The sequence below is a fragment of the Nicotiana tabacum genome, chromosome 6, assembly GCF_000715075.1.
Source record: "Nicotiana tabacum cultivar K326 chromosome 6, ASM71507v2, whole genome shotgun sequence".
Taxonomy (NCBI): domain Eukaryota; kingdom Viridiplantae; phylum Streptophyta; class Magnoliopsida; order Solanales; family Solanaceae; genus Nicotiana; species Nicotiana tabacum.
The window spans coordinates 121130294-121202382 of NC_134085.1; the positions used below are offsets into that span (position 1 = coordinate 121130294).

General features: G+C 39.4%; 2 protein-coding genes across 3 annotated transcripts; both read right to left on the reverse strand.

The window, feature by feature from the left end:
- Positions 1-18350: 18350 nt before the first annotated feature.
- LOC142182024 (uncharacterized) lies at positions 18351-20389 on the reverse strand. Its single transcript, XM_075255813.1, has 2 exons — positions 20380-20389; positions 18351-18958 (listed from the first exon to the last, which is right to left on the reverse strand). Exons 1-2 carry the CDS (start codon positions 20387-20389, stop codon positions 18351-18353), a joined length of 618 nt encoding a protein of 205 aa, XP_075111914.1.
- Positions 20390-24488: 4099 nt separating this feature from the next.
- On the reverse strand, positions 24489-33261 carry LOC107767716 (K(+) efflux antiporter 5). 2 transcript variants are annotated; one of them, XM_016586802.2, is made up of 20 exons: positions 32849-33261; positions 32393-32436; positions 31978-32045; positions 31798-31882; positions 31639-31700; positions 31439-31514; positions 31243-31317; positions 29380-29451; positions 29169-29252; positions 29028-29096; positions 28855-28932; positions 28663-28751; positions 28467-28563; positions 27153-27206; positions 26907-27002; positions 26151-26339; positions 25997-26074; positions 25133-25177; positions 24947-25042; positions 24489-24826 (listed from the first exon to the last, which is right to left on the reverse strand). In XM_016586802.2, exons 1-20 carry the CDS (start codon positions 33081-33083, stop codon positions 24785-24787), a joined length of 1734 nt encoding a protein of 577 aa, XP_016442288.1. In that variant the 5' UTR covers positions 33084-33261; the 3' UTR covers positions 24489-24784. The 2 variants fall into 2 exon arrangements, with proteins under 2 accessions (XP_016442288.1, XP_016442289.1); XM_016586803.2 differs by lacking the exon at positions 27153-27206.
- Positions 33262-72089: the final 38828 nt, after the last annotated feature.

The following is a 72089-nucleotide window of genomic DNA, read 5'->3' on the forward strand; positions in this document are numbered from 1 at the left end:
GTATATTTTTTATAATTGTATTTATATTTTTAAATCCAATTTGCATATATTTGAAATATTAGCCTTATTAATACATAATTACGTTATTAATGCATAAAAGAGTCTTTTATATTTTTAAAATATTAAAAAACTATTTTAATCATTATAGTATACGAAATTATTTTTTTAGAAATTATTTATTATTTATTATAAATTATATAGTGTTAAATGGCTATTTAAAATCTAGCCTAATTTTATTTCAATTTCAGCCCCAATACCCAGCCCAATTTTTGGATTAAATACCCAGGCCCAAATCACTACCTACCCGACCCAATCCCCGGCCAAATCCTGGTTGTTGATCATTTTGATCAATGGCCCAGGTTCTCCCTTTCCTAATTAAACCGTCCAATACCCATCCCCCCCAAACCTAATTCATGCTACAACCCACCCCGTCGCCCTAAAATCCTCTTTGCTCTCAAAACACTCTCAACCTAAACCCTAATTTCCAAACGCCGCCCCCCCCCCCCATCTATGGCCATCTCCGGTGACCTCTTATCATCTCTCAGGCCTCCAATGGCTTCTCTCATGTCACTCTTGCCATCTCTAAGGCCCTTAAGGGACCAGGGCCATGTAGATTTGCATCTATGGTTCATCTCTCGCTTGTTCTTTGCCATTCTAGTGTGATTTCGAGTGAAATATCGTTCTATATTAGCCACGATCTAAGGGTTTTTCAATATATCTTCTTCATCTCTGTATGGTTCTCTTCGAAGCCCTAATTTCGTTTCTAAACCTTCTAGATCTGTACAGATCTAAGACGATTTGAGTTTGTTTCTTATGTTTTTTAAAATAGCCTTGAAATTCTTTACAAGAATCGTATGATTTCAAATGTTTTTCATCTTTTTCTAAAATTAGGGTTTTGGAATTTTTTAAACTTTGTTTGATGATTCTTTGTGTTTAAACTTCTGATTCTCACACATTTTGACTAATTTTATAAACTTGTTGCAACCCTAGCCCGTTTGTACTGAAAACCCTAATGTTTTGGGGTTTTTCGTTTGGTTTCTAATACGGGTACCTCTGACTGTGTTCTTGCCTTGGATTCTTGTGACTTCTCATGATTTACTTGTCCTAGCATGCTTCTACTAAAATTTTCTTAGTTCAAACCTTCACTGATATTATGAACGTGTATTTATACTAGCCATTCATGCAAAGCTTGTATGCTTCTCTACAAATCAATGTCATTTAGCCATGGGTTTTGTTAAGGCTATGTGAAATACTGTCCATTCATGCTTTACGTCATTTTATATGCTAAGCATGCTGCTTCTTTCATGATTTTCTGTACCCTTGATTACTCTGAATCCCTTGTTTTTTGGTTTAATTTGAATCCTTTCCATTTAACATTTTGATTCTTACTTCTTTACCCAATTTGATTGAATTTACCTGCCTTAATTGTCCTCCTTGCCTTGTTTGTATTCCACTGATTATAATTGATTTGTTTCCTTAATTAAACTTCTATGCATTTACCCTTAATTACCTATTCTATACATAAAGCTTTACTTTATTCTTTTCCTTAAATACCTAGCATGTTTACCGTTGATTGAATTGTCCCTTGATTAAGGGAAGAACTTGTTGATTTATGGGTAACTTCCCTGATTTACTACTCAATTGATCTCTTGCCTTATTTTGTTAAGTTTTCGACTCCTATATAAACCTTCTCTTCTTTTGAAATCAAGATAACAATAACAAAGCACTCTAGTTCATCTACACTATTATACTCTCAAAACCCCTCTACTCTCTTATGTTCCTTACCATTCCTACTAGTTCAGCGGGTTGTAAGCCAAGGCTGACTACTGGCATTATCTTTACTCTATATTTTACATACTCTCCTTAACTGGTATGTTCTAATTAAATTCATATTCCAAGCTATGTGTTTACTTTGTTACTACAGTTTATCAATCTTGATTTCCAGTTTTATGAGCTATTCTACTTAGATGTAATCAGTATGCCTAGATTACTTATCACAAAGCATGTTTCAAGCTTATGATTTCATACTGTTTAGCATGACCAAACCCTGCTTGTTCTAATACCTTAAATGTTTTTCATGAAATGTTTATCTAGTACAGTTTGTTCTAATGTAATTCTGCTTGTGTCTTAAACCTATGTGTTCTCAACTTAACTTTGTAACTACCATCTATGTACTTGATTGACATCACTAAGGTGTATGCTAGGTGTTCCCCTACCTCCATCCCTTGTGTGAGATTTGTTCTGAAGCTATATGTTCTCTAACCTGCTTTCTGACTGTTTTAAATGTCTTCTTAAACTATTCCTACTCTTAACTATGTTCTGACTTTCATAAAAATTCTTTCTGCTACTAATACCTTCTTTCTCTGTCTACCAAACTCTTTCTGTGTCAAGCACTCTCCACTACTCCTAGAATATTTAGGTCCTGCCCCTCTGGCATGTGTAATGCCTTGAGATCCATGAGATTTCTCTGAACTCTGGCATGTCAGAGATGGCCTTTCCACACTGCACTTAAATCAGTTATTGTTGAGAAAAGGTCTAGGTGTGAGCACTGCCCGGGAACCTTGAGGTCTTTAGAGAACTTTGGCACACCTAGACATGATATTGTCTATGGTACTTTGGCACTTAAGGCTATTGGAGGCTTGGGAAGTCATTTGGGCCTACTTCAGGCTCCCTATAGTTAACATCTTCTTTTCTTTCTTTATTTGTTTATGTAATTTGTTCAGCTGGTCTATAATAATTATTTGTAAACAACAATGGGGTGATTAGTGAAAAAGGGGTGGGTAGTTACATATCTGTGAGATAATTCAGGTAGATACCATTTTTATAGGATTATGTTAATATACTTGCTATATTTGCTTTACCATACTAGAAACCATGCCTATAGGATTTAAATGGATTCAACAATAGAAACCATGTCTATAGGTTTAAAATCAAATTTATAATTAGATACCATGCCTATAAAGTGTAAAGTGATTGAGTTCAATTCCTGCTACTGCATGTATTTACATTTGTCTCACTAAAATCATGCCCATAAGTTCCAACATCAGCTCTTAACAATTAGATACCATACCTATAGGAATTAAGATAAAAAATTCTACCTATAGAATTAAAATCAATTCAGTTACACACGTCAGTCTAATTCATGTTAGTTTACTTTTGAATTGGATTAAATCAACTGTCTATTTCTTTGAATGAATTTCGAACACTACCTTAATCTATTATCACTAGAAAGCATGCCTATAGGATCTAAGATATTCGTTTTAAAACTGTTCACTATTTTACTGCATCAATATAGATACCATGCTCTTAGGACATCACTGTTCTGCGTTTAGGCAAGCCTATAGGGCGATTTAAATTCTGCAACTCCGGAACTATGTTTTGTTACTTAAAACTGTCCAGATTTAATAGAATTAAATCAGTAGGCGAGTTAAATAGGATCTCTCACACATTGTCCTAATTCAACACCGTATAACCCCTGCTCACCTAGATATCATGTTCCAGGCTTTTCTCTCTAAGTACTTGAATGTTGTTTGAAGACGTGCACTTACTTGTTATGTTTGAGGAGGTAACTGTGAGGCTATAACTTGTTTCTCTAAATGCAGTCCTAACTGTTCTTGATTGACGCCTCGATTTTTATCCTTTTAAAACCTTAGAAAAGTCTAGAACTGTCCAAAGAATAGGGGTCCTAAAATACCTCCAGGGCCACGAGGAAGGAACGGGTAGTGCACGGATAGGACATTGTCAAGGTTGCTAGAATGCTTTAGGCTATTACCAAGGGAAGGGACTTGGGTAGAAAGGGATATGATGACTATGCGTTAATATCACGTGTAGCCCCTCATTGAGGAGTGTTTATTGGGCATTGCGTGGGGTGATCCTGTAGGCTAACCAACCTAGGACCCCTTCTTCCCAAATTCCATTTACTTAAACTTTACCTTTCTATATGTACATAGTTCGTTCAAGTCTCTTCTTTGTCTCATTATTTGCGTCATGTAATGTCCAAAACCTACTCTTATTTGTAATTATGTGTTTAAATTATTTATTTGTTAAAGTACTAGTTCATAAGTATAAGTTGATCGGGACCCATCGTTGTGGACCGAGAGGGGTGCGTAACACCTTCCCCTCAAGGTTATTTCGAGTCCGTACCCTAAATCTCTGGTAATGCAAACTAATCAAGATTTAATCGCTCTGGGTTCCCTAACGCACCATAATCCATTAGGTGGCGACTCTTCAAATACCCAAATCTCAAAAGGAAATGATTTATTACCCCTATAAATGTCGGAAACCTGGACTTCTCTCCGCAAAGGGAAAAAAGGGGGGCACGACACCGATTTCACCGTATATAGATAGTCCCCACATTTCCTAGAACAAAGTGATAGGAAATGATTTTGAGCTTCTATTCCGAGGGCATCATCGCCGTGATGTCAGCCTACAAAGCATTTAATGCCATGCCCAAAAAACTATGCAAGGGTCGCCGTCAAATGCGACTATCGAGAAGCCAACGAACTGCTACTAGTTCGTCCCTTCCTCTTCCCACACAACTCCTATAAATGCACCAATCGTTAGATAATTCTTACTTTCCCAAGATCTTCAAATTTGCAAAGCCAGACCCATCCCTACTTACATCCTTTCTTCTTACTTTCTTAGAGAAATTTCACCATCATCATGGCTAGAACCTCTATGGCGGTTCCTCGCAAAGATGAGGCTGCCTCTTCATCTCGAATGTCTAAAGGGAAACCAAAAGTGATACCCACCATAGGACAATGTACTCTCACCGAGCTTGACATGTCGAAGGATTTTACCGTCGACAAAACCTCGTCTACAGTGGTCCAATGTGAACACGTGTCCCGGTACATTAGTGTTGTGACCAACATAGGGAAGGTGAAGGAAGACTGCCGATGGGGGGAGGAAATGGAAGTGGAGATTCCCCGCCCTGATGAGAACATAACATATTACAAGGCTAGTTTCCTTCATGTATATACTTACCCGTTCACTTTGGGTTCGATCTATCCTCCTAAATCCCCTCCCCCGGAGATAGATCTGGTTATCCTTGATTTCTGCGACAAATACCAAGTGACCCTTGGTCAAATTTATCCTTCTTTCTAGAGGATAGTCTTGATGCTCTGCCATTTCTCTGATAGGGTCGAGGGAGAGACCTTTACCCTCAACCATTTGATTAGGTTGTATAGCCCTTGATTTTATCGAGGTTTGATCAAGTTTCACCACCGATCCAAAAAATCGTTTTTCTCATGTACCAACGAGGACAAGGATTGAGGATGGATGAACAGGTTTGTTGGGGTGAAGACCTCGGACATTATTCCGACTGGGAGGATGCCATTCCCGAAGAAGTGGAACACACAGCGTAAGTATTTTTTCCCTCGAACATGTTTCGCAATTTTCTTTCCTCCCTTCCGAAAAAATGATCTTATTTTGTTTCTGCAGCTACCGCTTGGTATCCCGAAACGGTCCTAGATCTGTCGAGATAGATCGGGCGGTTGGATACCTCGTTCCCATATCTTTTCTGATCTTAGCCCGACCTAGCCAAGAAGCGGTGGGTGGCCAAGAATCATGGTAAAGTTTCCCTTGTCACCTATCTCTTAGCCTTATGTTTCTCCCCGTATCCTTTGTGTTGATAAGTTATAGATACTGTGCTCGTGCAGGCCTTGGTGAGAGTATGCGGATGAGGCCGCCTCCTAGGGGCGAGATGGAGGCTTTGAAGCCCGCTAAGGGCAACAAAAGGAAGGGTAAGGAAGCTGCAGATCCTCCTGCGGAAAAAAAAACCTAAGTCACGCGGGCCTCGATCCGTGACTAGGACCTTGACTTCAACTTTCGGAACAAGCCTCGACGCTGAGGATGAGGATGATGATGAGGACGAGTGTCGTTTGGTGCATATAATGAGATCGGGCGTGGGAGCCTCATAGGCACCTCGACCGGAAGCCGCTGATCGGGAACGGCCGACTTAGGTCCATCCCATGTGGCAAAGACCCTCGCGGAGGGTGTCAATGTGGTTCCGGATCCTGTAGCCGGATATAGTGCAGTTTTTGCTGGGGGACCGTTGCTGCTGGTCCCGAAGGGTCTGGACCCGGAGCTTTTTGGGGGCAGAAATTGTTCATCGAGGACATCGATGACATAGGTGATTTCAGTTTGGGCCCTCAGTTCTCGTCAAGGGAGCTAAGGGATGCTCAGGATGCGAACACCACCAAAGTCGGGGGTCCTCTCAAGGGGGGAGGCGTGCATGGAAACATTCTTGACGATGTTAGCAAGAACGTTGATCTCGACGCTCTCGGCACCGTCAACGCAGCGGAGAGGTTCATACAGTAGGTGATAGCTATTTTATGTGTATTTCCTTTAGTCTCGAGCATTTTTCTTCGTTCTTCTAACTCTTCCGTTTTGCCGTAGTGTAAGGAGATGTATGATCATGCCCTCTCCAGGCTTAATGAGGAGGGGGGCCTCCGAGAAAAAGCTGATCTTGCTGAGCAGGCATTTTGTTATGCATGAATCCACCCTTCGCTCCCATAATTCGATACTAACTGGCTTACATTTCCCTTCACAGATCGGTCAAAGGGATTCGCTGATCGAGCAAAAGAATATGGAGATCCTCGGGCTAAGGGAACGAAATGAGGTAGCGGCCTCGGAGTTGGCATCAGCCCATGGTCTTCTCTAAAATGCTCTAAAGGAGGTTGTTGTGCTGACTGCAGCCAAGTTCGAGATCAAAGGAAAAGTTGCTACTTATCTGCAGGACGTAGCCACGGCAAATCAATTAGCCCGTAATATTTTGATAGAGGCCAAGCTAAAACTGGCTTGGGTTGTCTCCCATTCTAGAGCGGAGGTGAGGAGGGAAGCCTTAGAGAGGGTCAGAGCCAAAGGTGTCAATCTTTAGCCAAGATTGAGGAGGCCCGAGAGTTGGAGAGAAAATTGGCGCTCTTGGTCGCTTTAGACGAGGATCCTGGAGATGGCTCAGAGGATAGTGGCAATGACAAGTAGGCCTTGTGTCGCTTTGCTTTTTCCTTTTTTCTTTCTATGCATGTACTCCCGAGGGAATGAATCTTGTAAAGACTTCCCTTGTAAAGATATTTTTGGCAATGCAAGAGATTTTTTTGCTCTAAGTCTTTCCATTCTTTGTATATCGTTGCTCTTGTAGAGTTATTCTTCGAATTTTAATATTAACTCTTTAGAGCTTATTTTTGGAGTAATCGGGACCCTCGAACTCAGGTCCTATATTGAAGTTAGGTTGATAGCTTCTTTGGGGCCGATGCTTGTGATAGCAAGAAGCCCCCGAGGTCCCGATACCTCTCAAATTTTGCAGGATAACAGCATGCATGCGATCTGATAAAGGGAGTCTCGGGGTGGTCCCGCCAGTACATTTCCCAAGGAAAAAGTGACGTTACCATGGCTAGAATTAATTGGCTCTCTGGGTAGGCGAGCCGCCGCTGCTTTGCCCCTATATATTTATTCACTTGCTTCTCCATTGGGATTTTTGCTGCTCTCAGTAACTGCTTCTTCCATAGAACTTGGCACTTTGTGTTATTTCTCTCGTCATTTTAACTCAAAATCTTTGCCCAGATCTATATCCTCCTCCTCTTATTTTATCGTAGCCATGACTGCTACGTCGACATCCGCCCATCAAGGAGAGGGGAGTGCTGCCTTTGTTCCACGTCCGGTCGGTGGTACACTGCCGGTGCCCTGGTGAGCGGGCCTCGAGGTGATTTGTCTCGAGGAGAGACTTTATGTTGGAGAGACCTCCCAACGTTCAAGGACATCGGGAGCACTCATCGAGGTACATCTCATCAGTAGGTGAGTAACACCTCGAAATGAACAGAAAAGACTACGGATGGGGATAAGGAGTGGTGCTATAAGTACCTTCCTCTGAGGAGAGCATCATGACCTATGTCGAAGGGTTTTTGAGTGTGTATACGCACACTTTTACATCGAGTCCCCCCGATCAGGTTGTGCTTGAGTTCTGTCGGAGATATTAGGTTACCTTGGTGCAGGCTCACCCATCCCTTTGGAAGATAGTGCAGACGATAAGATACTTTGTAGATAAGGCTAGGTTCGAATTTACTCTCAGTCATCTCGTGAGGTTATATCGGCCATTGCGTTATTGGGGTTTGATTACTCTGCAGCGTCGATCCACCTGGTCTTCTGCCGTTGACGGCGAAGAGAACGAAGACCGAGGATGGATGAGCCGATTCGTTCAAGCACGGATGATCAATATCATTCTTGGAGAGTTTCTGACCTTTCCTGAGAAATGGAATTTCACACGTAAGTGTCATACCTGTATTTTTATCACTTTGTTTGGAGGCGGGCTCCATAACGACATTTTTCTATTTCATTTTTTGTAGCAACTCCCTTGTTGCCGACCGAGGTCCTTGATTTGGCCGAGTGGTCTTGTACACTGGCAGCTTGTTCAACCTATGATAAGTGCAGGTGGCGAGACCTGTCCAAGGGGATATGGGAGGCAAAGCATCATGGTAGGAGTTTGGTGGCTTATTTCCCTAGAATGGTACTTTTCTTTTTAGCGCACTAACTTAGCCATCGTAGGTATTGGAGATTTTTCTGAGATGAGGCCATGCCCTCTGGGGAGGAGGAGAGACTACCAACCTCGGGGTCGAGGGTCGATGATAAATGAAAAGGGTCTCTGGGATGTGAGGAGGCTCGCAGCAAGGCGAATCCTTCTCAGCGGTTCAAAAGAGGCGATTCGACTGATCATCCGGTTTCGGAGGCCTCTGTTTTTGAAAGGTCATTCCCCGTTTCTGCTGAGGGTACTTCGAAGGGCGAGGAGCACCTAGTGCCTCCTTCTTTTCATACCAAAGGCGCTTTGGGGGACACTAAGCCATTGGATATTGGCTCGACTTTTGGTGAGGCTCAGCGGCTCGGCTTTATGGTAAGCTTCGGTAGCTGGCATAGGATTATTCTGATTTCACACTCTTCCTTTCTTATTGAATTTTCTTTTGCACGCCTATGACAGGCTTAAATCCGAGCTGCTTCGCTTTGAGGCTAGGTTGCGGAAAGCTTCGGATAGGGAGAAATCCCTTAAGCTTCTTAGTGCGAGAAAGGAAAGCGGGCTGGTATCCCTGCGATGTGAGGCAGATCGGAGCCGGAGCCGCAAGAGTTGCCTCGAGAGACAGGTATCTTGTATTTCATGTCAACGTATGCTCCTCCTTTCATTTTCGGAGATTAATGTTTTGATATTTCAATTGAAGAGCAAAACGGAGGAGCTGGAATGACTTTGGGGCGAAGTTGGCCGGGCCAAATGTGAGTTTAACGAGCTGCATGCTCATGTAGATGCCCAAGTTGCGTCCAAGAAGAGTGCTTTGGCTAAGGCTTCCACCCTTGAGATGCAAATCCAAACTGCTCGTGCGAGTGATTCTACACGAGTGAACATGATCGCAAGGCTCGAGTCCGAGCTTTTGAAGGTGAAGGCCGAAGTGGTGAATTCCTAGGTCGAGGCTGTGATGAGCAGCATTAGGGCGGACCAGAAAGCGGCGGGCTATTTGAAGAGCGTTGCCACTGCAAGAGCTGAGCTGAGGAGAACTCTTGGTCGTGCGATAAGTAGTAAAGAATACGCAAAGTGCAAATCTCGGAGGGAAGCTCTCGAGGAATTTCACACTAGGGGTTTCGATCTTTCGGAAGAGATCAAGCAAGCCAAGGCGGAGGAATATGACGCCAAGTTCCTTCTGTTTGATGTCGAAGATGGCAAGGACGGGGCCGTCGGGCCATAGTCCCCAAAGGGGACATTTATTTTCTTTCTTTGTCTTTGTATATAGTGCTTTCATAGTATGCTATAAATGGAGCTTGTATTTTATTACATGTATGTATAAGGGGGAAACCTCGCAATTTTGTATCTTTCAGGTTTCTGTTTGTCGAGATTTTAGCCAGATCAATTGGCCTTTGAGTTGGTAGGAATCCTTAGATTTGTGATATGGCCCTGGGGCTCATTAGGCTGTCCTGTAGGCTCTTACGAGTTTGGTCGATGCGACCTTTTTAGTTAACTATTTTGGGTTTAGTCTCCGAGTCGGGTTTCGACTCGAGCTCATTCGACCCTCAAGTTTTGTATTTGTGCGGGATGGAGACAATGGCTCTTACGCCTTGGGTTGAAGCGACCTTTTATGTGTATGGCCCTGAGGCTCATTAGGCTGGTGACAATGGCTCTTAGGCGTTGCTCTTAAGCATATTTAGTTAACTATTTTGGGTTCAGTCTCCGAATCGAGTTTCGACTCGAGCTCATTTGACCCTCAAGTTTTGTATTTGTGCGGGCTGGCGACAATGGCTCTTACGCCTTGGGTCGAAGCGACCTTTTATGTATGTGGCCCTGAGGCTCATTAGGTTAGCGACAATAGCTCTTACGATTTGCTCTTAGGCATATTTAGTTAACTATTTTAGGTTCAGTCTCCGAATCGGTTTTCGACTCGAGCTCATTAGACCCTCAAGTTTTGTATTTATGCGGGTTGGTGACAATGGCTCTTACGCCTTGGGATGATGTGGCCTTTTAGTGTGGGCTAGCGATAATGGCTCTTATGCCTTGGGTCGAAGCGACCTTTTATAGGCTTTATATTTCCCTCGTTAAGGACTTTTTTAAATAATTTTTGCCTAACTCTTCGACGGTTCGATAAGAACCTCGATAATGAGTCGTTATGTGGTGATAATCGAGCACCTCGAGAGGTTTGGCTCGGAGGCTGAGTATCTCGAAGCCTGTGATTTGGAGCTGACATGGTCGAAGCTCTTTTGCTTATGTCGAGGGTAGCATGTTTAACCGGTTCTTTTCGAAGTAGATTTGAAGTAATTGAAGGTCTGTGATTTTGTAGCAACGGTTGGGCGTCCTCGAGTCGCGTTAGTTCAGCTGGTACAACCTTGTGACCGGAGTCATTTGTGTTCGGACGGAGCCTTTAAGTCCCGAGTGAAGTAGTTTCGGCATCTATATCGAGGGTATACCTTTTTAGGGGTCTTACAAGTTCGATATATAGCCGAAACTTTGAGATCGGGTTTATGCCTTTAGTAAGGTCTTACAAGTTTTACATGCCTTTGAGGCCTTACAATTTTGGATACTTGGTACAAGTATTATTCATGCCTTGCTTGAGGTCTTACAGGTATTGTTGTTGCCTTATGAAGGTCTTACAAGACCAAGCCTGCCCGCATGTGGCCTTACGACCTCAGGTTTTGATAAGTTGATGGAGATGGCGCTTGATGGCAGTCCTCGAGTCGTCGAGGGTTTCTTGACGCGAGAGACATTACTTGTAAACTTTGTATTGCCTCATCGAGGGCTTACGATTTCGGAGATTTCGACCCTAAGGTCGTGCGATTTTTGAGATTTTGACGCTAGTCCCCGAGTGTTTGGGACACTTCCGGTCTTGGAGACGTTTTGTTATTTTCTTGTTGCCTCACTGAGGGCTTATGAGTTTGGAGTCCCGACCCGGAGGTCATTCAGGTGTTGAATTGTTGATGTGAGCCCCCGAGTGCTCGGGATGTTTTGTTAGAGGAGTTATTTTCGCAAAGGTGCCGAGTTTCTTTTGGAGTGTGAGATGCTTTGATAAAAGATATTCTTTGATTACATGGTACAAGTGTACATGTTTTCGCCATCGAGGCCCGGTTATACGAACATGGTTCATTCGACCGTTTGGCCCGGTACATTATTTTCCTATTGGGACCCCATTTGGCATTTCTTGTCTTTTCCGAGTGGATGACCTTCCAGGGGGATCCCCCCCCCCCCAGTATTTGAGTTTGATTGCAAAAGAAGCCTTGAATACTTGTTGAGTCTTCTTTAGGTAGCATGTAGATTTTACCTCGTTAAAAACCTTGTCGGTAAAACCCTTTTCGGGATAAAAACTCGGCCGAAGGAAAAGAGTACAACGCATGCTTTAAAACCTTAAGGTCTTCGAGCTGGGTTAGCGTTTTGACTGCTTCGGTCAGGCGCCTGCACAAAGGTTAGAATTAAATATAAAATGAAAAGGGAGATGGTTATACCTCAGTGGTGATGGCGCTTTTGAACCTTGGTAGTTGTTTGGAGGACGCGGTATGGTCCTTTATTCGAATACAGCCGAGGGCGTGTCTCGTGATTGCTATCTTATCATCGGTTTATTTCTTAGTCCCTCTACTGGAGGATACTTTGGTGTTTCGGCTAGTGGCAGCTGTCTCAAAAGATCGTGTGGATGATATGTTGCCGCTCATCCGCTTTCTTCTTTTTGGTTGTTTTCCTTTCTCGAAACTGATTTTTGGCTCGGTCGCTGAGGAATTTCCAAAGGTGACCATTGTCGAGTAACCGGGCCACTTCCTCCCAGAGTTGCCGGCAATCCTCAGTCCTGTGTCCGTGCGTGTTGTGAAATTCGCACACTAAGTTATGGTTCCTTTGTGAAGGATCCGATTGTATAGGCTTGGGCCATCTGGCATCTCTGATTTTATTGATGGTGAACAAGATGTCTGATACATCGACATTGAAGTTGTATTCTGATAAGCGAGGTGCCTCTGTTGGCCCTGTGTTCCTATCGAACCTGGCTCTGTTGGTAGGTCCCGAGGATTCTGTCCTCAGTCTATCCTTCGATCATTGTAAGGTGGGTTGCGCCTCGGGGTGTTCCTTTTGTCTTCGGTGTATGGCTGATATCTTTCTTTGTTTAGCTTTGTCTCATTCGCCAGAAGCCTGCTTGGGTATACTGAGCCCGAGGGGGATCCTAGCTGGCCGTCTTTAACCCTGATCTTCGACTGGTATCGGTTGTGGACGTCCGACCAAGTCACAGCGGGATACTCAACCAAATTCTGTTTCAACTGCTTTGAAGCCACCGAGCTTCGATCATACAGACCTTGAGTGAAGGCCTGCACTTCCTAGTCATCGGAGACCGGTGGTAGTTCCATTCGTTCCATTTGGAAGCGAGATACGAACTCTCGCAGCATTTCATTCTCCCTCTGCTTGATCTTGAACACATCAGATTTCCTTGTTGCTACTTTGATGGCACCGGCGTGTGCCTTTATGAAGGAGTCTGCCAGCATGGCAAATGAGTCTATGGAGTTAGGAGCTAGGTTGTGATACCACATCATGGCCCCCTTCGAGAGTGTTTCCCTTAACTTCTTTAGTAATAAGAACTCGATCTCATCGTCCTTTATGTCATTGCCTTTCACTGCGCAAGTGTAAGCAGTAATGTGCTCATTGGGGTTTGAGTTCCCGTTGTATTTTGGGAGGTCTGGCATTCTGAACTTCTTTGGAATGGGTTTCGGAGCCGCTTCCTCTAGGAACGACCTCTTTATGAACTTCTTCGAATCTACCCTTTTAGGATCAGGGGTGCGCCCGGAATGTGATCGACCCTGAAGTTGTAGGTTTCGACCTTTTTATCATTGGCTTCTATCATTCTCTCAACCGATTAGATCCTTCTAGTGAGGTTTTCGAGCATTTTTACGAGGATGGGATCGGTCATCGACCCGTTGTTGCTCGATCTCTCTGGTACCTGTTCGGCTGGAGGAGCTGTCCCCGGTGCTACCGTGCTAGGAGTTTTCTAGTGACTTTGTAGCTGAGCAATAGCCAGCTGTTGTGCCTGCAACATTTCAAAAATAACGTGAAGGCTAGCCTCCCGCTCTTCCCTAGACCGGGTTTCTTGAGCTTCTTGTCGGTCTCCTTGATGCACACTTCTATTAGTGTGGGAGCTTACATCGATGTGTTGAGCATCGCGTGAGACCGCGTCCACGGGGATTGGTTCTGGCGCGTTCTCAGAGTTTTGCGATGGTATGCTAGCACCTGGAACATCCATGCCATTTTCTCCGTGGTTCTCCAGATTGTTGTTTACTGAGTCGGACATTTTGACCTGAAATCGAAGATCTTGGACAAGGACAAGCGTGAAGGATAACTTGCATTGTGTAGCTAAACCAACAAGAAAATAATCAGTATTATTTTTAGCCCCACGGTGGGCGCCTAACTGTTTACCGTGAAAATGGTAATAATAATTAAATTTGATTATGGGACTCTAAAAATACATGATCTATTTTTATACTAGTTGTTAAGCAGTTGATGCTATGTATGTGAGACTTAGTAACGAAATGAGAGTTAAGGATAAGGTGATAACCAAACCGATAGGTTAATTATCGAGGCCTCGAGCTTGTCGATTCGGGGGCCTCGAGGTTGATTCCGGAGCTCGGCTGGGAGCTATCGAAGGTGATCGAAGTATGGCTAACAGTTATAATAAAATCAATGAAGGCTCTTTATGGCCAATGATGAGCAATAAATGATGAACGATAATGTAGATAATAAATGGAAGCAACAATATCAAGAGAATGTGTTAGAGAGCAGAGAGAATGTTCTTGTATATTTCCTGTAGAGCGACTGAAGCAACAGAGGTTTACAAAATGACAAGGATCCCCTTTATATAGGAGGGGAATCCTAACATAGTACAAAATACATTAATGACAAAGAAGCGAAGATGGGACAACTAGATGACACCCTAATTCAGGTTTAGAGTAGCCCACTAGGTTCTGTCAGTCCTAGCCGTGTACCTTGGGAACTCCCCATTTATACCATTACCATAATCATCACTGCCCCGAGGTCGAGTGTCACCGACACTCGAGGGAGGATACTTGATCGTGTCCTCGAGCCTTCGAGGTAATCTTCCAAAGTGCCTTAATGGCTAGAAATTGGACCCTCCGGTTTCACCATATACACCTTTATGAGAGATAAATATATAATATGTCCATAGACTTTATCACTCAACTAAAAGTTATGCAACAATCACTTTAACTAGAATATATTATAACATGAACCATGGCGGTCATACTTTTTAAACAAACACTTCCTTCCATGTATTACAATGCACAATACATTCTAACAAATTGTCTAACAACTTTATGAATGAATTTAATATAAGTCATACAAAATCCAACTTTATTGATCCAATGATCACAAATAATACATGAAAAAACAAAAGTATGCACTATCATATATATCAAAATATACATAATGTTTAGACAAACTGTTAGAGAGAAAAGCAAGACTAAATGAGCTACTAAGCCCCGTATGGGTTACATGATCCTTGAAAATATTAGCTGGCGGACCTTTAGTCATAGGATCAACAATCATCAAAGTAGTACTAACATGCTCAAAATTCACATCTTGCTTCTTCACATAGTCTCTAACAATCAAGTACTTTATGTCGATGTGCTTCCTTCGGCTGCCAGTTTTATTATTCTTAGAGAAGAACACTGCAACTGAATTGTCACATAAGATTCTCAATAGCCTTGAATGGAATCGACAACCCTAAGGCCGGAAATAAAGTTTTTCAATCATAACACTTGTGATGTAGCTTCATAACATGCTATAAATTCAGCTTCCATTGTGGATGTTGCAACAATGGTCTTCTTTACACTTCTCCAAGATACAGTACCTCTAGCCAAAAGGAAAATGTATCCTAAAGTGGATTAATCAGTATCTTTGCATCCACCCAAATCAGAGTCTGAATATCCAATCACCTCCAATGAGTCAGAGTATTTGTATGTGAGCTTAAAATCCTTGGTTCCTTGCGAATATATCAAGATCCTTTTACCAGCTTTCCAATGGTTAGGACCAGGGTTACTTGATATATGCCAAGCATTCCTACCGAAAAAATAATATCAGGTCTAGTACAAACCAGTGCATACATAAGGTTCCCAACAGGAGAAGCATAGAGAATATCTTTCATTTGCTCCTCTTCCAATGCATTTTGTGGACATTGATTCAAAGAGAATTTGTCACCTTTAATTATGGATGCTGCTATAGGTGAACAGTTTTTACCATCCAATCTTTCCAGAATTCTTTCAACGTAGGCCTTTTGAGACAGTCCAAGTAATCTTTGGGATCTGTCTCTGTGAATCTCTATGCCAATGACATAAGAGGCTTCACCCATATCCTTCATCTCAAAATTCTAGATAAGTAACTGTTTAGTTTCGTGCAACAATCCCAAATCACTACTTGCAAGGAAAATGTCAACCATATATAGGACTAGAAAAATATATTTGCTCTCACTTATATTAAGGTATATACATTGATCAATGATGTTCTCCGTAAATCCAAATGAAGAAACAACATTATGAAATTTAATATACCATTGGAAGGAAGCCTACTCTATCCCATAAATGGATTTATTCAATTTGCAAACAAGGTGACTTTTGTCCTTATCACAAAATCCTTCAGGTTGACGCATGTATACCTCCTCTTCAAGATCTTCATTCAAGAAAGTTGTTTTCACATTCATTTGATGTAACTATAAATTGAATAGGCTACTAATGTCATGATTATTCTTAATGAATCCTTCTTTGATACTGGAGAGAAGGTTTCATGGAAGTCAATGCCCTCCCTTTGAGTAAAACCTTTGGCTACAAGTCTGGCTTTATATCGTTCAATATTACCAAATGAGTCTCTTTTAGTTTTAAAGACCCATTTGGAACCTATAGTAGACTGGTAACTCAACGAGATCCCAGACTTTATTTTTAGCCATAGATTCTAACTCTTCTTTCATGGATCATACCAAAGTGTGGAGTTTTCTCCACTCATGGCTTGTGAAAACAAGCATGGATCATATTTTAGTCCAATATCATAATCAGACTCTTGGAGATATATAACATAGTCACTAAAAATTGTTAGTTTTCAAACTCTTAAGGATTTTCTTACTCCCACTATTTCGGACACTTCTTCAGTGGGTTTAGATAAAGTGGGTTGATCTTCATGCGGCTCCTCAAGTGGTGGTGGATCTTGAACTTGTCCTTGTTCAGATAAATCATGAGAATTTTTATGAGCAACATTCTAGTTCCCAATATATAAAGGTACCATAGGTGGTTCACTTATTTCTTCAAATTCCACCCTTTGAGTCAAACAATTCCCACTTTTTCCATGTTCCTCAAGAAATTTAGCATTTCTAACCTCAACAATTTTAGGAGAATGAGAAGGACAATTAAACCTAAATCTCTTAGAGTTAATTGCATAGCCTATAAAATAACCGCTTATTGTTCTTTCATCCAGCTTCTTTAGTTGTGGGTTATAAACCTTCACTTCAGTTGGACATCCCCAAATGTGTAAATGATTTAAACTAGGTTTCCATCCTTTCCATAACTCAAAAGATGTCTTGGGGACAACCTTGGATGGAACCCTATTCAAAATATACACAGCGATTTTTAAGGCTTCACTCCATAAGGATAAAGGTAACTTGATATGCTAATCATGCTTCTTACCATGTCCATTAATGTCCGATTTCTTCTTTCTGCCACACCATTTTGTTGTGGTGTTCCTGGCATGGTATATTGGGCAATTATACCTTCACTTTCAAGGAACTCAGCAAATGGACCATTAACTTGTCCCTTATCTGTGTACCTACCATAATATTCTCCACCTCTATCAGATCTTACAATTTTGATCTGAGCACCAATTTGTTTCTCTACTTCTGTTTTGTGAACTTTAAAAGCATCAAGTGCTTCTGATTTGTTAAGAAGAAAATAGAGATACATATATCTTAAATAGTCATCAATAAATATGATAAAATGCCTCTCACCATTCAAGCAAGGGGTAGGAAAAGGTCCAAAGATGTCTGTATGTATGATCTCAAGCAATTGAGAACTCCTTTTGGCACCTTTAGTTGATTTGTTAGTCTGCTTACACTTTATGCAGTCCATACAAGTGCCAAAGTCAAAAAAATCAAGAGCTTTTAGGACTCCATCATTAACTAACATTTTGACTCCTTCAATAGAGATGTGTCCCAATCTCTTGTGCCAAAGACTTGATGAGTTCTCATTGATAATACATCGCTTAGTGCCAATTTCTTTATCATGCAAGGTTAAAATATTGCATTCAAATGTTGGGTCTAGCTCAAGTTTTTATTAATTTCCATTCAAATTTCCAAAATCAATAACTTTATTATCTTTCAAAAGTTTCACAGAAGGATAATGAAAAGTCGAATCATATCCACTAATATATAGCCTTGAAAGAGAAATTAAATTTCTAGAATAGTCTGGAATATAAAAGGTATTTTCTAATCTAAGTGAAAATCATCTTTCAAAATGAGTCTATAAGTCTCCACGCCTTCCACACGTGAACGCATCCTATTGCCAGAATAGACGTATTGTCCACTTCCTATTGGCTTCCTCTGAGTTAGAAAGCCCTGCATGATTTTGGCAATGTGAATTGTAGCACCAGAATCAATCTACCATGTATTATCAGAAACTTCAGTTAATTAGATTCATAACATACAAAGGTAAAATTACCTTTCTTCTCAAGCCATTTCTTGTATTTCAGGCAATCCTTCTTCCAGTGTCTCTTCTTCTAACAGAAATGGAAAGCATCTTTGTCAAATGTGCTTTTCTTCTTCATGAGAACACTTTTGCCCTTCCTTGAATTTCTCTTATCATGAGTCACCATATTAATTCAACATCTCTTCTTCTTGAACACACATGGTTAAAAGTTCATTGATTGACCATTTATCCTTATGTGTGTTGTAAGAAATTTTGAACGGACCATATTTCGCAGAAAGTGAGTTGAGAATGAAATGCACAAGAAATGGTTCAGACATATCAATCTCAAGGGACTTGAGTTTAGCAGCAATGTCTCTCATCTCGATAATGTGCTCACGCACTGTACGACTTCTGTCGAAAGTCATACTTGAGAGCCTCTTCATAAGGGTGATGGCCAATGCCTTGTCAGAGCTTACGAATTGTTCATCAATTTCCTTCATGTAAGTTTTGACCTTATCGCTATTAGGGATAGAACCCTTAATGCTTTGGCTTATGTTGGCTTTGATGAGCATTAAACTTAAGCGATTAGATCGCTCCCACCGCTCATATTTAGCCTTATCCTCTGGCGTACTTGATTCCTTGGGAATAGGTTGTTCTTCCACACGGAGTGCCAGGTCCATATCTGAGCACCCTAAAGTGAGAAGGACTTTCTCCTTCCATTCAGTATAATTGTCACTAGAAAGTATTGGAATTTGAGCATTCTCATTAAAAATAGCCATAGGAAAAGCCGTAAAGACTGCAAAACAAGGATACATATACATAAGCTATAAAGTATAATCAATCAAAAGGTGAATCGAGTAAAATACTGATTCTTAATAAATTCTAGACCTTCATGTGGGCAGAGGTTGCAACCCATGTATAGAATTTACTAACTTTATTAGAGTAGTAAACCAAAATACATAAAAAAAAATTATTTGTACCTGTGGGCATAAGATAATTTTAGGTTTACTAACTCATTCCAATTAATCTCACTAAAATGGTTACCTCCCTGTAAGGTCGGGTTACCATTTAATAAGATAAATGGAATAAATAGATGCGATTATAACTTTTAATCACTAAACTTTATGTGATTAAATAACTCAATTTCTTTTATATTAAGTATTCAAGACGTTGTGGTCACTCCTAAATACATCACTTAAAAGAAAACTCAATGACATCTCAAAATAATTAACTGTAATTAATCAACTTAAACAAGATGTTGATTAACTTTTGAATGGGCATACTTGATATAGTCTTAAGCCATATTACCCAAAGTTAATTCTTATAATTGAACTAACTACTTTATATAGTGTCAAAGCAAATAAAATTAATCGTATTGTTTTCGATTCAATCACACAAACAATAGACTTTATCCCTTTTAAACCTTTGCTATTATTTTAATGGTCAAAGACATTCAAAATAAATAAAATAAACAATTCATGCAAGCATATTAATCTGCCGCCGAAAACTAAAGGACACCCTTGTAGGTAGTCTCAACTTCAAAATAAAATTTCTAAAACTTATACATATACTGACATATTCTGGGTAACAGAAACTTAAAACAGTCTATTATCTTTTATCCTTTGAAGTAATTATTTCAATCTAGCTTACAAGATTACTACAAGGCTTTAAAGAATAAGATAACAAAAAAAATAAACAAACAAATCAAAGCAAAGCAGCATCTCTATATTGTAAACAGTGCAATACAACCTTTGCCAAACTAGGCGTGAATCCAATTACTTTATATGGATCAAAACATAACAGATCTAGAAGTTTCACACAAGATTACGGTATTACCACTTGTCTTCAAGACAAACACTACAAAATTCTTGGTTCAGAAACATTAACAAGAATTTTACGCCACAAAATATGTAATTGTGTGAAAACTTCAAGTAAATAGACATTTTGATAAATTAAATTAAAATGCCTTGACTAACAAATTCAATGTGAACATGAATTTCAATCACAGAATACGTAAGGTAATTTAAACGCTAATCTTATATTTGGTAGTGCTTAAAACTTCCAATTGAAATAAAATTCTATTGATTTCAAAAATTCTAATTAGCGTAACAACAATTAGATACTGAACAACACAGGTAAAGGGTGGCTCTGATACCACATGTTGAAATTTAATACATACGTAGAGTCGTTGCAGTGGAAATTAAATAAGGAACATACCTTCAGCCATAATTGTTCAAGTATCGTAGAGTCGCCTTAGAAGAATCTTGACAGAAAACCTAGGGAGCCGTCTAGCTTGGGCCTATCGTAGGATGGCAGACTGATGGAATCACTGCGTATTTATAGGTAGGATAGGGGCTCTTAGACAAATACTTTAGTCCTAGGGACTTCTCCATAAATTATAATTACCCTAGGGACTCCTAATATATGGTAATTTCTTTCCATCAAAGACACTACCATATATGCATGACTATAAAATATTATGTGATATATTATTTCCTTTGGTATACAAGATAAATAATTTATTACCTTATATGTAGGCCGTACAAGAAGTCTCTACAAGAGGCGTTAAACTTTTAACACGAAATACATTTTTGTTTTTAGAGAACTAACAGTACTTGTTTTTTCACTTATTATTTAGTCGCATCTGTATTTTTCTCAGCTTGTTTATCTGCATGGGACGTATATGCTTCTTTTCTTTTTTCAACTGGAAATGACATAAGACAAGAGATGGTGTCTCGAAAAGCATTTTTGCCCCTTATCGGCAGTTCTAAGAGTAGTTCTTTAGTAGATTATCACATATGTTTTCTAAGATTAGATAGAAGTAGGGGTGACAAAACTTACCCAAACTCATTTGACTTGCTCAATCTGTCTAAGTTTTAATGGGTTTGGGCTAGAACAATTTTGAAAATGAGCTATTTTGAGCTAGCACAAGTTAATCCATCAAAAATCATCAGCCCAAATGGACCCATGATGATGCCCAACCTTAACCCATGGAAATGATTAATCTTAGAGTTCCACCTTGACTCATGTTCTAAAAAATATTTTTTAATTTTCCCATGTTAGGTGTTTTAAATATTTTCTTTGTGAATTCGTTTTCCTCCAATTAGAGAAAAAAAAAATTTATAAAAAAATATTTTTCAAATATTTAAACCTAACTTACATGGAAAATGAAAAAGAAAATACTCTATCTAACATTATAAAAAAATATGTTTTCTGCAATAGGAAAAAAGTACTCATTTTGTGAAAAAAAGAAAATTCTTTTTCTACAACATGAAAAGAAAGTACTCATTTTGTAAAAAAGAAAATACTATTTTTACATCATAAAAAGAAAGTACTTATTTTGTTGAAATGAATGAAAATAATGTTTCTACATAATAAAAGAAAAATTTATTTTTTGAAATAAAAAAGAAAATACTTTATCTACAACATTAAAAGAAAGTACTCTAAATAATATTTCTATTTAGGGTGGGGGTGGGGTGAGGGTTTGGGGCAGGGTAGGGATTGGAGTAGTGAGAGGTAGGTTGGGGTGGGTAGGAAGTTCTAATTTTACTACTTTGTTATTCTAATCTTTGTTAGTATGATGAAGTACTATCAATCAAATTCTAAAGGAAAATTTTCGTTCCTATACCATATAGGAAACTATATTACCAAATATGTTCATAGTTTGTATATTACCCTTCATGCTAATAGTATTTCTACAAAATATAGATCATGCATTAAATAAGAAATCATTGTAGCTGTAGGCTTTCTTATTTAGGCGCACTAAAATTGAGGGATTAAATATTCTTCCAGATCTTCCAAACGCAAATCACGCACATTAATCTTCTTCGTCAGTTTCGTTTCAAATTTAGCTTCTCTACATCAAACGCAATTATTCTTCTACAATTCAAAAACGAATTGATTATTCTTCTACAATTCAAAAACGAATTGATTATTCTTCTACAATTCACAAATCAAAAACAACTAAATCTTCTACAATTCTTCGACATCAAACGCAATTATGTTCAAATTTCAGTAATACAAAGCAAAGGAAAAGAGAGCAGCAATTCCACCATTGACAACCATTAAAAAGTTTTGAAGCTTTGAATTTAGATTTGGGTTTTCAAAAATCATTATTTGTTTGGATTGAGTGTTGTTGCAAATAATTGGGAATATGATTTGGAGTTTATATCTCAATTTTGAGAGGTTTTGGTGAAGATTAGACTTGGTTTTGGCTGAATTTCGGATTGTTGAAGAAGAAGAAGAAGAAGAAGAAGAAGAAGAAGAAGAAGAAGAAGAAGAAGAAGAAGAAGAAGAAGAAGACATGACATACATTATATTGCAAAAATTGTAGATAAATTGTAATTAAATTGTAGAAAAATTGTATTCTGTTGTTTATTTATTTTTCTTTTATTCATTTAACTATTGTATGAAAGTTGAACAACATTGTATAAAAATTATATTTAAGTGGTATTATATTGTAGTTATATATAACTTAGAAGAAATAATGTATGAAAATTGTAGATAATTTGTAGATAAGTTGTATAATATATAATTAGTTATATGAAAATTATTTTTAGTATGTATAAATCATATACAAAATATACAAAAGACATATTGTATTTGTATAAAATTTGTATGTAAGTTTTATGTTATTGTAGTTGTATTTCACTAGGTGGAAATAATGTGTGTAAGTTGTAAAAAATTATAGATAAGTTGTATTCCCCTATAATGGGAGATGTTGGCATATCAAGTAACTTTAGTGTTCCAGACGAACATGCATGAAAATAAAGATAAATTCTGTTATGAACAGTTTGTAGATATTTTGTAGATAATTTGTAGAAACATTGAAATTCTGTATTTTCATATTAATTTTTCAAATGATATGTAGTTTTGTTGTAGATTAAATGTAGAAAACAAGTCATTGTGAGGCTTACTTGACTTATTCCTCACATTCAACTTATTCTACAAATTCACACCTCTTTAAATACAATACAACCATACTTTCTTGAATTTAAAGGTATAGCAATATATATAACTTAAAAAACTTCTTCTCCTCTGCACAAGTTAGCTCCAAAACAGACGAAGTGGAATAACAAGCTCTCATCAAAACTTTTAACACAAAAACACAAAAGCTCAAAAATAAATAAACAACGGTCTACAATGTTTCTACAATTGCTGAAATATAATGTATGTCATGTCGTCTTCTTCTTCTTCTTCTTCTTCTTCTTCTTCTTCTTCTTCTTCTTCTTCTTCTTCTTCTTCTTCGTCGAGTTTCAATCTGAAATTCAACCAAAACCAAGTCTAATCTTCACCAATACCCCTCAAAATTGAGATATAAACTCCAAAACATATTCCCAATTATTTACAACAATACTCAATCCAAATAAATAATGATTTTTGAAAACCCAAATTTGAATTCAAAGCTTCAAAACTTTTTAATGCCTGTCAATGGTGGAATTGCTGCTCTCTTTTTCTTCCCTCTTATATTACTGAAGGAACCCGAAATCATAACCATCAAAAGTTATTGCTGTGTATGAACTTTGAAGATTTGACTTCAATTCTGACTGGTTGTAGAAGAAAAAACCTTGATTTTGGACGTTAATAGTAGAGGGTTTCAATTGTTTTTCTGGTTTTAGCAGAGGAAATAATGGTTTGAAACGTGAGTGTGTGGTGATACGTGGGTGAGGGTGTGGGGTTGGGAGAGAGAAACGTGGGGGGTGGGGATTTGGAGGAATATACGGTACCATAAATTTAGGAGTGATATAAGGTACAATTAATGTACAGTTAAAACACCTTATGATATAGAATTGGTAATTAGGTATACTAAATGTAATTATATCAAACCTTAAACATTGAGAGTAATATAGTTTCATATATGGCATATGAATGTAAAATTCCAATTCTAAATCCAAATTAAAGAAAGAAATCATTTGGCATAAATTGACATTTATTACAAAACATTAGATAATTTTTGTATATGCTTCTTTAAAAGTTAGAATATTGCAAAGATTTGGGTCAATTTAGGCGGATTGGGTTACAACCCATTGTTTAGCACATCTTAACCCAAGTGAACTTTGTGCAGGGTTGGACAATGACTCATTTAATGAGTCAGCCCATCTTGACCAACCCAAACAGCCCATTTGCCATCCCTAGAAGTGTCACCCTACATTTGATCCTTCTTTTATTCCGTGGTGTCTATCTTTTACTTTTTGATTTGCTTATTTGGAGGAAATACTAATCCCTCTATCTCTTAAGCATACGACTCGAGTAATAAGTTTAGATTGCAAGGAATTGGAAAATGCTCCTAAATTGAAGCACTCTAAATTTTTGAAGTCCAAAGGATAGAAAACTGGACGGCAGATAATTTCTTTGGCATTCCCTGTAAATGTCGAGGTATATCTCCTTTTTTCAGATCAAGCTATAATTCTGTGAGACAAAAAAGTGGGAATATGTACAACATCCAAATGCAGAAGAATATTTATGTACAAAACAAATTTAACTTTATCTAACTTCTGCATCCTTGATAAGTTCAGGCTGAATAATGCACATCGAATTTACTGCCCGCCAAAACTGGGTATTTTACAATTCTCTGCCATCTAGCCATTCCTTTTGATACTACTGGATATGATCACAGCAAATGTTACAATACTCTATTGTGTGCTTCGATCATTGAAACTTTCTCCTGCAAAAAAAATTCATCTCATCTACAATTAGCATCAACCTGGAAAATAAAACAGCATTTTCGGCCACCATGCAGTAAAGTTTGCGTCAATTGGTCCATGATCCCAGTGAGAAAAACTACCTCATCCGGCGCGATATTTTCCACAGGAAACCAGTGCATAAGAACTCCCAGGTGCATGATAGCAGGTATCAACTTGAACAAGACTGGGGTTGTAACCTGCACAAAATTATCAATCATAAACATCAAATAAGAAACAAATAGCATCGGCAGTATATCCTCAAGCAATTTGAAGATTTAGAAGCTCACAAGACTTAGAGCAGTTGTTCCGAGCAGAAGAAGATACATCTTTCCCTGTATATGTAAAAGAAACTTAGCTGAATTCAAGAGAAGTGATAAAGTGGCATTTGAGTGGAACAAATGAAGTACTTGGTGAAATTAGATAATATGGCACAAAGTATCAGTTATTCAAGAGACTTGTTTCTTAATGCAAAACAAACAGAGTTTCTTTAGGGCCTTTTTTCTTTCTTTCTTTCTTTTTTTTTTTTTTAAAAAATAAGTAGGAGGTCTTCTAAATTTTCTTGAAAGCTAATCTTCACTGGGAAAAATGTTAATGGTGGCATTACGTGGAACAGTTACACTAATAACATCTAGACAGCCTGGAAAACTTAGCTCAGGAAAAAAAAGACAAATGTCTCCTTTTTTTAAAATTACAGGTTGATCAAGAAACTAAACTGCCGACTGGAGAGTTGTATATATCTACTGTTTAGAACCACAATGACTGACACATTAAAAGCTTATAATTCAACTAGGGAAAATTTAAATTACATTATACGTACATGTAAAACACACTGTCATGCAGAGTTGTGATTGAAAACGAAATCAGAGAACCACTTGGTGACCTTTAACCTTGTATCGGAATATAAATTCAAATTGTGCCATCTTACTACTTTAAAACAACATAAACACTGGAGCACATAATCTATCTCCACAAAAGCAAGTGCAATTCCTTTATTTCATAAACTTAAGACATTAAGTGGAAGAGCATGGGGAGATCAGTGTTGCGCTTTGAATGTAAAAGCCTTTTTGCCTCTTAAAAGGTATTATGAAGAGGAAGGTCCAAAACTATAAGGAACATAACAAGAGAAAAAAAGATCGGTAGGATGAGATCACCTGAACAATATGCAGGTTTGAGGCACGACTCAAGAGCACAAATGCAAATTCTCCAATTTGTGCAAGCAAAAGCCCAACCTGTAAAGTTATTCAAACTCATAAAAGATAAGGCAATATAATTTTTGTCTAACAAGTGTTTAGATGGATGACTTACAATAACTGATGTCCTAATGTTATATCCAAAAACCTTTGTAATCATGGTGGCTACAATAGTCTTAAAAACTATAACCAAGATAACTGATGCTAGCAAGATATCCACATGCGTCCATAGGAACTGTACATGTATCAGCATTCCGATACTAGCGAGAAAGAGAGCTGCAAAGAGATTACGAATTGGTTCCACCTACAAGTAATATTAAGACACTTAACAATCGCAAGCATAGTTGGGAAAATTAAAGTAAATATAGTCTGATGCTTCCAAGCATGCAGTCTGTCATTATTGTACAGCAAAAATGGTAAGTAAAAAGCTATTTCTGATATTTTCTTTTTCCATATATCCAACAATGAAAAAGAAATACAGCTACTGATGAATAGTAAATTTTCTTACTAAGTAATGAGGGACCTACTCAAGCATTACTGGAAAAACAAGACGGAAAAAGGATAGAATGATGAAAGAGAAGGGAAGTAAATCCTTTAGAGATTAGAAACTTTCTAAAATCAGTGGAAAAAGTATAAATAGAAGAGGATGACCAAATCAGAAATCATTGTGTTAAAAGATGTTGTAAGATGCCAGAATGTTCAGAAAAAATGAGAAAACTCATAGCAATATCTACATACATAAGATTGGTGAGTTGAAATAGAAAAATGAACTTTGAAGTAAGGATGCCTCATAGATTTGTTCATGGTCTACATTATATTTTATGTCTTAATGAAAGCATGAGCAAAGAAACATCCTATCATAAATCAATACCTGGTCCAAGGTATGTTGTGCAAAGTCTGTTGTGGATATCATAACCCCGGCTACAAATGAACCCAGCTCAAGACTGAGTCCCAGCTTATCACTGCACTGAAGAATCAAAAGAAATATCTTCAGTATTCTCTGGATCTGCTTACTAGGTAGTCGCTAATTCTTCAGAATGCATTTACAATGTTTCAGGAATATATATATTATATCCCCATTTTTAGTAAAGAATATTATGACGGCGTTCCAACTAACCCAAGCAGATAATAAGCAGAATGCCACCACCGCAAGCTGATACAATTCATTGGTCTGAAAATGACAAGGAATTCAGAAAGCAAACAACGTGAAAAGGAAAAACGGAGTAAAGCATGAAGCTCAGAAGTGTATAAAAACACATGCAGTAGAGCTGATTCATATAAACTATTTATTGTCAGCCTCATATCCTGGCATCAACTGACAAAAGCTGTAGTTTCAAACAATTATGGCCGGTTTGGTACTACGGAATCACCTAAGAAAAGAGTCATGATTCCAAGATTTCATTCCAGTCCCACGATTGTAATGATCGATTCCAAGGGAATCATGATACAGGTTTAATTCCATTCTGCCAAAAGCTCATCTTTTTTGTTCCTTAGATAAGGAAAATCATCATTGCATTATTCAGTTAAATTAGGTGGGTTCTGACATCAGTTAAGTTGGTAAATCAAGATCAGAACAGTGGTCTTTCACTCTGACGTTCAATGAAGAAAATACAGCCTAAAGAAAGAATTTCATTTTGCCCGATCTCATTACAGTTAACCAAAAAGGTCTGACAGTTAAAGGAGCAGCTAACGAATAATATAAACTGCTAAAATCAGCAGCCCTAATGTTAGATAAATGGCCTTCTGTACTTATTCGGTTGGCTGATGATGATCAAGTTGGCAATGATAAAAGCAAATGGAGCTTATAATGATTTACTCTGCTGAAACTTTCCCTTATCGATGCACTTATACTTGATACAAGTTCTTTTTCCGCCTACTCATCAGATCCAATTTACATCTTCAAAGATTATAAGTAATAGAAAATCCTACAAAGTTGTATTACACTATTGCTTTTGTCTTCACAAGGCCTGTGACAAGTTACCTTACATATACAACTACTACCTTTATCCCAGAAAAAACTTGACCCGACGTCAATTTGGTTAGTCCCAGATATTTGACCTATTTGCTTAACTACAAGTTTACCATTCCACTGTAATTGAAACTAATACAGATCTGTACTTTAGACACGGTGTGACATCTTTCCGTCCAGCTATTGTAGCTTTCATATTTCAAACTATTAGTTAAACCTTGCTCTACAAGATAAAATAATCTATTTGAACATTCTTTTCTTAATCTCATCACTAGTCAAAGTTGATCAAGTTTTTCAGGACAGACGCACTTTGAGAAACATATATTTACAGTCAGTTGTAATAAACTACTCAGACTTTCTCCATTGCTCTCCATGCAAGATAAAGGGACCAACTATTATTGGATAGGGAGAAAGAATGTGGAGGAAAGAATAAATGAAAATATGACTGTGAGAGGTACTCACTTGAGAAGATAACCGTATCATTAACTTCAGAAAACGGGGAACAAATGACCAAGTTACAATTGATGCAACACTGAGGTACATGGACAAGATGAGCAGCCTAGACAGAGCAAACAGTATATTTAGTCTTGCCCTAAGCCTCAAATTGCTGCCAACTCAAACAAAAAACGTAGAAAGAAGCACTCCCATAAGAGCTTACAGTTTTCCCATAGAGATTATTCCATGCAAAAGCCCACTGTTACCTCCAAGAACAGGAAGCAAAGCGAACAATAAACCAACAGTGCAGTCCTGGGGATAAAAAAAAAGGACCAACCTTCTTGTAATATGTAGATATGAATAAATGAAATGACCAATAAACAAGTTTCGATGTCTGGTAATACACAGATTTTACCTGAAAAATCAGTGTTCCAATCGTCACTTGACCATGAAGAGCATTGTTGCTGTTTTTCTCAACTAGAAATTTCACCACCTGTTTATTTAAGATGGTTAAAGTACATCATTAATGAGACTTACCTTATTTCAGGACAAGGATAAACTGATAAGAATCATGGTTTTATATTATACCACTGCTGTTGATGACATTGACAGGAAGCAACCAACAAACACTCCCTCTGACAAGTTTGCACCACATAACTGCAGACCAATACAGAATGCATAATTAAGCATCAGTAATTGAAGAAGTAAAATTCAGTTCCAGAGCCATACCATTGCAGTTACGCCACACAGAAACATAAGGATAACAATTTGAAGCAGCCCTCCTAGAACAGCAACAGGACCGACAACTTTTAGCTGCATGATAGTATGTTAGGAGACTGCCCCAAGTAATGAAAGATATATGCTGAAATACCGAGATATTTTCTCAAATTAGTTCTGACAGTTGTATGGAAAAAGCATCACATAGAATGATATAAAGCACCTTTGTCAAGGAAAACTCCAGACCTAAAGCAAATAGAAGGAAGACAACTCCAAACTGAGCAACAGTCTCAACCTGCAATACAATCAACATTGAAACAGATGAGCTTAGGATAGCCCACACAATTACGTCATAATTCAATGAGTTCTCAGTCAAGAATATGTTAGTAACTTCAGACTTGTATTTATCGAACTCTCGTTATTCAAAAAGGAAAAGGACATTTTTTTTTGAGAAGGTAACAATTAAAAAAAAGAAGGAAAAGGACATAACAACAAAATAATACACATCTCACAATCCATGCCAAATATATTAGTCTTTTGAAGCCAAAAGCACTGCAGCATTTTGCTTGAAACGTGCTTAGCCAAATGTAGACATAATGTTCCATTTCAGACCAATCTTAGATGCTCTTCTGTTAGAGATATGAATGACAGACACCAACACAATCAACCAGACAACCTTTTATCCAATATACCATAACCAGGTAACAAAAATTCGGTCTTGTATGCATAAGAAATACTAACAGAAAGACCAATAACTTGCACCAACTATGAAAGCATGCAATAACTCCATTCTAGACAACCCTTTGGACATCTATTTATCCTACTTCCCACAAACTCCAAAAATCAAAAAGAATATCTGAAAACCTTTCCATTTTTTGCACCTCAGGTTCTGCTATTTTTGCAGTACGTGAAATAATGCATTTTATCAGGAACAACTATTCACAATCGACAGAACGAACATATTCAATGTTTGCAGAAACCTTGTTGCATAAGCTTATTAGATTAATGTCATGTTGATGAATACAAGGATAATTTCTCCAAGTTGTACGGCTATTTTTAGTTAACAAGATGAATTGCTCGATACTCACTAAGATTTGCAAAAGCTACTTCAAGTCAAATCTGAAGTTTAAGATACCTAAATATGCACCTGGGTAATATACATTACTAGACACCCTAACTCGTAAATGCTAGGATATCATATGTGATTCTTAGTCTCTCAGAAAATCTAGATAGGAAGTCAAGCACTCAATCAGAAAACTCTTCCACCAAAATGATTTTCCAAACCCAAACATGATTTTGAAAACATTCATGTCTTTTCATTTGAATCAAGTTCTTTGGTCTCTTTCTTCTCATTTGGAGGATCTGGGTATCTGTGCAAGTCTGGAATATGAAAATCTGAAATGTTTGCTAAACAACGAGCAAATTATGAAGCAGTCAAAATCTTAGAACAACAAGGAAACTAGTACCATCTGGAGAAATACAAAGGCTTCCTGAAATAGCAGGGACACTAGCTTGCTTGTAACAGCAGATGGAGACAAAAAAGAAGACGCATGCCTACGATTTACAAACCTAAAAAGAGAAGTTTAGTATACTAAAACTGATATGGAAATCTCTGTTCTATATTTGAATGATATCAACCTTGGGAATGTAGGAGTAGATGAATGAACGTTACTAAAGAATATAAAGTGATTAACCATGCATGAGCCAGTCACAAAGAGCATTTGCTTGTTAATTGAAGTGTTAAGCACTCAAGCTGCCAGGATTGCATACTAACTGGCAACCAACAATGGTATCACATATGACAAGAAATGAGAATTGGCTTGAACAACAAACCTCTAAGCATCCCAAAGAAAACGCACAAACAAAAAGAAAGCATCTCTCTTCATCAAATAAAGAAACTGAAGGAAACAAAACTCGTTCTGTTTTTCCACTTCACACTCATGTATATCTTTTTGTCCGTTAACATTTTTAGTGTCCACATGGACAAGAGTACCAAATTACAAGATTGCATTGTTGCTTCATCCATGGCCATTAATGACAAACAAGCAGATATGATTGCTCCTCATAAGCCGTGTGGATTACATACCTGTACCATTTCACTGATGAACTTCAAACCCCCTGGTCCAATTAATGAGCCAGCAAGAAGATAACCAACGATAACCTAACACAGGAAATCATGATTAAACATGTTTAGTACTAGGGTTTAATTGATATTTAGATTTATAAGCACAGAAGATCATAATCGACCAAGGAAGATTTCACAAGCTTCTCAAAAGACAAACCGGTTGTCCTAAACAAGAAAAGATGATTCCACCAATGGCAGCAGAGACTATAACCACCACCAAGTCTGAGATAAGTCTGCAGAAACACATTTTAGCAAAAACTAAATGTCACTAGCTGTGAAAACTACATAAAGATGAAAATCCCCAAATATCTATGTTTCATCAACGATATTGCCAGAAAGAAAAGGATTAACATCAACCTCACATCAACTTGAAGCACTGGATATTTTGATTTCTTATTTGACATGACAAACACATTGTCCTGCCATCAAGCAAAACAGTATAAAAAGAGCTAGTTAAGCACACATTACAGATATTGACCAATGTTTCCAATACCAATTCAAGCACAGATTTTTTACCTTTTTGTCAATCAATGTAGTTACATCATCAGAACCTTCATTTTCAAGGGAAAAAACATCTTGTAATTTGAATGATCTAGTGTCACTGCAAAAAGGACAAACAAATGAATAACTTCAGCAAAGTTCATCCAAAGCCAGGAGAGCCATGTGATTTATTTTGGTTACAACTTCTTTGCTTACTTTGTCTGTTGTGTCTCATTCTTCTTGATCTTCTCATGGGTAATTTTGGCCACAGTCTCCAACACTCCCTATTAGAAAGAAAGGTAAACTTTTCATAAAAAGAGCAAAGAACCACCGGCCAGAACCAAAAGTAAATTGTACTAGTGTCACACTGCGACAAGGTATGTCATAATGTTGGGCTTGTTGGCAGTCTGATAAACTTTAAAACAGATGTTGAAGTTTGAATGGATATGCATGTCTTCAAATTTGACACACTCTGGGCAAAGAAAATACGCATATTGCTCTACCCGCTAAATAAGCATTTCTTGTATTGCCTAAGCTTCAACAAATAATCTTCTATTGATCTTAATATCATAGATAATGATTAACATGATCAAAAAGCAAATCAGTGACAAGTATTAGTCGCTTAGCTTACTTTCTCATCAGCCACTGTACTGTTAAAGCTGCTCCCATCCGAACCTAATCAAGTGACAAAAGCAACATGATTGATCAAATATTTCATCACACAAACTGCAATGCAATTTCCTTTAGTTCACTATTTTGCAGAGATTGTTTATCAATAATCGAGCATAAGACATTAATGCATCATCAAAAGGTGTATAATATATCATTATATGCTATCAATTACCAGAACCTCCATCAACCAGGCACAAAAATGGTACCATTAAGAATATTTTTAGATGTACCTTCTTTAGTTACTGAAAGTAAATTTGTCATGAACTCATGAACAGACCGTAAACACAACATCAACTTGTATTCTATTTTCAATACCACACGAAAATAAATCAACTTGAAACCAGTGATTAAACAAAATTTGAAGAAAATAAAAAAAAGGTTAAAAAAAATAAAGAGAAAAATGGAGAAACCTTACCTTCAGGTTGATCGTTCTCAGAAAATTCTTTCTCGAGAACGCGATCGAACATTTTGGCAATAGTACCGTCGTTAGTGTCGGGAGCGGAAGAATTAACTAAATTACCGTAAAACCTTTCCCTAATCTCCTTCTCAGATCTAGCCGCTAAGGCCGTCATCCTGCCACAATAAGCAACCGACAGGAAGAGGAATATCCAGGCTCGAAGCTTCTCTCTTCTCACCAAAACCCTCTCCATTTGCACACTTCGCCGGAAAATAGAGAGAGAAATTTGGAGGAGATTGAGAAGAAGAAGAAGAAGAAGAAGAAGAAGAAGAAGAAAGGGGAAATGGAGACGCAAAAGGGTTTGTTGTTGAACTTTCAGTTCCTTAGATCGAAGGCAAAAATTAAAAAGAAGTTAGAGAATACGGTCTGTTATTTTTTCCAGGGCGGGATCCAAGTCTGACCAATTTATAAAGTTTCAAGTACTATATTAATTTTTCGGATTCTTTTTTTTTTTTGTTAAATTTTACCAATTAAAAATTACATATATAATTTTTGAAATTAAACTATATAAAAACTATAAGGTATAATAAAAGAATGTTTAGTACTTAAAAACTCTCTCAAACCTGATTTAGTTTGCAACTTACATTGTGTAAAGTTTATACTGTCCCTACAAATATTAATTAACACATAGTCAATAATTATTTGTTCTAATTATATGTTTTCCCCCCTTATATCTCTCATTTATTTGTTCTTCCTACGGTTTAGAATGTCGGAGCTGTCCAAAGAGTATATATATTTTCTGGCCAAGCTTGTCGCAAATCTTGGCTGGGAAAAAATAGATTTCACACCAAAAAAAAATGGCACAAACTTAAAAAGAAAAAAAATTAAAATAATGCATGTCTAAATTTTAGAAGTGTAGTTACACCATAAATAAATGTGTTTGAGCAAACAAATGCTAAACTAATTAATAACAAATTAATTGGGTGAATCTCAGTTGAACTTAATAATCTCTAGATCAAATGGAAAAAGATTTAGATATAATGAGAACAGTATAGGAGTGTTAAGAAGTATGTTCAATGCCTTATGATTAGAAAAATATTTAATATCCTAGAAATGCAATAAATGACAGAAATGGCAAGAGTTATAGTATAAAGGGATTGTCACCCAATGATTATGTGATTAGGCGCCTCCCCTCTCTGACGATGTAAAAAGGTATGCAGCAGATGTGAATGTAGAATCTTGAGATTTATGGATGAAAGTTAAACATCATGTGCTTGAGTAAAGAGAATAAGACAATTCTTTCGTATATTCTTCTCTCCTTTTTACAATATGTTCTCTCTTCTTTAAAAAAATGGCAAACCCTCCTTGTTCACCAGCTCTTCCTATTTATAAAGGACATTTTCCCCAAAAACCCTAATAAGTACAACATAAAAAATATCCAAAAGGCATATTCTTCCTATCTCTTTCTAAGTTCAAACTTTTGTTACTATCTTATTTCGACTGACCTCTCTTGGTCATCATCCTTTGTCACGACGACCATCAGTCGTTGTGTTGTGGTGACCTCGTTCCATGTCCTGCTTATCTGTTGTCGTGGTTGCCAAATTTGGACCCACACAATTAGTCCCCCCGCTTGTTGAGGTCGTGGCTCTGCACGTCCTTGATAAGCGGACATCGTCCGTTTTCGTTAAAGAATTTGGCTGTTGAATTATGCCGGTTTGGCCAAGGCCGAGAGAAATATGCGTTCCACGGAACCCTGGCTGGTGTATTTTATCGAGATATTACGTCAATCCCACATGCGTCATCATTACGCACCTTCCCGAGATAGCGTCTGATTGCTTGTCACTTTGGTTTTAGCGCCATTGGCAGCCTTCCGCTTTGATTCTTGCGCCATCCAATCCTATAAATAGGTGCAGGTTTTATTTTTTCAAGCTTTTAGCCATTTCCTTTCTTGTGTATGTATTGTCTCCTTTGGTCATCTTTTTTAGTTCTTTTATCTCAATTCCGGTAGCTCTGCTTCTTGTTTTTCCGTTCAGTCACCGTTACTTATTCTAGGTTCACCAGCACTCCCTTTATTACCAAGATGCCCGAACCCACCATGCACGTGATGAGGTTTCCGACGCCACGCTGTTGTCTATGGCCCCTCCTTCAGGTAGCGAGGGTGTAGCGGTTGAGGAAGGAGATAGTTTCCCCACCGTAAAGGAGATACTCCCCAGAAACCCCATGACCAGGAATGATTTCCACAAGGAGCCTGCCCCTTCCCCCGTTCCGGTGATCTCTGAGACTGGGCCAACTCACATAAATGAACTCCGGTCCACATACAATATTCCTTCTCATGTCGAGATGGTTCTAGCTGGGGGGAGACCTTGTGGAGGTCCATAGACCAGGATACTGTGCTTTATATGTGTATCCTTTTGTGATCGGTCATACCCTCCCTCTTCTTTTTGTTTTTGAATTCATTATGTATGCCTGATCTATTTAAGCTAGCTTTTCTTCCTCTGCATGTTAGACCCTCATCATGGAGATTGAGCACGATCCGAGGGATAGGCGGAAGACGACCGTTTTTGGGAAAGTGGGCTCTAAATACAAGGAGTACTGCACCAAGCATCGTGCATTGGCCGATCTCTTTACTTAGGACAGCGATTTTCAGCTGTTCCATGACGGGCTTAAGCAGAAGGAGAAACTATTGGCGCAAAAGGTCGAAGTGCTGAAAGAGCGGGACGAAGAGCTGATGAAGGCCATCGCTCGATGTAGTGAACTTGAGGCGGCTCTTAAGGCCAAGGAAGATGAATTTGAGGTGAGCAAGGGGGTGATGGCCGAGAATGTCGACCTTCAAGCACGGATGGCTACCTTAACTGCTGAGCTTGATAGAAGGGCGGCGGAGGCTATCGACCTAAGAGGCGAGCTGAGTGTTAAGACTAATAGATTGGCTCGTGCTGAAAGGGATAGGGCGACTGCCATCTCTAAGGTAGCGGCTTTGGAAGACGCCCTTCGCGTTTGTAGATCTGAACGGGAAAATGAGATGGAGACATCCACGCTCAAGGTAGTGAGGTTTGAGGAACGTATCCAAGATCTGGAGGCGGAGTTGTCCGTGTTGAACGAGCAAGTTAATGCTTTGAAGGTGGAGGATGTACGACGACAATTGCAACCCTCTACGACTCATGCTTCGGCTGATCCTGTCGTGTCGCGGGAATTATATGAGATGTGGGTCCATGTGGAGGCTCGACTGGACGTATACAAGTCCCTTCAGGCTAATGGGAAGGTTTTTGAGGTAGAACTTCGGGATGTGCGTGTTAAAGCATGTGCAACTCGTATGTCTTGTGGTTACGACCCCGATACGCCTGACGGGGATAATATTGATGATGATGATGCCGACGGGCTTGCCTCCGATTCTTGGTATAATGAGGAGTATGCCATGGGGGATGACGCGGCGTAGGACTTTGTTGTATTCATTTTTCGCTTCGCTGTTTTTGTGAGGGCGTCCTTGAGCCCTTTGTAAGAAAAACTTTTGTAATATATCCAGTTGTAATGGACCGATTACTTTTGTCGTGTACCTCTGAATTGTTATTTTTGTTTGTTGCGAGGGGTCCTTATTTTTTCATCCTAGTGTGATGTTTTGTCGTAGACAACCGTAGATCTTAGTAACTCAAACAAGGTTGTATAAAGTAATTTGGGCGATGCTGGATGTCATGCAATTCGAACGACGCTGAAGATTAAACAATTGGGGCGACGGTCTTCGGCCGTGGGGGTGTTATTTCGAGTTGCTCGAAATGTTAACCCGTTGTAATTCGAGCGAGGTCAAATATTAAATGATTCGAGCAAGGTCGAATTTTTTATTTGACGATGGCCTTTGGCCGTAGGGGTGTTATTTTGAGTTGGTCGAAATATTAACCCGTTGAAATTCGAGCGAGGTCAAATATTAAATAATTCAAGCGAAGTCGAATTTTCGTTTGGCGATGGCCTTTGGCCGTAGGGGTGTTATTTCGAGTTGGTCGAAATGTTAACCCGTTGTAATTCGAGCAAGGTCGAATTTTCATTTGACGATGGCCTTTGGCCATAAGGGTGTTATTTCGAGTTGGTCGAAATATTAACCCGTTGTAATTCGAGCTACGTCGAATATTAAACGGTCCGAGCGAGGACAAATTTTTGTTTGGCGATGGCCTTTGGCTGTAAGGGTGTTATTTCGAGTTGGTCGAAATGTTAACCCGTTGAAATTCGAGCGAGGTCGAATGTTAAATTGCAAAAGAACGATGGAGAGTAAAATGTTGCTTATTTTATTTGCTGGAGTATTGTACACGTCGGTTTCATACATATATTGGAGTTTCTCTCTATCCAGTCCTTTCATCGTTCGGCTTGGAGAGCGCGTCGGCAGGCGGCGTGATGAATTATAGTCTGAACTTTGAGGCGTCCCCCTCATCACCTCATTAAAAACCTCCCCAAGAAAACCCGATTGGGACAAAACCCGAGTGAGGGAAAAAGAGTACAACTTGAGGGGCGCCATTTTTCAGAAGTTGAAGTGTTTGAGATGAGCGATGTTCCAGTTGTTTTGTAGTAGTTTTCCTTCCATTGTTTCTAGTTGGAATGTCCCTTTGCTTGCTGTCACTGTGATTTTGTACGGCCCGTCCCAATTGGTTCCCAGTTTTCCTTCTTTTTGGTCTTTGGTTGCTTGTGTTTTGGCCTTGAGATCATAGTCCCCGACTTTGAGTGGTCTTATTTTGGCCTTCTTGTTGTAGTACCTTTCTGCTTGTTGTTTTTGGGCTACCATCCTTACATGAGCCATGTCTCTTCGTTCTTCCACTTCGTCGAGGTCTTATTTTCTGTTCTCATCGTTGTTTGGTCCATTTTCATCGGAGTATCTCAGTCTAGGTTCTCTGACCTCGACGGGTATAACGGCATCAGTCCCGTAGACTAATGAATATGGCATTCACCTGTGCTTGTTTTTGGCGTGGTGCGGTAGGCCCATAATACCTCTGGTAGCAGTTCTGGCCATAGCCCTTTGGCATCCTCAAGCTTTTTCTTTAGGATATTCAATATTGTTTTGTTGGAGGATTCAGCTTGACCGTTACCAGTGGGATGGTATGGCGTGGAGAGTATTCACTTGATGCGCCATTTTGAAGAACTCAGTCGTCTTTTTTTCGGTGAACTGAGGTCCATTATCGTAGCTGATTTCTTTGGGGATGCTGAAGCGGCATATGATGTTTTTCCATATGAATGTGATGACTTCTTGTTCACGTATTTGGGCGAACGCACCTGCTTCCACCCATTTGGAAAAGTAGTCAGTTAAAACTAAAAGGAAATGTGTCTTACCTCGCCCTACTGGGAGGGGTTCGACGATGTTCATTCCCCATTTGATGAACGACCATGGTGAAATGACGGAGTGAAAGAGTTCACCCGCTTGGTGTATCATGGGTGCGTACTTTGGCACTGCTCGCATCTTTTGACATAATCCACGGCTTCCTTTTTCATGGTGGCCAGTAGTACCCTGCCCGAATGAGGCGTCTGACGAGGGCTAGGTTGCCTGTATGGGCACCGCAGTGTCCCTCGTGTACTTCTTCGAGCACGGGCCTTGTTTGGTTCGACCCTAGGCACTTTGCTAAGGGGCTGCCGAACGTTCTTTTATAAAGGTCGTGATTTATGAGGCTGTACCTGGCCGCCTGCATTCGGAGCTTTTTGGCTTCCTTTTTGTCTTGTGGGAGTGTTCCCTCCTGCAAATATGTCAAGATGCGGTTGCGCCAATCCCAAGTTAAGTTTATAGATTGTACCTCAATTTGGTCTATTGACGAGTGTTGATATCCAATTTTTCCCGATATATTTTTCTAATATGCAAAATACTTTCAAAATATCATATGTGTGCATATATAAGTTTGTCCAAATGCTTTATTATTTTTCCTTAATTTTTAAAGATTTTTTAACCAATTTATTTCCCTATTTTGTTCATAAAAAATCCAATAATAATTCCCAAAATTATCATTTTGGTGATTCATTTATTGGATTCTCATATTTATGCCAAAATATTTCTAATATAATTTTTGCATATTTTTACAAATTTATTTAGTATTTTTAAAGCCAAATTGCATATAATTGCAATATTAGCCTCTTTTAAGATTTAGTTGCGTTTACATTTATAAAAATTAAGTTCAGTATTTTTAATTTAATAATTATGTACTATAAATTATTTTAGTACCTATAATTTATTTACATAAATTATTTTACTATTTTTTATAAATCAAATAGGAAAAATTGGCTATTTAAATGTTAGCCCCATTTTATTTCAATTATAGCCCAATTTTGAACCCCAATTGAACCCAATTTGAAGCCCAATTATCCTAAGCCAATTCCCATTCAAACCTACCCACAACCCATTTAAATGACCCATCTGGAATCCCATTTAATCCCAGTCGTTGATCGTTTAGATCAACAGCTCCCATTAATCCTTTCCTAATTAATCCCAAAGACCTGAAACCCTTTTCATTCTTCATAATCTACCACCTATGAAACCCCTCCTCTCCCAAATCCTCTCTACAACCACATCAAACCCTAGTCACCGCCACCCTAATTCGCTCTAATCCATGGCCTTCCAAGGTCATCGGAGACCTGTATCAACCTCTCATGGCCCCTACGTGTCCGTTCCTATGGTCTCATGACTAGATCCTAAAAGGGTTTTGTCCAGTCTTTGCTCGATGACTGTTCTCCGGTCGTCTCTTACCTTTCTCCGGCCAGCCATGGCTATTCGAGTCAGACTTTTGACTCTCCTGCTAAGATCGATGGTTTTCAAGGCCTTTCTCATCACTTGGGGTTCTTCTAAAACTCTAACCTCTAAGGTTCTTTCGATTTCTCTTAGATCTGCTTCAGATCTATGTTTGTTTTGGACTTCTAAGCATTTTTCTCGAAGTTTCTTTTTAAAACTCTGCTTTCAAAACCCCTTATCTTTTCCGATTAGGGTTCTTGTTAAGTTATTTCAAAACTTTCCTCTAATTTTTGACATGTTTTGCTATGTTTGCATGTTAAAAGCCCTAATTTCTTTTGACTGATTATTAAACGAATGCTTGTTTGCTTGAGTTTTGTCCGATTTGTTTGTTTATCCTCTTTTAAAACTCTACTGTTGTTGAAAATCATATGGCTTTGAGTCTGAGACTATTCGTTTGTGTATGACTCGATTTGAAGTTCTTTATTTCAAAACCTTTTATTCCTTTCTGCGATTCTTCTGACTCTGGTTTTCTATCATCTCTAAAACTCGATTATACTCGAACCCCTAATTTTTAAAAGGGGTTTTCCTCACCTGCTACTGTGAGATCTTCGCATGCCTTTGATATTCTATGTTTTCTTCACTGTTGGTTCAACGCGACTTGACCTACTAGACTATCATGCTTCGAATGTTGCTATCTACTGAATTTTGTGCTACTATTGTATGCTATTTCCTTTTGCCAACAGGATTGGCCTCGCATGTATAGTGTTTATGCACCTTATTTATATGATGAGTTTCCTTCTTTGACTAATCTTCAAACTTGTGACTAATTTCAAACTTTTCCTTTGCGAAATTCTAATTTCATTCGCCTGTTAAGGTTAACTGATTTTTTTTCATGTTTTGCCTTACTGAATCCTTTCCAAAATTAGATTATTTCTGTACCTAGACTCGATTGCTTACTTAATGTTTTACTACTTCTTTTATGGCAATTGTCAGCCTGCTGACAAATTGATTTCCTTCCTTATTTTGAACCTGTCACTGCCCGTTAAGCAAGTGATCCCTTAATTAAAGGCAACCACTTGTATAATTGATTCTGAATCATAATTGTTTCCATGTTTGTAGCTTATTACCTCTCTCTTACTCGTTTTCAAAAAACTATAAATACCATGTACTTCTTTTCTTTCAAGAACACGAACACAAGGCATAAACATTTGAGTTCAAACATACACTCCACTAAATCTCTCTTTTTTTTTCTTTGTTACTACTATATTGCTGCCTTACCTAGCCGGCTGAAATCCAAGGCTAGGCTGTGGGAAACTTGCTTATTTTTCTTTGCATTTGCATTTCTTACTGGTATGTTCTAATTAAGCTTCTACAACAACAACATGCTTATTTACTGTTTCTTGCATCCTTGCTTGTCTACTGTTTGTATTTAACCCAGTACCATTATTAAAACATGTTGTAACTTCCCTTTTTTCCTGTTCTGAATTAATGTATCATGACTTGTGAATCCTAAATCCCTACCCCAATGTGTTTAATACTTGTGGTTGGTTTGGGGCATGACAGCATTGGACATTGATGTGCATGACCCAAACCTGATTCCCATGGGATCATAACCTCCATGTTTATCTCATATGTTGTGATCGGGTTGTAGGCATGTCAGCACTTCCCATTGCTGTGTATGTTTAATACTAACCCATACCTAAGTGTATAGGCTCATTGCAATGGACTCCCAATCCCCTGACCCCTTTGTATGAAATTGTTAACTTTGTAAAATGTTAATGGCTGTCTCCCTATCATCCTTTCCCCTCTTATATTCCCTCAGTTCTTGAAACTCTATTTCTGCACTTTCACCATCTTCTTAGACTTAAGTTCTACCCCCTTATGTGAGCCCTGCCTTGGGACCCATGAGCTCCCTCTGAACTTGGACACATAAGGGATGGCATTTCCACACTGCACTCATGGTTATTCTGGTTATGTAACTTGGGTGTGAGCATTTCCCGGGGTCCTATTGAAACCCTTAGGGAACTCTAACACACTCAAGTTCGAGAAAGGCTTTGGATCAATGGCATTTTAAGGTGGTTTATTCCATAACTCAGAGAGGAAGTCAAGAATCAGGCTTCCTCTGGTTGTAACTCTTCTTTATACTTTTCTGATGTAATTCATTATTTTTGGTTTGTAATAATTTGTAATAAACATTTGGGGGCTGGCTAGTGAAAAGGGTTGGGTAACTATGTATGCTTAAGGATAGAAAGCATGCCTATAGGACTGTTTTAAATTCTTTGTTCAATTCTACATTTTTTAGACACCATGTCTGTAGGGTTTATCTCAATTTCTTCATGGTCAATGTCACACCTAGATAACCTACCTATAGGACTTATTTACATACTGCATGCCACTTAGATATCATGCTTTAGGTTCTAAACAGCTATAAATAAGTGTCATGTTCATAATATCAAAATCAGTAACATATAGAAATCATGCCTATAGGGATTTCCAAGTAAATCTGGTTCGTTTCCATTCACATTCAATATTAGATATCATGTCCATAGGGTTTAAAATCAACAATAGTAGATACCATCTCCTGCTGAATCTGAAACTAGTTTAATTTAAGATCAGTCTATTCTGAATCAGTTTTAAATAATCTAATTCCCTTCTTTAATGAGGTAGCAAGCATGCCTGTAGGATTTCAAACAATTCATTTTGAGTTATTACTTTTTCTCCACATTTTGAATCAATTAGATATCATGCCTATAGGATCCCATCTAAACACATAGGCAAGCCTTAGAGTAATAACCATAAAAAATTGAATCCGCCTTTGTTAATTGCTACAACCAGCAGGCAGGCCTGATTCAGACCTCTTATCTGAGTTATCTAATAAACAGACCTGCTTCAATAATCAAACTCCCCTCATCTTTAGTATTTTAATCAGACCTAAAAAGTATGTGCAAGTCATGTTAGTTATGTGCTTTTTTGTTTAAGGAGGTGTATATGGGCCTTTATCTGTTTATATGCTTTCCACAACATGCAGTATGTGTTTGTATGTCGCCTTAGATTTTTACCCTTTGAAACCAATCAGTCTAATATCCCTTCCCTTTAGGAATAGTAGTCATAAGCTCCTCCGGGACTGATAGGAATGGGACGGGTAATAGCATGCAATAGTAATCGAGACCAATCCGCGCTTTAATACCTTAACAGGATGGGAAGGGTAGATATGGATATGATGACCGGTGCACTAATACCACGTATATCCCCTCTTTTGAGGAGTATCATACCGGGTATCACATTGATGTGATCCATATTAAATATAAATCTAGGACCCCCTTTCCCTTTATTTGCAAATTCTTTTTTAAAACTCTTCTTTTAATTGTTCTTTCTTTTTATGCGTTTAAATCGGCTAATATTTGAGCACATACTTGCCTATTTGCTAAATTCACAATAAACTATCTGGTCGGGAACCACACTAGTGGATCCCGAGGGGTGCCTAACACCTTCCCCTTGGGATAATTTCAAGCCCTTACCCTATCTCTGGTTATTCAAACGAAACTTAGAATTGAACCCCATTGGTGTCCTAATGCACCTTAAATCATTAGGTGGCGACTCTTGAAAATTGCAAAACCTAGCTCCCAAAAGGAATGAAGTGTCCCATATCAAATGTCATAAACCCGATTTCGCGAGAAAAAGGAGGCGCGACAGTATGACGAATCTGCTGGGGACTTTAGGCTTTTACCATTTCAGACTGTTATTGTGAATTTATACCTCTTTATGTGGTAATTACTTGTTTAATTTCATTAAGCATTCAATTCCCTTTTCAATTGCAAAACTGACTTGTCTTCTTTGTTTCTTTCCTTTACTACTACTTTAAATTATGAAATTGTTGTATTTACTGCTTCCTTAACGTGCAAATACGTGCCAACATGCTTTTAATTATTGCATAATCATGCTCAACATCATATTCAACTCGTGCCCAAACAAATACCATAGCAATGCTTATAATGAGTGGTTGCGCTCTTCCTATATTATTACCCCCTAAATCCAGAAAAGGCATATTTGCGGTAAAACCAGTCGATCAACGGTGTAGTCGACGGTTCCGTGCCTTTCCCCTTTGAGTTGTCCGCTCAAGGGTACCAGTCTAAAACCCCATAGAAACCTTACTTTATTTAAACTGTGCATGCATCATGGTCAAACTTAGCCGGATCAGTTATGTTGTCCACATAATGATCCTTTAAGATAGCCTTGTCCAAAGTCCACTGGGTTTCCCTAAACCCAAAAGGACATCCCCATGTTCTGTGCATTTATTTGGAGAACTAAATGCTTTATGCTAATTGCTGGTATTAAATAGTCGAGTCTGGTGGGGGTAAGGGCCTAACCTTATTTGTTTTGCAGAAATGAGGCACGAAGTCCCTATATTCGGCATGGTCACCAACATCCACCCAAAACTGCTAAGCTGGTGGAATGATCTTCACTCCAGTGATCAAACTCTTGTTCGAAAATATTTGGGAAAACTGCCTTCTCTCCTAGAGATCCAACCCAACAATAAGATCATAGAAGCTGCTACTTTGTTCTAGGATTATGAGAGGGCTGTATTCCGCTTTGGGGACATTTAGATGATACCCTTGCTAGAGGAGATAGGAGGATTGGCCAGTATAGCATGGTAAACTCCGGGTTTGTTAATGCTTGAGAACCGCAAGGGCAGGGGCTTCCTCAAAATGATGGGTTTGAAGAAGAACCCAGAACTAACATGTTTGAAAGAATCCTACATCCCTTTTGACTATTTGTATGAGAGGTACGGGCACAAAAAATAGTACCGTACCTATCCTGACGAGTTCGCCATCACATCATTAGGGCATATTCACCGAAGAGTCTTTATATTCATGTTTTATTTCCTAGGGTTGATCGTGTTTCTAATGAAGAAAGCAAGAATCCACACCAGGCTGGCTATGGTAACTAAGACTCTAATGGAAGGAATTGGTGGGAAACCCTTCAGCATTATGCCCATGATCATTGCGAAAATATACCGAGCCTTGGAGAAATGTCAACGAGGAGCCAAACACTTCGAAGACTGCAATTTGTTACTTCAACTCTGGCTCTTGGAGCATCTCCATGTTGATACCAAATTTTTCTCTGTATATTTTTTATATGCAAAATACTTTCAAAATAGCATATATATACATATATAAGTATGTCCAAATGTTTTATTATTATTTTTTTAATTTTGAAAGATTTTAAATCAATTTATTGCCCTATTTTATACATAAAAACCCAATAATTATTTGCAAAATTATCATTTTGGTGATTCATTTATTGGATTCTTATATTTATGCTAAAATATAGCTAGGATAATTTTTGCATACTTTTACAAATTTATTTGGTATTTTAAAGCTAAATTGCATATAATTGCAATTTTAGCCTCTTTTAGGATTAATTACATTTATATTCATAAAGATTAGGTTTGGTATTTTTAAATAGTTAACTATGTGTTATAAATCATTTTTGTACCTTTAATTTATTTCCAGAATTTAATTTATTATTTTTTATAAATCAAAAAGGGAAAAGAGGAAAAATTGGCCAATTTCATTTCAATTATAGCCAAATTCTGACCCTAATTAGACCCAATTTGAAGCCTAATTACCCTCACCCAATCCCCGTTCAAACCGACCCATAACCCACTTAAATAACCCAACCCGGATCCCCTACCTAACCCTTTCAATCCCGGCCATTGATTATTTAGATCAACAGCCAATATCTGCCCTTTCCTTTTTTAACCTGAACTAACCCCTAAACCTAAATCACTTCTTACCCACCGCCGCCCCTGAATCCCTTTGTCTCTCAATTCCCTCTCAAATCCTCTCGAACCCTAGCTGCCGCCCTCAACTACAACCCTAATATCTCCCAAATCAATGGCTTCCGAGGTCATCAGAGGCCTGTATCCACCTCCCATGACTTCTACGTACTCGATTATTATGGTCTCAAGGCTAGATCTTGAAGTAGCTTGGTCCAAACCTTGTTCGATTTCAGTTTATGGCTGTTCTTCGGTCGTCTTTAACCATTCTCCGGCCAGCCATAGCTATTCGAGTCCGACTCTTGACTCTCCTGCTTAGATCGATGATTTTCAAAGCCTTTATCACCACTTGGGATTCTTCTAAAACCCTAACCTTTAAGGTTCTCTCGATTTCTCTTAGATCTGTTTCAGATCTATGTCTGCTCTGAACTTTTAAGCGCTTTTCTCGAAGTTTCTTTTAAAACTCCGCTTTCAAAACTCCTTATCTTTCTGATTAAGGTTCTGTTAAGTTATTTCGAAACCTTTCTTTGATTTTTCTGATATGTTTTGCTGTGTTTGCTCGTATTATCCTTCTACCTGAGTTTGCATGTTAAGACCCCATGATTTCTTTTAACGGTTTATTAGACGAATGTTTGTTTGCCTGAGTGTTTGTTCGATCTATTTGTTTATCCTCTTTTAAAGACTCTTCTGTTGTTGAAAATCCTATGGTTTTGGGTCTGAGACTGTTCGTTTAAGTGCATGACTCAATTTGAAGTCTTTATTTCAAAATCTCTTATTCCCTTTGCGTGATTCTTCTGATTCTGAGTTTCTATCTTCTCTAAAACTCAAATATGCTCGAAACCCTAATTTTTCTAAAGGATTTTTCCTTACCTGCCATCTTGAGATCTTCGTATGCCTTTAATATTCTATGTTTTCTTCACTACTGACTCAAAGTGATTTGACCTACTGAAGTATCATGCTTCGAGTGTTGCTGTCTACTGAATTTTCGTGCTACTACTGTAAGCTATTTCCTCTTGCCAACAGGCCTGGCCTCACATGTATAATGTTATGCACCCTATTTTATATGCTGAAATTCCTTCTTTGTTTGCTCTTCAAACTTGTGACTGATTTCAAACTTTTCCTTTGTGAAATTCTGATTTCACTCTCCTATTAAGGTTAATTGATTTCTTTTCCTGTTTCACCTTACTTAATCCCTTCCAAAGATTAGAATTTCTGTGCATCTAGACTCGATTGCTTACTTATTATTTTACTACTTCTTTTATGGCAACTGTCAGCCTGCTTTTTAATTGATTGCTTTTCTTATTTTGAACCTGTCATTACTCATTAAACGAGTGACCCCTTTAATTAAGGGCAATCACTTGTATAATTGATTATGAATAGGATTGTTTCCATGTTTGTAATTTATTACCTCTCTTTCACTCGTTTTCAAAACTATAAATACCCTATGCTTCTTCTCTTTCAAAACACACGAACACTTTAGTGCTACTACCTGTTTACTACTACTTGTGCTACTACCTGTTTAGCCGGTTGAAAGCCAAGGCTATATTTCGAAGTCCTGCTACTTTTCTTTACTGCACTTTGCTTCTTTGACTGGTATGTTCTAATTAAGTTTTCAGCATCAACAACAACATGTTTTCTTTACTGTTTCTTTCTTCTTGTCTGTCTTCTGTTGTATTTAACTAATCTCCATTGTTAAGCATGCTGCATTCTGCCTTCCTTGTTTTGAATTAGTGTTTCCTTATCGTGGATTGAGCACCTTAAATCCCCACCCCCAATATGTTTGATAACTTGTGGTTGGTTAGGGGCATGACAGCATTGAACATTGCTGAGCATGACCCAAGCTTAATCCTCCTAGGATCATAACCTCCATGTTTTCCTTATATGTTGTGTGTTCTGGTTAATTTACAAGCATGACAGCACTCCCTATTGTTGTGCATGCCCAAAATTAACCCATGCCTAAGTATATAGGCTCCTTGCAATGGATTCCCAATCCCTTGCTCCCTTTGTGTGAAGTTATTAACTCTTTGAAGTGTTAATGACTGTCTCCCATCACCCTTTCCCTCTCCTATATTCCCTCATCTCTTAAAGCTCAGTTTCTGCACTTTCCACTCTCTTCTTAGACTTAAGTTCTGCCCCCTTCATGCGAGCCTTGCCTTGGGACCCATGAGCTCCCTCTGAACTTGGACATATGAGGGCTGGTATTTCCACACTGCACTTGTCCCTATTCTGGTTATGAAACTTAGGTGTGAGCACTGCCCGGAGTCCTATTGAGGCCCTTAGGGAACTCTGACACACTCAAGGCTGAGAAAGGCTTTGGATCAATGGTATTTTGAGTTGGTTTATCTCATAACTTAAAGAGGAAGTCAAGAATCAGGCTTCCTCTGGTTGTAACTTTTCTTTGTACTTTTTTTTCTGATGTAATTTATTATTCCTGGTTTGTAATAATTTGTAATGAGCATTTGGGGCTGGCTAGTGAAAAGGGTTGGGTAATTATGCATACTCAAGGGTAGAAAATATGCCTATAGGACCACTTTTAATTCTGCACTTTCAAACTGTATTTAGAAACCATGCCTATAGGGTATTTTAATTCTGCATTTTTAAACTGCATTTAGAAACCATGTCTATAGGACTCGCTTATTCAATTCACATCTAGATAATATGCCTATAGGCATTATCTGAAATTCTGCACATTTGTCACCATTTATATATCATGTTTTTTTAGGGCTCAATTGGTTATAACCCAGTAGCATGCTAAAATCAGTAACACATAGACATCATGCCTATAGGGATTCCCAAGTAAAATTCTGGTTCGTTTCTATTCACATTCAATGTTAGATATCATGCCTATAGGGATTAAAATCAACAATATTAGATACCATCGCCTACAGAATTTGAAACTAGTTCAATTTAAAATCAGTTCGATTCTGAACGAGTTTTAAAAAAATTCCCTTACTTTCAACAAAGTTTAGTAAGCATGCCTATAGGATTTCAGGCAGTACATTTTGAGTTATCACTGTTTCACCACCTTCTGAATTAAGTAGATATCATGCCTATAGGACCCCGTCTAAACACTTAGGCAAAATTTAGAGTAATAACTGTAAAAGTGAATCCGCCTTTGTTAATTGTTACAACCAGTAGACAGACCTAATTCGGACTTCTTATCTAAGTTATGTAATAAACGAATCTGCCTCAACAATTAACTTCACTCGTCTTTATGTGCTTTAAATCAAACCTAAAAAGTATGTGCAAGTCATGCTAGTTATGTGTTTTTGTTTTAAGGAGGTATACATGAGCCTTTTGTCTGTTTACATGCTTCCCCTTTATATGCCATGTTATCTGTTTTTGTATGTCGCCTTAGATTTTTATCCTTTGAAACCAATCAGCCTAATATCCCCTTCCTTTAGGAATAGTAGTCCTAAGTGCCTCCGGGACTGATAGGAATGAGACTGGTAATAGCATGCCATAATAATTGAGACCAATCCGCATTGTAATACCTTGACGGGGTGGGAAGGGTAGATATGGATATGATGACAGGTGCGCTAATGCCACGTGTAACCCCTCTTTTGAGGAGTGATTACCGGGTATTGTATTGATGTGATCCACATTTTTTATCAAACCTAGGATCCCCTTTCTTTATTTCCCCCTTCTTTTTTTGGGTATTGTAACTCCTTATTTAAAATCAGCTCTTGTAATTGCTCTTTCAAACTTGGTTTACTTTCCGACCATTGTGTATTGAAATCCTCTCCTTTTTTTGAGTCTTATCTGCTTATATGTTAATTGCACCCCAAATTCATAATAACTGTCTGGCCGGGAACCATACTAGTGGATCCTGAGGGGTACCTAACACCTTCCCCTTGGGATAATTTCAAGCCCTTACCCTGTCTCTAGTTATCAAACATAGTTATAAATGAACCCTATTGGTGTCCTAATGCACCTTAATCATTAGGTGACGACTCTTCAAATGCAAAAACCAGTTCCCAAAAGGAACGAGTTGTCCCTCCAAATTTCATAAACCCGATTTCGCGAGAAAAAGGAGGCGCGACAGCATGGCGACTCTGCTGGGGATTTTTAGGCTTTTATCAATTCAGACTATTATTGTGAATTTATATGCAATTACTTGTTTAATTCCTTTAAGCATTCAATTCCCCTTTTCAATTGCAAAACTGACTTGTCTTTTTGTTTCTTTCCTTTACTACTGCTTTAAATTATGAAACTATTATATTTACTGCTTTCTTAAACGTGCAAATATGTGACAACATGTTTTTTAATTATTGCGTATCATGCTCAACATCATATTCCACCCGTGCCAAACAAATCCCATAGCAACGCTTATAATGAGTGGTTGCGCTCTTCCAATATTATCACCCCCTAAATTCGGAAAAGGCATATTTGCGGTAAATCCAGTCGATCAACGGTGTAATCGACAGTTCCGTGCCTTTCCCCCTTGAGTTGTCCACTTAAGGGTACCAGTATAAAACCCCATAGAAACCTTACTCTATTTAAACTATGCATGCATCATGGTCAAACCTCGCTGAGTCAGTTATGTTGTCCGCATAATGACTCTTTAAGATAGCCTTGTCCGAAGTCCACTGGGTTTCCCTAAACCCAAACAGACACTACCATGTTCTGTGCATTTATTTGGGGAACTAAATGCTTTATTCCAATTGTTGATATTAAATAGTCGAGTCTGGTGGGGGTAAGGGCCTAACCTTATTTGTCTTGCAGGAATATGAGGCAAGAAGTCCCTAGATTCGGCATGGTCACCAATATCCACCCAAAACTGCTAAGCTGGTGGGAGGATCTCCACTCTAGTGATCAAATTCTTGCCCGGAAATATTTGGGAAACCTACCTTCTCTCCTAGAAATCTAACCCAACAACAAGATCATAGAAGCTGCCACTTTGTTATGGGATTGTGAGAGATCTGTGTTCCGCTTCGGGGACATTAAGATGACACCCTTGCTAGAAGAGATAGGAGGATTGGCCGGTATAGCATGGAAAACTGCGGGTTTGTTAATGCCTAAGAACTGCAAGGGCATGGGCTTCATCAAAATGATGGGTTTGAAGAAGAATCCAGAACTGACATGACTAAAAGAATCCTATATCCCCTTTGACTATTTGTATGAGAGGTACGGTCACAACAAATCCTACCGTACCTATCCTGACGAATTTGCCATCACATCATTAGAGCATATTCACCGAAGGGTCTTCGTATTTATGTTTTGTTTCTTGGGGTTGATCGTGTTTCCAATGAAGAAAGCAAGAATCCACACCAGGCTGGCTATGGTAACTAAGACCTTAATGGAAGGAATTGGCGGACAACCATTCAGTATTGTGCCCATGATCATTGCAGAAATATACCGAGCCCTAGAGAAGTGTCAACAGGGAGCCAAAAACTTCAAAGGCTGCAATTTGCTACTTCAGCTCTGGCTCATGGAGCATCTCCAAAGGGGTGAATACCGACAACATATTCAACGAAGGGACTGGGATGATCATATCACTTTCCATCATCCGAAGCGAATGCATTACATGCCCAGCATGTTCGCCCAGCTAGAAGATGCCAAAGGATGGGTAGAATTATTCGATAATCTAACCGAGGACTAGGTACAATGGATGTTCGAGTGGTTTCCGACCGAGGAATTCATTGCCCGATCCAGAGATACACCTTTCCTGTTACTGATTGGTCTGAGAGGAACATACCCTTACATCCCTCTCTGGGTTATGAGGCAAGTTGGTAGGAAGCAGGTTATACCCAAGGTCGACAAGACAAGATGAGTGACTTCCGGGTTGATGATAGTCCTTATAAGTGTCAAGCTCAGCATATGAGGCACGACAAGATCGTCATGGGGAGAGATACCATCGAGCCAGACAGATACCACGCTGGTTGCGCTCCCTACTATTCAGGCTGGTTGGAAGATAATCACGATAGTCTGGGCCAGCCAGGGTTTGCTAGGAGCCACAGGATCATAGATGAAAGGGCTGATGCACAAGTCAAATACAATCAACTACGCAAGAGGATCCGGGAGTGCAAAAGCGAGCACCGTGAGATACAAGAAGCCAACCAAAAGCTGATTGAGGAGTGGAAAGACATGGCCGTCAGTGCCAACAAGCGACTGGGATACTTGGAGCGAGGCATAGTGGAGCTAGAAAGGAAATTCCTTAAGAGGGTCGAAGACTACCAAAATGATAAAGGAAACGAAGGCGGACATCTAGCCAGAGCTTACCTATTGCTGGGATTTCGCGAGTTGGAAAAGTTGTTCGACGGAGCCAATGATGCCGAATCTAGGGAAGGTCCTTCTGGAACCAAATAGATAGGAGTTTTTTCTTTTGCCTTATGAAATGTAATATGGCCAGTGGCCAGTAGTGACATTTATTTCCTGTTTATTTAGTATCGATTTGGGATTCGTCTTATTTTCTATCAATAAAATAAGGCATTTAGCATTCTAAGTTCTCCAAATTAATTTGTCGCTAGGCCTACCTCGGGCACAAAGAGGTTCCCAAATTAGGACACGATTTACATTCCCGCACTATGTGTTTAAATATTACAATACTTGTACGATTACTCACTAACTTGATTACCTTTTTGTTTTAATTTTGTTTATTATTCCCCCTCCCCAAAGGTTAGCTTGTGCACTCTGGCAACATCATCTTATACCATGAGATCCAGGGGCCCTCCACCCACTCCTCCTCTTAGTCCTGTCAAAAACAAGAACAAAGGGAAGGTAGAAGATATGAACAATGCCAGAAAGGAAAACTCAACTGAACGGATAGAGGTCACTCATGGTCATGGTACTCTGGTTCCTAAGGAAAATGCATCCCAACTTGAACAAAAACTGCTGAAATTCCAAGAAGAACTTGATCAGGTTCGGAATCTGGCAAATCTGTCATTTTCCCTCACTGCTCCAGATATCAATTTCCCAACTGCTCAGAACCTCGTACCTCCACAGAATATCCCAAAGCAACAAAACCATCCCGCTCCTCACCACCACTGCAACACCTGCCATACCTCAAACAACACCCCGCTACTCATCCTATAACCCCAAAACTCCACAAATGACCACTTTCACACCTACCATAACACCCCTATCTATGTGGAGACTATTCCGTATTCCACCCAGCCCATCTCAAACACACCCGAGTCTAATGATAAAGACTCGCTCATTAGGAACTTAGCTGAAGAACTTAAGAAATTGACTAGCCGAATCCAAGGCGTTGAAGGAAGCAAGGGAATTGGGGGACTGAATTATGAAGATCTTTGCATACAGCCCGGTGTCGAACTACTAAAGGGGTACAAACCTCCAAAGTTTGAAATGTTTGATGGTATAGGGGATACAAGGGTCCATTTGAGAACGTACTGTGACAAGATGGTTGGAGTAGGGAAAGACGAGAGAATCCACATAAAGCTGTTCATGAGGAGCTTGAATGGAGATGCTTTGTCTTGGTACATTAGCCAAGATCCAAAGAAGTGGTCGAACTGGGTAGGCATGGTGTCCGACTTCATGGACAGGTTCAGGTTCAACACAGAGAATGCGCCGGATTTGTTTTACATTCAGAATCTAAAGAAAAAGCCTACAGAAACATTTCGCGAGTATGCTACTCGCTGGAGGTCCGAAGCTGCTAAGATCAGACCTGCGTTAGAGGAGGAACAGATGAACAAATTCTTTGTTAAGGCTCAAGACCCGTAGTATTATGAATGACTAATGTTGATTGAGAGCCATAAATTTTCTGACATTACCAAACTAGGTGAAAGGATCGAAGAGGGCATCAAAAGCGGTATGGTAACAAACTTTGAGGCCTTTCAAGCTACAAATAAGATCTTATAGTCTGGTGGTGTGTCTAAGAAAAGGGACGTAGGAGCCGTAATAGTTGAGCAGAGAACCAAATCTCCCATCAAATACCAAACCTACCCAATGCCTCCACTCACATATCATCCTACTTCGAACTACCAAGCACCCTCACCCTCCTACCAAACTCCACCACCCGCTTATCAATCACCTCCACCTCCCACATATCAGCCTACTTCATCTAGATATTCCCAACCCGCACATGTTTACCAAGCCTACAATGCTCAACTATCCCACTATCAATCACCTACTACATGCCAAAACTTCCCTAGACCTCGACCGAATTTTGACCGCAGACCTCCGAAACAGTATACCGCCATTGCTGAACCTATTGACCAATTATACGAGAAACTCAAACTGCTGGTTATGTCACCCCTATCCCTACTGCAACTCCTGAGAACCCTTCTCAGTGGGTTAACCCAAACAAATCTTGTGCATACCACTTTGGCATGAAAGGACACACCATTGACAAATGACATTCTCTGAAAGACAAAATCCAGACTTTAATTGATAACAAGATTACTGTGGCAAAGGAACCTACTCCAAATGTCCGCAATAATCCTTGCCAGACCATAAGGGTGGAGGTGTTCACATGATTGAAATAGAGAATGATTGTGATCCCAAGAGATCAATCGGGTTGATCGCAAAGGGTGATGACCCAAAAGAAGCCAATAGTTACTCTTAATCCGATCGTGGTCTAGATACAACCATCTGGGGACGCTGAGGTAAATATGTCTGTGCCGCTTGAGTTTGAAGTAATGTCATCCACAAAGGCACCAACACCAATTGAGGTTGAATTCGTGTCTCCGACAAATGCATCCACACCGTTTGAAGTTGCAGTCTTGCCGCCCAAGGCACATGCTCCGTTCGGACTAAAGATACCCACGCCGATCCCAGTGGCAATGTCGATCATGACACCATTACATACAAAGGCTATACCATGGGACTATATAGCCTAGGCAAGGAGGAAAGGCAAGGTTAGGTTCGAGGAAACTGTTGGCGCACAAGGTATGACGAGAACTGTTAGGGTGTATACCCCAGAACACCTAGTTGAGTCAAGAAAGCAGGCCTCTAATCAGTCACCCATCATTGAGACAGGTTCAGACAATCTTTGGAGAAAGATACAGGCCAAGGAATACTCGGTCATCAACCAGTTGAACAAACCACCGGCGCAAATCTCCATCTTTGCGTTGCTACAAAATTCTGAGGCACACAAGAATGCTCTGTTGATGGTACTAAGTGAAGCATACGTGCCAAGCAACATCACTAGTGGGGAAATGGCCAACATAGTAGGACAGGTATTGGAAAGTCATAAAATTACTTTTCATGAGGATGAGCTACCACCTAAAGGATTGGGACACAATAAAGCACTACACATCACTGTGCAATGCGAGGACTACTTTATCACCAGGATCTTGATCGACGGGGGTTCTAACCTCAACATTTGTCCACTGGTGACACTCAATAAGTTGGGTAAAGGACTGCATGAAATAAAGGACGGAGCTATCAATGTGAAAACTTTCTATGGTTCCCAGAGGTCCACTATTGGGGAAATTAGTCTATGTTTGCAAATGCGGCCAACTTGGTTCGATGTTGATTTCCAAGTGATAGACGTGCCGGCATCTTACAATCTGCTGTTGGGACTGCCATGGATTCATGCTGCTGGGGCCGTAGTATCAACATTGTACCAAGCAGTAAAATTCGAATGGAATCACCAGGAGGTGATCATTCACGGCGACGGTAGCAACCCTATATACAGTCTCTAAACTATTCCATCAATCGAGGTAAGAAGGAAGCTAGGTGGAGAGACTTACCATCACATTGAACGGGTAAATGCTGTTGATAAAGACAAATGGTGGGATAATAAGATCGAGAGTATCCTAAATTAGAGTGGGTACGAACCTGGAAAAGGGCTCGGCAAGAACCTCCAAGGAATCGCTAAGCCCATAAAACTCAAGAAATATGACACCACTTTCGGTCTGGAATATGAGTACACTTGGGAATAATTCAACAATTGGTCGCCACCATGGCGCGGTCCTTACTCTCCGCTGGAGCAGCCAATACCACATTTTGAGCAGACTTTCCAACCAACCGGTATTATCTATGGGTCAGAAGAAGAAGAAGCACTGGCAGCGGTGAAGAACTTGTTCCTAGAAGATAATGATATGGACTGTTGTGTTGTTCTCGAGGAGGAGGGAGAGGAAGACCCTTCTATACATGCTGTAAGCGGAGGGGCACACCTCAATAACTGGACCATCAGGACAACCAGAGCCCGACGAGCCTCGAGGTAGCAAGGCTAAAACAAGCACTGTCTTATTTACTAAAAGATTTTTATTTCTCGTATGTTTTCAATTCCTGCAATAAGATCTCCAATGTTCAAAACGATTATGCAATTTATCAAAGTATTTTGACTTCTCTTATGAATCAACACTCATTATTATTTTTCTCTCATTACTTTACTTACACAGTATTACTATTACTTATCTTGATGAACCAATGAATGTGACATGCAACGACACAACACAACAAACAGACATAGATTCAGAGGAAGATGACATGCCAGAAGAGATTGTTAAGGAAGTTGAGAATTTTGAGAACAGACCTAAGTCCAACATGGACAAGACTAAGATTGTCAACTTGGGAGATGCAGAAAACGTCAAAGAAATACGAATCAGCGTCCACTTATCACCATCAGAAAAGAAGGAATACACAAAATTTCTAAAAGAATATGAGGACATATTCGCCCAGTCGTATGATGACATGACTGAACTGAGTACATCTATTATGGCTCACAAATTGCCGATCGATCCGACGTGTCTGCGGTAAAGCAAAAGCTCAGAAATTCAAGCATGATATGAGTTTGAAAATCAAGGAAGAAGTCACTAAGCAGGTCAAAGCTAAGGTTCTCAGGGTAGTAGAATACCCGACATGGTTAGCCAACATCGTGCCAGTACCAAAGAAGGACGGGAAGGTTCGAGTTTGTGGCGACTACCGGGATCTCAACCGGGCTAGTCCAAAAGACGACTTCCCTTTGCCAAATATACACATCCTGATCGACAATTGCGCCAAGCATGAGTTGCAATCATTTGTAGATTGTTTCTCTTGGTATCATCAGATCTAGATGGATAAAGAAGATGCTGAGAAAACGGCTTTCATTGTGCCGTGGGGAATGTATTGTTACAAGATGATGCTGTTTGGGTTAAAGAATGCAGGGTCCACCTACATGAGGGCCATGACTACTATTTTCCATGATATGATACACAAGGAGATTGAGGTGTACATAGATGATGTAATCATCAAGTCCAAGAAGGCCACTGATCACATGGAAGATTTGAGGAAGTTTTTCAATAGATTGCAAAGGTACAACCTGAAATTGAATCCCACAAAGTATGCATTTGGGTTTCCTGCCGGAAAACTACTTGGGTTTATTGTCAGTCGCCGAGCCAAAGAACAAGAAGGATGTGATGAGTTTCATGGGGAGGCTTAACTACATCAGCCGGTTCATAGCACAATCTACAGTTATCTGTGAGCCAATCTTTAAGATGTTGAAAAGGGATGCCGCTACCAAATGGACTGATGACTGTCAAAAAGCTTTCGACAGAATTAAGGAATACCTGTCAACACCACTCGTCTTAGACCAGCCTGAGCTAGGTAGACCCTTATTACTCTACCTTACAGTATTGGATGGAGCTTTCGGTTGCGTTCTGGGGCAGCATGATGAAACGGGGAGGAAGGAGCAGGCCATCTATTATCTTAGCAAGAAGTTCACCCCATACGAGGCCCGGTATTCTCTATTAGAAAGCACCTGCTGTGCTTTGACTTGGGTAGCTCAGAAGTTGAGACACTACTTCTGTGCCTATACTACATATCTCATATCAAGGGTGGATCCTCTGAAGTACATCTTCCAGAAGACCATGCCCAATGGAAAGCTAGCCAAGTGGAAAATCTTGTTGAGTGAATTTGACATTGTCTACGTAACTCAGAAGGCAATCAAGGGACAAGCACTAGTAGATCACCTTGCTGAAAACCCCCGTGGATGGAGAATACGAACCCCTAAAAATGTATTTTCCTGACGAAGAGGTATCGTTCATAGGAGAAGATATTGCAAAATCCTATGACGGTTAGAGAATATTTTTCGACGGAGCAGCAAACTTTAAAGGAGTTGGCATAGGAGCAGTCCTCATATCGGAAATTGGCTAGTATTATTCGGTGGCCACCAAACTTAGATTCCCGTTCACCAACAACATGGCCGAGTATGAAGCCTGCATCATAGGGCTCAAAATGGCCATCGACATGAACATTCAAGAGTTGCTAATGATCGGAGATTCAAACTTGCTTATACATCAGGTACGAGAAGAATGGGTAACCAAGAACTCCAAGATACTCCCGTATCTGCATCATGTACAGGAATTGAGAAAGAGGTTCACAAGGACGGATTTCCAACATGCTCCAAGAGTCCAGAATGTGTTCGTTGATGCATTGGCTACCCTATCATCCATGATACAACATCCAGACAAAAACTTCATTGATCCCATTCCAGTAAAAATCCACAATCAACCAACTTACTACGCCCATGTTGAAGAAAAATCAGACCGGAAGCCTTGGTTTTATGATATCAAGGAATATTTGGCAAAGGGCGAGTACCCAGAACTTGCAAATCCTACTCAGAAACGCACACTTCGAAGGTTGTCTAATAGTTTCTTTCACAGCGGAGGAATCCTATATAGGAAGAGTCCTGATTTGGGACTATTAAGGTGTAGCAACGCAAAGGAGGCATCCAAGTTACTAGAAGAAATTCACATTGGGACCTGTGGCCCACATATAAATGGTTTTGTCTTAGCAAAGAAGATACTCCAAGCTGGTTACTTTTGGATGACTATGGAGACGGACTACATCCAGTATGTCCGAAAATGCCATCGCTGCCAGATACATGCAGACATGATAAAGGTACCTCCAAATGAGCTAAATGCAACAAGCTCACCATGGTCGTTCACCGCTTAGGGTATGGACGTTATTGGACCAATCGAGCTCGTCGCTTCCAATGGACACAGATTTATCTTGGTAGAAATCGACTATTTCACCAAATGGGTCGAAGCAGCATCTTACAGAATAGTGACTAAGAAAGTCTTGGCAGACTTTGTCCGTGACCACATTGTTTGTCAATTCGAAATTCCAGAGTCAATCATCACTGATAATGGCTCCAACCTCAACAGTGACTTGATGAAAGCTATGTGTGAAACTTTCAAGATTAGACACAAGAATTCTACAGCCTATAGACCTCAGATGAACGGAGCCGTAGAAACCGCCAACAAGAATATCAAGAAGATATTGAGGAAAATGATAGAGAAGCATAAGTAGTGGCACAAAAAGTTATCATTTACTCTATTGGAATATCGCACCACAGTTTTCACATCAACCGGGGCAACCCCCTATATGCTGGTTTACGGTACAGAAGGCGTCATTCCTGCCGAAGTAGAAATTCCTTCCTTAAGGATCATACAGGAAGCTGAGCTCGATGATGCAGAATGGGTGAAGAGTCATTACAAGCAGTTAGCTCTTATAGATGGAAAGAGAATGAATGCAGTTTGTCATGGTCAACTTTATCATAACAGAATATCCAGGACCTTCAACAAAAGAGACAAGCCGAGATAGTTCACACCGGGACAGTTGGTATTAAAGAAAAATTTTCCGCATCAAGATGAAGCCAAAGGGAAGTTTTCTCCCAACTGGTAGGGTCCATACATGGTTCACCGAGTTCTAACAGGAGGAGCCCTCATACTCGTAGAAATGGACGGAGAAGTCTGGCCAAAGCCTATCAACTGAGATACAGTCAAGCGTTACTATGCACAATCTTTATGTTTTCCTATATGATGTAAATTGAACTACGCCTGACCTGATTCCTATTTATGAGGGGATACGTAGGCAGCCCTATGAGGAAGACCCTCAAAATTCCGAAGTGATTTCAGCCAATTATCGCAAGCAACAATGAGAAACATCAACCTACGATTGGAAATTGGGGCAGAATTTTGAGGAGGACCCTCAAAATTCCGTAGCAAGAAAGGTTGCAATGTCTTGAACCACGTCACAGTTGTCGGTTCATCTAAAGAAAACTATTCTTAATTATGTATTTATGTTATGCTTTTACTAAATCATGCATGTTTATTACTAAAATTATCTTGTTTACTAATGCTACCCCAGTGATATATACAGTATCAATACATACAATATCACCAGATCAAAGCCGAGCAAGTCAAGCAGAGCCTGTGGGAAATACGAACTAACCTCCCCCCCTTTTGCAAAACTCATGATTTTTCTTTGGATGCAGGTACTTGGATTATGAAAGCATCAGACATGCTATACACTTACGAGACAAACACTGTTCAGGAATACAATTCTCAGAATTATTGCACTTACCAACATTTGCTATCTACGCATGCCGGTGATATCCCGTGTGGCACAATGTCCCCAGCAGTCACAATATCGCAATCTGCTATCAGCTAAGAAAGCTCTATTACCACTTGCCATTTTATTTCTTGCATAAGGCTACCATTCTGCCTTCCGAGACTAAACGCTGTCTCTATCTGTATTTCCTACATTGCATAAGGCTACCATTCTGTCTTCTGAGACTAAACGTTGTCTCCATCAACAGTTTCTACATTGCATAAGGCTACCATTCTACCTTCCGAGACTAAACACTATATCCATCTAGATTTGCATGGCTGAAAGATCGCCACCTCTTCATTCTGCATGGATGAAAGATCGCCACCTTATCTTCATTTTGCATGGCTGAAAGATCGCCACCTCTACATCTTCATGGCTGAAAGATCGCCACCTTATCTTTATTTTGCATGGCTGAAAGATTGCCACCTCTACATCCGCATGGATGAAAGATTGCCACCTACTGCATTCGTATGGCTGAAAGATCGCCACTCCTACATCTACATGGCTGAAAGATCGCCACCTTATCTTCATTTTGCATGGCTGAAAGATCGCCACCTCTATATCTGTATGGCTGAAAGATTGCCACCTCTACATCTGCATGGCTGAAAGATCGCCACCTTATCTTCATTTTGCATGGCTGAAAGATCACGACCTCTACATCTGCATGGCTGAAAGATAACCACCTACTGCATTCACATGGCTGAAAGATCGCCATTCCTACATCTGCATGGCTGAAAGATCGCCACCTTATCTTCATTTTGCATGGCTGAAAGATCACCACTTCTACATCTGCATGGCTGAAAGATCACCACCTACTACATTCACATGGCTGAACGATCGCCACTCCTACATTTGCATGGCTGAAAAATCGCCACTTCTACGTTTGCATGGCTTAAATATCGCCACCTACTACATCTCATGGGCTGAAAGATCGCCAAATACTGCATCTCATGGGCTGAAAGATAGCCAAATTATCCAAAGGGATCATTGTTTGGAGGCACCATTTTCATAGCCCGAGAACGCCATGTCATGGCCTGAGGACCCTATTTATCTTTTGCATATCATTATTCAAAGGCATCATGGTTCGGAGGCACCATCCGCATAGCCCGAGAGCATAATTTCATAGCTTGAGAATCCTTTAATATATGCTTCATGTCCTAGGGCATCATGGTCTGAGGACGTCATCCTAACCATCCTAAGACAATCCTCATGGTCCGACGGGAAATTGCATCATGTTTAAATTTATGCACAGTATATGCTTGTATTGCTTATTTGCAGGTAAACCGGCGAGCCAAGGCCATCGCAGCAGGAGCAATCCTAATCCAGTTCACGCAACCATGTCAAACCTTAACCATTCCCTGTCCTGAATATTGCGTCCGTTCTTGAAAAGTCTCCATTGGCATACTGCCGACGGATTCAGAACTACATATGGCCTGATTCCTATAAGACCAGAGATATGTAGGCAGCTCAGAAGCCAGGGCACGGCCTAAGCCTCCTTGAACCATTTCGTTCGGTCAAAATTGGCCATCATATCTTTACCGGATAACTCTTTCATCCTTCCCGGGTAAAGAGGGGCAGCTGTTGATACCCAATTTTTCCCTGTATATTTTTTATATGCAAAATACTTTCAAAATAGCATATGTATACATATATAAGTATGTCCAAATGTTTTATTATTTTTTCTTAATTTTTAAAGATTTTAAATCAATTTATTGCCTTATTTTATCCATAAAAACCCAATAATTATTCCCAAAATTATTATTTTGGTGATTCATTTATTGGATTCTCATATTTATGCTAAACTATAGCTAGGATAATTTTTGCATACTTTTACAAATTTATTTGGTATTTTTAAAGCTAAATTGCATATAATTACAATTTTAGCCTCTTTTAGGATTAATTACGTTTATATTCATAAAAATTATATCTGGTATTTTTAAATAGTTAACTATGTGTTATAAATCATTTTGGTACCTTTAATTTATTTCCAAAATTTAATTTATTATTTTTTATAAATCAAAGAGGAAAAATTGGCCAATTTCATTTCAATTATAGCCAAATTCTGACCCTAATTAGACCCAATTTGAAGCCTAATTACCCTCACCCAATCCCCGTTCAAACCGACCCATAACCCACTTAAATAACCCAACCCGGATCCCCTACCTAACCCTTTCAATCCCGGCCATTGATTATTTAGATCAACGGCCAATATCTGCCCTTTCCTTTTTTAACCTGAAATAACCCCTAAACCTAAATCACTTCTTACCCAACACCGCCCCTGAATCCCCCCTCTCTCTCAATTCCCTCTCAAATGCTCTCGAACCCTAGCCGCTGCCCTCAACTACAACCCTAATATCTCCCAAATCAATGGCTTCCAAGGTCATCGGAGGCCTGTATCCACCTCTCATGGCTTCTACGTACTCGATTATTATGGTCTCGAGGCTAGATCTTGAAGTAGCTTGGTCTAGACCTTGTTCAATTTTAGTTTATGGTTGTTCTCCAGTCGTTTCTGACCTTTCTCCGGCCGGCCATGGCTATTCGAGTCCGAATCTTGACTCTCCTTCTTAGATCGATTATTTTCAAAGCCTTTCTCACCATTTGGGGTTCTTCTGAAACCCTAACCTTTAAGGTTCTCTCGATTTCTCTTAGATTTGTTTCAGATCTATGCCTGCTCTAAACTTTTAAGCGCTTTTATCGAAGTTTCTTTTAAAACTCCGCATTCAAAACTCCTTATCTTTCTAATTAAGGTTCTGTTAAGTTATTTCGAAACCTTTCTTTGATTTTTCTGATATATTTTGCTGTGTTTGCTCGTATTATCCTTCTGCTTGCATTTGCATGTTAAAACCCCTAATTTCTTTTAACGGTTTATTAGACGAATGTTTGTTTGCCTGAGTTTTTGTTCGATCTGTTTGTTTATCCTCTTTTTAAGACTCTTCTATTGTTAAAAATCCTATGGTTTTGGGTCTAAGACTGTTCGTTTAAGTGCATGACTCGATTTGAAGTCTTTATTTCAAAATCTCTTATTCTCTTTGCATGATTCTTCTAATTCTGGGTTTCTATCTTCTCTAAAAGTCAAATATGCTCGAAACCCTAATTTTTCTAAAGGGGTTTTCCTTACCTGACATCCTGAGATATTCGCATGCCTTTAATATTCTATGTTTTCTTCACTACTGACTCAATGTGATTTGACCTACTGAACTATCATGCTTCGAGTGTTGCTGTCTACTGAATTTTCGTGCTACTGCTGTATGCAATTTCCTCTTGCCAACATGCCTGGCCTCGCATGTATAATGTTATGCACCCTATTTTATATGCTGAAATTCCTTCTTTGTTTGCTCTTCAAACTTGTGACTGATTTCAAATTATTCCTTTGTGAAATTTTGATTTCACTCGCCTATTAAGGTTAATTGATTTCTTTTCCTGTTTTACATTACTGAATCCCTTCCAAAGATTAGAATTTCTCTGCACATAGACTCGATTGCTTACTTGTTATTTTACTACTTCTTTTATGGCAACTGTCAGCCTGCTTTTTAATTGATTGCTTTCTTTATTTTGAACCTGTCATTGCCCGTTAAGCGCGTGACCCCTTTAATTAAGGGAAATCACTTGTATAATTGATTTTGAATAGGATTATTTCCATGTTTGTAATTTATTACCTCTCTTTTACTCGTTTTCAAAACTATAAATACCATATGCTTCTTTTATTTCAAAACACACGAACACTTTAGTTCTGAACTCACACTTACACTCAAACACTCTCTCTTGATTTACTACTACTTGTGCTACTACCTGTTTAGCTAGCTAAAAGCCAAGGCTATATTTCGAAGTCCTGCTACTTTTCTTTACTGCACTTTGCTTCTTTGACTGGTATGTTCTAATTAAGTTTTCAGCATCAACAACAACATGATTTCTTTATCGTTTCTTTCTTCTTGTCTGTCTCATGTTGTATTTAACTAATCTCCATTGTTAAGCATGCTGCATTCTGCCTCTCTTGTTCTGAATTAGTGTTTCCTTATCATGGATTGAGCACTTTAAGTCCCCACCCCCAATATGTTTGATATCTTGTGGTTGGTTTAGGGCATGACAGCATTGAACATTGCTGAGCATGACCCAAACTTGATCCTCCTAGGATCATAGCCTCCATGTTTCCCTTATATGTTGTGTGTTCTGGTTAATTTACAAGCATGACAGCACTCCCTATTGCTATGCATACCCAAAATTAACCTATGCCCAAGTATATAGGCTCCTTGCAATGGATTCCCAATCCCCTACTCCCTTTGTGTGAAGTTATAAACTCTTTGAAGTGTTAATGACTGTCTCCCATCACCCTTTCCCTCTCCTTTATTCCCTCATCTCTTAAATCCCAGTTTCTGCACTTTACACTCTCTTCTTAGACTTAAGTTCTTCCCCCTTCATGTGAGCCTTGCCTTGGGACCCATGAGCTCCCTCTAAACTTGGACACATGAGGGCTGACATTTCCACACTGCATGTGTCCCTATTCTGGTTATGAAACTTGGGTGTGACACTGCCCGGGGTCCTATTACTCTGACACACTCAAGGCCGAGAAAGTCTTTGGATCAATGGTATTTTGAGTTGGTTTATCTCATAACTAAGAGAGGAAGTCAAGAATCAGGCTTCCTCTGGTTGTAACTTTTCTTTGTACTTTTTTTCTGATGTAATTTATTATTCCTGGTTTGTAATAATTTATAATGAACATTTGGGGTTGGCTAGTGAAAAGGGTTGGGTAATTATGCATACGCAAGGGTAGAAAATATGGCAATAAGACCACTTTTAATTCTGCACTTTCAAACTGCATTTAGAAACCATGCCTATAGGGTATTTTAATTATGCATTTTTAAACTGCATTTAGAAACCATGTCTATAGGACTCGCTTATTCAATTCACATCTAGGTAACATGCCTATAGGGATTATCTAAAATTCTGCACATTTGTCACCGTTTATATATCATGTTTTTTAGGGCTCAATTGGTTATAACCCAGTAGCATGCTAAAATCAGTAACACATATAAATCATGCCTATAGGGATTCCCAAGTAAAATTCGGGTTCGTTTCTATTCACATTCAATGTTAAATATCATGCCTATAGGGATTAAAATCAGCAATATTAGATACCATCGCCTACAGAATCTGAAACTAGTTCAATTTAAAATCAGTTCCATTCTGAACCAGTTTTAAAAAAATTTCCTTACTTTTAACAAAGTTTAGTAAGCATGCCTATATGATTTCAGGCAGTACGTTTTGAGTTATTACTGTTTCACCACCTTCTGAATTAAGTAGATATCATGCCTATAGGACTTCGTCTAAACACTTAGGTAAAATTTAGAGTAATAACTATAAAAGTGAATCCACCTTTGTTAATTGTTACAACCAGCAGGTAGGCCTGATTCGGACTTCTTATCTGAGTTATGTAATAAACTAATCTGCCTCAACAATTAACTTCCCTCGTCTTTATATGCTTTAAATCAGGCCTAAAAAGTATGTACAAGTCATGCTAGTTATGTGTTTTTGTTTTGAGGAGGTATACATGAGCCTTTTGTATGTTTACATGTTTCCCCTTTATATGCCATGTTATCTGTTTTTGTATGTCGCCTTAGATTTTTATCCTTTGAAACCAATCAGCCTAATATCCCCTCCCTTTAGGAATAGTAGTCCTAAGTGCCTCCGGGACTGATAGGAATGGGACGGGTAATAGCATGCAATAATAATCGAGACCAATCTGCGCTGTAATACCTTGACGGGGTGGGAAGGGTAGATATGAATATGATGATCGGTGCGCTAATGCCATGTGTAACCCCTCTTTTGATGAGTGATTACTGGGTATTGCATTGATGTGATCCATATTTTTTATAAACCTAAGACCCCTTCTTTATTTCCCCCTTTTCTTTTTTTCGCATCGTAACTCCTTATTTAAAATCAGCTCTTTTAATTGTTCTTTCAAAATTTGTTTACCTTCAAACTATTGTGTATTGAAATCCCCTCTTATTTGAGCCTTATATGCTTATATGTTAATTGCACCCCAAATTCTCAATAATTGTCTGGCCGGGAACCACACTAGTGGATCCTGAAGGGTGCCAAACACCTTCCCCTTGGGATAATTTCAAGTGCTTACCTTGTCTCTGGTTATCAAACAAAGTTATAAATGAACCCTATTGGTGTCCTAATGCAACTTAATCATTAGGTGGCGACTCTTCAAATGCAAAAACCAGTTCCCAAAAGGGACGAGTTTTCCCTCCAGATGTCATAAACCCGATTTCGCGAGAAAAAGAGGGTGCGACGCTCCAAATAGGTGAATACCAACAAGAGATTCAGCAAAGGGACTGGGATGATCATATCACTTTCCATTATCTGAGGCGAATGCATTACATGCCCAATATGTTCGCTCAGCCAGAAGTTGCCAAAGGATGGGTAGAGCTATTTGACAATCTAACTAAGGACCAGGTACAATGGATACTCGAGTGGTTTCCTACCGATGAATTCATCGCCCGATCCAGAGATGCACATTTCTTGATATTGATTGGCCTGAGTGGAACATACCCTTACGTCCCTCTCCGGGTTATGAGGCAAGCTGGTAGGAAGCAGGTTATACCCAGGGTCGACAAGATGAGTCACTTCCGGGCTGACTTCCAGAATGAGGATAGTCCTTATAAGTGCCAAGCTCAGCATATGTGGAACTGCAAGATCGTCATGGGGAAAGATACCATCGAGCCAGACAGATACCATGCTGGCTTTTCTCCCTACTATTCAGCTAGTTGGGAGATAATCACGATGGTCTAGGCCAGCCAGGGTTTGCTAGGGGCCACATGATCATAGATGAAAGGGCCGAGGCACAGGTCAAACACAATCAACTGCGCAAGAGGATCCGGGAGTGCGAAAGCGAGCACCGTGAGATACAAGAAGCCAACTAGAAACTGATTGAGGAATGGAAGGATATGGCTGTCAGTGCCAACAAGCGATTGGGATACCTGGAGTGAGGCATAGTGGAATTAGAAAGAAAATTTCTCAAGAGGGTCGAAGACTGCCAAAATGCTGAAGGAAATGAAGGCGGATATCTAGCTAGAGCCTACCTATTGCTGGGACTTCGCGAGCTGGGAAAGGTGTTCGACGGAGCTAAGGATGCCAAATTTGGGGAAGGTCCTTCTGGGACCAAATAGATAGGAGTTTGTCTTTTCGCTTTATAAAATGTAATAAGGCCAATGGCCATTAGTGACATTTATTTCCTGTTTGTTTAGTGTCGATTTGGGATTCGTCTTATTTTCTATCAATAAAATGAGGCATTTAGAATTCTAAGTTCTCCAAATTAATTTGTCACTAGGCCTACCTCGGTCACAAAGAGGCTCCCAAATTAGGACACGTTTTACATTCTGCACTATGTGTTTAAATATCACAACATTTTTATGATCCTCACTAACTTGTTACCTTTTTGTTTTTACTTTTGTTTTATTATTCCCCTCCCCAAAGGTTAGTTCGTGCACTTTGGCAACATTATCTTATTCCACGAGATCCAGGGGCCCTCCACCCACTCCTCCTCTTAGTCCTGTCAAAAACAAGAACAAAGGGAAGATGGAAGATTTGAACAATGTCAGAAAGGAGAACTCAGCTGAACGGGTAGAGGTCACTCATGGCCATGGTACTCAGGTTTCCAAAGAAAATGCATCCCAACTCGAACAAAATCTGCTGAAATTCCAAGAAAAACTTGATCAGGTTCAGAATCTAGCAAATCTGTCATTTTCCCTCACCACTCCAGATATCAATTTCCCACTGCTCAGAACCCCACACCTCCACAGAATATCCCAAAGCAACAAAACCATCTCGTGCCTCACCATCACTAGAACACCTGCCATACCTCAAACAACACCCCGTTACTCATCCCAGAACTCCAAAACCCTACAAATGACCACTTTCACACCCACCATAACACCCCTATCTACGTGGAGACTATGCCACAGTCTACCCAACCCATCTCAATCACACCCGAGTCTGATGATAAGGATTTGCTCATCAGGAATTTGGCTGAAGAACTTAAGAAATTGACTAGCCAAATTCAAGACGTTAAAGGAAGTAAGGGGATTGAAGGGCTGAACTACGAGGATCTTTGCATACAGCCTGATGTCGAACTGCCCGAGGGGTACAAACCTACGAAGTTCGAAATGTTTGATGGTACAGGGGATCCAAGGGTCCATTTGAGAATGTACTATGACAAGCTGGTTGGAGTAGGGAAAGACGAGAGAATCCACATGAAGCTTTTCATGAGGAGCTTGAAGGGAGATACTTTGTCTTGGTACATCAGCCGGGATCCAAAGAAATGGTCAAGTTGGGTAAGCATGGCGTCCGACTTTATGGACAGGTTCAGGTTTAACACAGAAAATGCACTGGATGTGTTCTATATTCAGAATCTAAAGAAGAAGCCTACAGAAATATTTCGCGAGTATGCTACTCGCTGGAGGTCCGAAGCTGCTAAGGTCAGACCTGCCTTAGAGGAGGAACAGATGAACAAATTCTTTGTCTGGGCTCAGGACCCGCAGTATTATGAACGACTAATAATGATCGAGAGCCACAAATATTCTGACATTATCAAGTTGGGTGAAAGGATTGAAGAGGTCATCAAAAGCGGTATGGCTACAAACTTCGAGGCCTTGCAAGGTACAAATAAGGCCTTGCAGTCAGGTGGTGTGTCCAAGAAAAGGGACGTAGGAGCCGTAATGGTTTCACTGAGAACCAAATCCCCTATCAAATGCCAAATTTACCCAACACCTCCACTCATATATCAACCAACTCCAAACTATCAAGCACCCTCACCCTCCTACCAAACTCCACCACCCACTTATCAATCACCACCACCTCCCGCATATCAGCCTACTTCACCCAGATATTCCCAACCCACACATGTTTACCAAACCTACAATGCTCAACCATCCCACTATCAATCACCTCCTACATGCCAAAACTTCCCCAGACCTTGACCAAATTTTGATCGCAGACCTCCAAAATAATATACAACCATTGTTGAACCTATTGACCAATTGTACGAGAGACTCAAAGCTGCTGGTTATGTCACCCCTATCCCTACTGCAACTCTTGAGAACCCTTCTCAGTGGGTTAATCCGAACAAATCCTGTGCATACCATTCCGGCATGAAGGGACACACCATCGACGAATGTCGTTCTCTGAAAGACAAGATCCAGTCTCTGATTGATAGTAAGATTATTGTGGCAAAGGAACCCGCTCCAAATGTCCGCAACAACCCTCTGCCAGACCATAAGGGTGGAGGCATCCACATGATTGAAATAGAGGATGATTTGGATCCCGAGGGATCGATTAGATTGATAGCAGAAGGTGATGACCCAAAGAAGCCAATAGTTATTCTTAATCCGATCGTGGTCCAGACTCAGCCCTCTGGGGATACCGAGGTAAATATGTCTGTGCCACTTAAGTTTGAAGCAACATCATCTACAAAGACACCAGCAGCAATTGAGGTCGAATTCGTGTCTCCGGCAAATGCACCTGCACCATTTGAAGTTGCAGTTTTACCACCCAAGGCACATGCTCCATTCGGAGTAAATATATCCACACCGATTCCAGTGGCGATGTCGACCATGACTTCATTCTATACAAAGGCTATACCATGGGACTATACAGCCAAGGCAAGGTTAGGTTTGAAGAAACTATTGCAGCACAGGGTATGACAAGAACTAGCAGAGTTTATACCCCTAAACACTTAGTTGAGTCAAGAAAGCAGGCCTCCAATCGGCCACCCATCATTGAGATAGGGCCGGATGATTTTTGGAGAAGGATACAATCCAAGGAATACTCGGTCATCGACCAGTTGAACAAAACACTGGCGCAAATCTCCATCCTTGCTCTGCTACAAAATTCTGAGGGACACAAGAATGCTCTGTTGAGGGTGCTGAGTGAAGCATACGTGCCAAGAAACATCACTGGCGGGGAAATGTCTAACATGGTAGGACAGGTATTGGAAAGTCATAAAATTATTTTTCATGAGGATGAGCTGCCACCTGAAGGGTTGGGTCACAACAAGTCGCTGCACATCACCATGAAATGCGAAGACTATTTTATCACCAAAATCCTGATCGATGAAGGGTCCAGTCTTAACATTTGTCCGCTGGTAACGCTCAAGAAATTGGGTAAGGGAATGCATGAAATAAAGGACGGAGCTATCAATGTGAAAGCTTTCGACGGCTCCCAAAGGTCCACCATTGGGGAGAGTAGTCTGTGTTTGCAAATGGGGCCAACTTGGTTTGATGTTAATTTCCAAGTGATAGACGTGCCAGCATCTTACAATCTGTTGTTGGGACGGCCGTGGATTCATGTTTTTGGGGCCGTAGCATCAACACTACATTAGGCGGTAAATTTTGAATGGAATCACCAGGAGGTGATCATTCACAGCGACGGTAGCAACCTTATATGCAGTCGCCAGACCATCCCGTCAATCGAAGGAAGAAAGAAGCTAGGTAGAGAGACTTACCATCACATCGAACGGGTAAATGGTCTTGACAAAGACAAATGGTGGGATAACAAGATCGAAAGTATACTGAATTAAAGTGGGTACGAACCTGGCAAAGGGCTCGTCAAGAATCTCCAAGGAATCACTAAGCCCATAAAACTCAAGAAGCATGGTGATAGTAGGCTATATAGTTGATGTTTACACCTTAATATGACCATACTTTGTTGTTGTTTTATAGATAAATTGCCAACAAAATGCTCTAAATAGTGTTCTTTTGTTTAGAAGGGAATATTACATGAGAGGAAGCAACATGGAGTGTTTTGGAGGCGATAATGTGAAGAAAAACGCCCACTCGAGAAGTACCCGAACACAAAGAAGCATAAATGACCTGGGCAATAAGGCCACCGCGACCGCGGTGAACCACGGTAGATTAACAACGTAAGGCAGAAAGGTCAGCATTCACGGTTGGCCGCGACCGCGGTGCACTGTTCACGCTGCTGGAAAGTTTGAGGACCAAAGTGTAAAATCGGGAAAACTTTTGTAAAACCCTTATATGCTTTAGAAACTCGCCCAAGATTGGGCTAAGCTGATTTTAGACTACTTTTGGAGGCAAGAACAAGAGTGAGAAGATCAACCAAACATTAGAGTTTTTCTATCTCCTTTTAATTCTTGCAATTTTACATTATGAACAATTTAGTAGTTTTCTCTTATTTTGTTATGAGTAGCTAAATACTTATCTAGGGTTGATGGAACCAACTGTTGGTTGAAGTTTTGACTCAAGTTGTTATGATCAAGCCGGATGTATGATATGATTGTTCAACTACGTTTTGCATGGTGATTAATTGAATGAGCCCTTGATTAATCGTGTCTAATTACCTTATTTTACTTGAGAAAGAATATTAGGTTAGATAGCTATTGAACTACACCACTTTTGGGTAATTGAAGAGATTCATTACTTGAACTTAAAAGTGAGTTTAGAGATAACAAAACTTTGGTGGGATAATTTAGAGTTGCATAACTATTGTCAGCTAGAGTAGTTCGAGAGAATGCTCTAGTAAATTATTGTAGTTGATCGAGAGATAATTAAGATAACCCATAACTCTTAATCCTCATAGAGTATTACGGTGAGATTATAGCGGAAGAGTCAAGACCTAAACTAGCAATTGGGAAAATCACTGCCCTAGACCTTCTTACCATTGAATTATCTTTGTTTTAGCTTACTGTTGTTTTTAATAGTAGTTGAAGTAGTTAAACAAAAACCCAATCATTATTGATCAAAAATCTTGCATCTAGAGATTGATTGAATTGATAATAACATTGTCGAAGAGTGTAAAGATAGGTTAGTTTCCTGAGGATTCCATTCCGGACTTAAAACCAAATTATATTTGCAGCGACCGCTTAGTCCTTTTTATAAGGCATAGTTGGGTGTTATCAAATTTTGGCACTGTTGACGAGGAACTAACGGTGTTATTTATTACAGCTTAGAAGTTGTGTTAAAATTATTGGTTCAAATCAATTTCCAAAGGTGTTAATCAATTTTCATTGAAATTCTAACGTTTGAACTCTTTTGGAATTCAGGTGTATGCCTAGAAATTCTTCAAGGACTGGAGAACTGCTTGAAGGACTTTCAGACCCCAAGAAAACATTTTAGGGCATTGAACCATGCCAACAAGAGGATCCAACAATCACAACAACCACACCAGCTTGAAATTGACATGGGTGACATAGAGAACGTCAACGGAAACATCAGGGATGAGCCAGCTGACCCAAACGTCAGAGTGGTGGCACCTTTTGTGCCAGAAGATGCACTTTATGATTGGGCTCAACCTACAGCTGACAACCTGGCAACTGCCATAGCTGTGCCCGCAATTCAAGTGGAGACATTCCAGATCACCAACAACATGCTACATCTGCTACATAATAAAGGATTGTTCTCCGGGTCACACATTGAAGACCCTCAGCAACATTTGAAAAACTTTCTGTCAATTTGTGTGACTCAAAGGCAACCAAATGTGACCCCAAAAGCTAT

Bases quoted from the DNA above. Each gene is read 5' to 3' on its own strand.
- LOC107767716 (XM_016586802.2), bottom strand. From the start codon at position 33,083: ATGGAGAGGGTTTTGGTGAGAAGAGAGAAGCTTCGAGCCTGGATATTC. The intron at 32,046-32,392 runs GTAAGCTAAGCG...TCTTTCTAATAG, and splicing joins GTACAGTGGCTGATGAGAAA to GGAGTGTTGGAGACTGTGGC. The intron at 25,043-25,132 runs GTGAGCTTCTAA...AATTTTGTGCAG, and splicing joins GAACAACTGCTCTAAGTCTT to GTTACAACCCCAGTCTTGTT.